This window comes from Lupinus angustifolius, chromosome LG08 (assembly GCF_001865875.1).
Source record: "Lupinus angustifolius cultivar Tanjil chromosome LG08, LupAngTanjil_v1.0, whole genome shotgun sequence".
NCBI classification, from domain to species: domain Eukaryota; kingdom Viridiplantae; phylum Streptophyta; class Magnoliopsida; order Fabales; family Fabaceae; genus Lupinus; species Lupinus angustifolius.
Genome location: NC_032016.1, coordinates 1,870,574 through 1,931,728, shown reverse-complemented (window position 1 = coordinate 1,931,728; position 61,155 = coordinate 1,870,574). Strand labels below are relative to the sequence as shown.

The window sequence follows — 61,155 nt, the reverse complement described above, 5'->3', positions numbered from 1 at the left end:
AAGTGTTGTTTACATTACATAGGGTAATTAGATAATTGTTTATGAGAACAATTGATGAGTTTGGTTATATTACTCATGTAAATTGGATAATTGTTGACGAGAACAACTGATGAGTTATAATGTAATATGTTATATATATATGAACTGTTTTTCATATCTGAGTGTAATATTCTGAGTAAGTCCACGCCGTCAATGAATTTATGTTCATTAGATGTCTTACTCCCTCTATTTCTCTTCTTTTCTATTGTTTGCTTTTCGGACGTGTGCTCGTCAGATAAGACAGCGTTGCTCGGATTTGGAGCTACTTGTCCATGATGTTCCAGGAGGGAGCATGAGGAATTGAGGAGAGGCAGTACCCTAGCCTTGGAGCGAGCCACTAGGAGTTGCTCATTATTTGTGACTTTTGAAACAAGGACGACTTCAGCTTATTCATGTCTTTGTTTAGTGTCTTTTGGCGATGATTAATATTTCCGCCCTTTCTTTTTGGATTTTGTATATGTTAGTGGTGATGTAGTTTCCGCCTTTGTTGACTTAGTTTGTATGCATTGTGTTATTCAGGAAATTGTGAATCAGTTAAGTTATCATTCGATAACGATAAGTTGATTTCCTGCATTTGAGTTACTTAAAGTGATATCCCGAAAAAAGAAGATTGTAAAAGGAAACAATTTTATATCATCAATTCAAAAAAGAAATTTACCCATTTTTCCGCAATGTTTTTTAGAAGTATTTTTCGAGGCGTTACAAGTCACCCACAAAACTATTAATCTGTTTTAAAACGAGCAAATAATTAAATTTCGTTAGTGTTTAACCCATTTTATCATCTCTAGAAATTATAGACTTTTAGTCAAAGAACCATTCCCTACAATGTCACTATAAGAATCGCTTGTGACATTGGAATAATGAACCACATAGTATTCTTATGATGGGTCAAGTCAATACATCATTACTCCTAATATATATCTAAGTGTAGATTTGATACCTTTTTCCATTATTGGTGAATTGCAATCACCTATTTAACACGAATTAATTTTAGTGCATTATACTTTTGGTCATTCACTATAATACGCAACTCTGTATGTTAAAGGATAGTGTTCTAACATTACTTAATAGTATCTCACCATCAAGTCATTTCACTTGATATATTACATGGTATTGAACCAACTAATCTAAGAACTTTATTTTAATCTTGATTTAGTTTAACCATTTAAACAGTTAAATAGTCTGATCAGATCGAGTGATTTCATATATATAATTACTAATTTTTATCTATAAATATATAATTATATATAAATGCAAAATTTTATATAATTATATTGAAGTAACATTTCTCAACTTTTTTGGACAGGAATAACATAAAACATTAGAAAAATGTTCCATTTTTTTAATTTTAAGTTGACCGTCTGGTTCACTTCTCGAGCTATTCCGATTTTACTAGGTTTAACATGGTTGGAATGAAATTTCTTCGATTCAAAACGGTTCAACCCCTCATTCGATTAAGACTACAAATTAGAGTCATTTTCAAGTCCAGTTCGATCAGTAGTCGAACCACCCGGTCTAATTCGGTTATCACAATACTGCCATGAACCCAATCAAGAATGTCTTACCTGATTATTGATTAATAATAATATAGCTTTAAAGGGTGTGTGTGAGCTTGCTTATAGGGAACATACCAAAATTAAAAAAATTAATTTCTTTTACCAAAATAATTTGATTTCACTATGTAAAGATATTGTGCCTAAAAATTGAGTACAAGTCTGTTGATCAGTAATAAAGAACGTTTTTTAAGGAATGTGTTGGGTTCAAATATAATTCATTAAAAGTCAATAAAATTTATGGTGTATCATCTATTATTTATTTGAATTATTTCTTTCTGAAAAGTCAATGATGATTAAAATTAAATAATATATGATACAATAACAGTGCAAAAAACTTATACCATGTATATATTTTTTCTCTAAAATTTAACCTTATTCCATAAGTATCTTGACTCATGTTAACCAAGATCGAAAGCTACCTTTAATAACTTGAAAAGGCATAAATATTTAGCATTGAGGTGAATATATAGAAAACTTGTTACATCTTTTAATATAAAATTTTAAAAAGAATTTTACCAATATCAAATAAAGTATTAATGAAAAAATAAATTGGTAAATGTATAAAAACATTTAAAACTTCTTTCATATAATAAGTAGGAAAATCCATCTAACAATGGAACAGAAAATTCAGAATATTTAGAGAAAAAAATTATTTTTTGGCCCCTGAAATAAACTCATTTTAGATTTATTATTATAGTTATTTTTTGAGTTTAATATCTATACACTACCAACTACTCATGTAAGGATCAACTGGCGTATTCAAATGGTACATGGTTGTCCCCTTGAGTAAGAACTCGATTCGAGTCTTCTGGATAGAAAAATGACCGATGCAAGAGTTAACTGTTCCCGGCTTGGACAATATTGTCTACCGTACGACATATGTAGAAACCAAAAAAAAGATTTGAAGAGTTATCATTTCACATTCTTATACAACAAACAAACTATGATTCATGTTGTGACTGAACACTTTGTAGAACACAACACAAGACAATGATCCAACTACAAAGAGCAATGATTCTTAGTAAAAGAAGAAGAACAATCTCAATTACACTCTTCTATCTTCTTCTTCTCTTTCTCATTTTCATGATTTCTACTGTTTCCGCAACCCATGTTGTCTTCAATGTTAAATACAAATACGCCGGTCAGGACCCTTCTCTCTCCGCCCTTAAAGCTCATGACTTCCGCCGCCACTCCTCCCTCATCACCGGCGTCGACATCCCTTTGGGTGGCACCGGCCGCCCTGACTCCGTCTGGTATTTCTTTATTACTTTCGTTTCTTATTTTAATAACGATCATTTAGTGGGGTGTGGGGAGGGTAGTTTTATATTCGTAAGCGAGTAGACTGTTTCCGGTATATGAAATTAAGATATCAGGTCACAAGGAAAACAACCTTATATTTGCGCCGAGAGACTTTTTTGGTGATGGGTTTTGATTTTTATAAATAGTCAGTTTTTATTTTAAAAAAATGATCATCTAGTGGGGTATGTGGAAGGTAGCTTTATCTTCGTAAGCAAAGTGACTGGTTCCGGGATTAGAACTTAAAGGTATCCGTGTCAAAAGGAAAACAACCTTACATTTGCGCCGAGGGCTGAGGGGCTCTTGGTAATGGGTTTTAATTTTAAAAAAAAAATCAGTTTTTATTTTAAAAAATGATGGCAGGCAGCTTTATCTTTGCAAGAGATTATTTCCGGGATTTGAAAATACGATATTCGGGTCACAAGGAAAACAACCTTACGTCTGTGCTGAGGACTGAGGGGCCTTGATGATGGGTTTTGATTTTTATAAATACTGAATTTTTTTGAATGGTTTGAATAATTGTAGGCTTTACTATGCTAAGATTGGGATTGGAACACCAGCAAAGGATTATTATTTACAAGTTGATACTGGGAGTGATATCATGTGGGTTAATTGCATCCACTGCAAAGAATGCCCTACTACAACTGGCCTTGGTGTATGTCCCCCCTCCCTCTTTTTTTCTTATTTACTTATATGCCGACGTTTTAATTAGCTCTCGCTGTTTCGGGAACTCCCAAAACGTTGATTTTTCGGACAATTGTTGCCATGTCAATTGCGGTCCACGGTTGCAATACGGACGGTTTTAAATTTGGGTCCATGACTAGTCCAAATACTGACATGTTAAAGTTTTGGGAGTCATCAAAACCATATCGCAATCGTAATTGTGGCCACACTGGCTGCATATGCCATAATTGTCTGAAACGTCAAGGTTTTAAAAGTTTCTGAAACCATGACAACAACCGCTATTTAAGACCTCGGTGATACCGATGTGGCAGTCGCGGACCCAAATTTAAAAACATTGTGTGTTGTTGCTCGATTAAGTGCTTATTCAGTCTAGTGATTGATTAATGTTTTATAATTTGAATTTATTTGTTTTTTTTTGGGGTATTAAAGATAGACCTCAAACTCTATAACATAAAGGAATCCTCCTCTGGTAAATTTGTTACCTGTGATCAACCATTTTGCAAAGAGATAAAAGGAGGTCTTCTATCTCGATGCACCGGCAATAGTACGTGTCCATATCTGGAGATATATGGTGATGGCAGCTCCACTGCAGGTTACTTTGTAAAGGATATTGTACTATATGATCAAGTTTCCGGGGACCTTCAAACTGCTTTGGCTAATGGAAGTATTATATTTGGGTGAGTTTTCTTATGAAAGTAATGTGTGTTTTACGGATTCGTGGATCTCTATTACTGTTAGTGGATGTTAATTTCACATCAACATAGAAACATTTACTCACATGATTCTTCACATGTATGTTTATTTATATTAGTGTATTTCGTTGCTTTAGTTGCAATAACATGATTTCTCTTACCTGGTTATTGACTTAAAATGAAACTGGTAGTACAACTATTGTTGATGATGAGTATATGTATAGGTGTATTAGCTTTTCAAAATTGTTAAGTGGGCTTTTTGTTTCACGAAAAAGATAGAAAATCGGTCTAAGTTCTCACTAAAATCAATATCGGGGCGTATGAAAAGACATAGCTTCAATTAGAGGTATCAGTCTAAGTTAAAATTACCGAATGATTCACCACACGGGCAGTCACTCAATGTATCAACAAAAACTACTTCTTTATTTACATCATTAAACGACAGCAGTTTCCTTTGTTTTAGCCTTATTAGATATATCGTAATGCTTAAGAATAATGGTTTGGTTGTAAAACGAAAACATGTAACACCTTTAACTATGGCATGCTCCAAGAAATACCGTTCCTAATCCTTGAACACCGAGATTTGACTCTGGAGGTACATTTTTGTATGGTTTCCTGGTGATTCTTCTTGAGTATGATAATTCAATTTTGTTTGGTGCAATATATTCTTTAGTTCGAATTTGTCCTCTTTTATATATAGAATGAGGCTTTTGTTTTTTGCAGGTGTGGTGCTAGACAATCTGGAGATCTAAGTTCTTCAAACAAAGAAGCACTTGACGGAATACTTGGATTTGGAAAAGCTAATTCTTCAATGATTTCTCAACTTGCTTCTTCCGGCCAAGTTAAAAAGATGTTTGCTCATTGCTTAAATGGAGGAAATGGAGGTGGTATTTTTGCTATTGGGCATGTTGTGCAACCTAAAGTTAACGTGACTCCATTGTTACCAGACCAGTATGCCACTTTTTCTGTAGACTTTTCGATGAAATTAGTTATTCATTATTTTTTCAAGGATATGTTCTTTTTAGTTTCTTATCACGCTTTGCTTTACAAAGATCCATATTTTGATATATGACATTTAAATATGTGTTTTAGGCCACATTACAGTGTCAATATGACCGCGGTTCAAGTTGGACATACGTTTCTTAGTCTACCAACCGATGCATCTGAGCAAGGGGACGTAAAAGGGACAATAATTGACAGCGGTACAACCTTGGCCTATCTTCCTGAAGGGATTTACGATCCTCTAGTATATAAGGTATATAAGAGTCTGTTTTTTTTTCTTCAAAATTTACATTATGATTGAATGTACAATTGTTTGAATAAATTTCTTTTGGTAGATTATTAACCAGCAACCCGATCTAAAAGTTCAGACTCTGCATGATGAGTATACATGTTTTCAGTATAGTGGAAGGTACGACAAATAATATGCATTGACTGTTCTTAGTACTGTATTGGAATATTCGTTTTGATACTATTGCTGGGTTTTTTTCACAATCTTCTCTTTGTTAAAAACACATCTAAAATAAATATGTATGCAAACGCATATTGTACGTATTTAGTGTATCACTGTTTTCTCATAGGTGGTTCGGTAGTTAACTGGCACATAGCCTTCTCGTAGAATTGTTTGGTGTATGGTTAGGCTTTGAGTGAAGGATTTAGAGAGTGTGGTTTTGATGGTGGTCATTATTGTTGTTAGTAGTACACTATGCCATGGTGTTTTTATAGGTCACTTCCGTAAAACCCTCTTTGGCATGGTTTCACTGCCATATCTGTGGTATCGATGGTGTGTGGCATGTGCCGCTTTGAAAATGGAATGAGGCGAGAATTTGTCTTCGCTGTTCTAGGTAAAACAATCCTTCAGCAATGTGTGGTAAAATAAACAAAAAAAACTTGTAGAAAACACATCAGAATTGGGAAACTGTGTTCTTGTACCGAGCCTGTGTTAGAGTTTTGTCAGGCTCGAAACCTTCTCAGACTAGGCTGAAATCACCATTAGGTTTATCTGACCAGCTCCGTGAGTATCAACTTTAGACTTCCTTCATTCTTTCTTTTTCTATCTGTGACTCACTCATAACTATGTTTATATCACTTTTTCATCTGTTCTTCCCTGTTTCTGTACTCACTTCTTTGATTGTTTTATTTTATTTAAGGGCCTGTTTGGTGGTCATGATAGGATAAGGATGGATAGGATAAGATATCATTGTAAGAGTAGATATGAGCCTGAGTGCCTGATAGCTCTTATCCTATCAGGCGTTTGGTGCGCACCAAATAACCCATTAGATATGACGAAATAACCAAATAACCCATTGGACCCGTTACAAGGCAAACAACCTTACCACTGCGTCGGGGTCACCCTCTTAATGATGCAATATTGTATAAATTAAATTACGTGCAAGTGACAAAATTAACCAAATGACTGCCATCATTTGATCATGTTGCCGTCGGCTACCACAGACCACTGGGAACTCTAGTGGTTGGTGTTTGTGGTTATATTTATGATCTTCATGTAAATATTTTCATGGCATAGCAAGTTTTCTAGGATTGAACTGTTCACTTGGTTTCCCTTTGTAGTTCCACATTGCAAAATCCCAGGGCCATATAAACCCTATAATGAAATCCCAGACTTCGATGTCGGACTCAAGTTCCATACCATGCAATTGGATCCTAACATCTAGTTTTTTGAACTTTCTTTCATTACAAATTCTTGAGAGTGTTTCAGTTACTGGTTTGCTTCCCTTAACATATTGAATATTCGAATGTCTTTATTTCATTATAAGCTCCGTCCGAGTGTGTAATGCCTATTTGATTTGATGTTGCAGCGTCGATGATGGGTTTCCAGTTGTCACCTTTTATTTTCAAAATGGACTCTCCTTGAAGGCTTATCCACATGATTATTTATTCCCCTCTGTAAGTGTATTAGTAGTATTATATTGTTGCTGTTATGGTTATCGGGGACTTACAGGGTGCTTGTGGGGGCCTGTTGTCATTCTTTCAGCTATATTGCTCGTGCCTCATGTTTGTTGTCCCTTTACATGTGTTATGAAAAGGGCACCTTAGCGCTATAAAGTTCTAGTTTTATGCGGGGTTTCGGGAAGTTGACACACTATGTGGGTCTATTGTAGGTGACCTGATTCCATGACTTGAACTTGTGACTTTCGGGTCAAATGGTGATAACTCTAACCATAGTGCCAAGGATCCCCTTTTGGTATGTTGTATCTTTGAAGAATTATTTTTGGAAGTGTTAGTTTCGGAGGAATGAGTTTTGCCATAGAGATTGGTCGCCTAAAATTAATTTTTATAAGAATATGTCGATTGGATAATGTATTACAATGAACAACAAAACTTTCTCCTACTAGGTCAGATTGGCTAAATAGATTAAATGATGTCATCTTGTTTGTCAAAAACCAAGCCACGGTGGATAGCGGTGCAGATGGTCGTAGTACCTGTAGCAGTTAAAATAGCGTCGGGGTTGCAGATCATATAGCGAGTCACAACCCGCTATGTGTTTTGTTGCAAGTGGAACCCTAATTTTAAAGGGAAAAGTCTTTTCTGCCCCTGTTTTTTTAACAAGTGGCAGATTTCCCCCCTAGGGTTTTAGGTAATTTAACATTGATTTTCCTAGGCCATTCGATTTTTACTCAGTTCTATCTTTCTTCTTCCTAATTCCAGTATACATGTTCGGTTGTTTACATGTTCTTCATCTGTGTAGAACAAAATTGCAAGGTTTACTAATTCACGAACACACCCCGTCTCTTATGGCCTCCAACTTCGATCACCTCTAAAAAATGCAATACTTTTATCTTGATTATTAATTCAGACTTTGTCTTTAATATGATTTATTTTCATATTCTTGTGTATTTATGCGTGTAGTGTATACCCATATCCACTTCATGCGGACAGTTTATGATTAATAATCAATACTTTTCTAAATGCCGACAATTTTAATGTTCATAATCCTTATGTACCATACATAAATAAAATTACTACTTTGAATTCTGCAGGAAGATTTCTGGTGTATTGGTTGGCAAAACAGTGGGACACAATCCAAGGATAGTAAGAATATGACCTTATTGGGAGGTACTGTCTTCAAATATGTCTGCTCCAATATTAGTATTTACGACTAAGATGCTGGGTAGTGTTTCCGATTTTTACGATCTAGTGTGTCCATTTAACCTTTTGAGAACATCTATTATCCTTAGATGGAATTATGCAAGGGTAGATTGCATGATGTTAATACATATAAATGTATTATTTTCTTGAGGGTTCAAAAGATCAAATGACATATTCAAGCTTAGTAAATAAAACATGTTCGAAATACGTATTTTCAAACAAATAGAACAATATATCTAAGAATCTGAAATCTTTACCTTTTTTATAGTATCTCTATTACCTGTAAACCTGTTATTTTAGATCAAAGTTTAGGAGGGCAGCCACCACATCTCACTTTTGAGTGGCCGACTTAAAGTCAATGAATTTCTTTATATATGGAAAAAAATATCCGACTTTGTACTATATCTTGGAACCTCGAGCGATAATTAAAGTTTATAATCCTGTTGTTTCACGAGGAGGGCTGTGAAAGTTTGTGCTAAAATTATTAGTCATCGGATTTTCTAGCTCATGTATGATTGGAAAATCAGTATGTCTAAGAGTTGGTTAGCTGGTTGCAATTTAAATGACCAGTTTCTCAACTTCTTTTGTAACTTTAGCCGGATTTCAAGTTCTTAAGTGGCCTGTTTTTGGACTTCATGATTAAGATATTAAATTTTTAGATCTCTTGAAATTACTCTGTAGCTTCACTTATATTTGCTGTTGTTGTTGTTGTTGTTGCTGCTGCAGATTTAGTGCTTTCGAACAAACTCGTCTTTTACGACCTTGAAAATCAGGTTATTGGATGGACTGACTACAACTGTGAGTATCATTTCTTAGCTTACTATTTTTAATCTTTGCACAAACTTTATTGACGATGCAATAATGTCGTGCCATCGAGAAATTCTTTTGTGCTTTCTTCGGTCTATTGCTTTTCTCAGTGCCCTAATGGAGTCTTGGCTTTGAATTGTGAACAATACACTGACCCATTTACCTTGTGCCGAAATATAACTTTATATTCGAATGGCAAGGATCAAACTTCAGTCCCATATGATACCGTGTCATGAACCAACTTTTAGTTTTTAGGTTGATTTTGGAATCGAGCTCAGATGGTTATTACTACGGTTCGAGATTTCTATCAAATCCTTAGGAGTTGTGACACTGCAGCGAAGAATGAATTTTGGCTTAACTTCCTTATCTTCGGTTCACGAATATTTGCAAAATTAAACTTAGCTTGTTTACATTTCCTTCAGTTTTAGGTATCGAATTCTTGACTTGAACCATAAATCTCCGAAAGTTGGTTAATTCAATTCACATAATCTGTTTGGTCATTCTGAAGTGTAACCACTAAGAACTCCTTTAATCTCAGATTGCTTACTATTGCAAGAAAATAATAACTAATCCAATCTGATAAAGGCTATTCATTTAATAATCTCTACTGTGTCGGATAAAGGCTTGGTTGTTGTTGTATCACAGGTTCTTCGAGCATTACGGTTCGGGACGAGAAGACAGGAACAGTTCATTTAGTTGGTGCTCATCATATTTCTTCTGCTATCACTTTAAACACCAAGATGATGTTGTTAACCATGTTTCCAATTGCACTACTTCACAAGTTGATTTATTGAAGTGAAAGCAACTAATAATGTACATAAATCAAAGTCAAAATTATGGTTATAGGAACCTAAAATAGGAAGAAAAAAAATAGAAAATTGTCATGGAAGAAATTGACACCTCTGGAAACTTCCCCACATTTGTAAATGTGATTTTAAGCAAAGGCTTGGAACTAGTGAGGCTAATCCCTTTCGGGGTTCGTGGCTGCCCATCTCAACAAGTGTCGCTCCCAAAAATCAAACCCTCAGCCTTGGGGATTCAGTTGAACTTTGCTGTGGGTAAAAAAATTTCTTCCATGGTGGATTTGTAAATCATAAAAGCTTAGCACCAAATGTAGATGTTATTGGTTTGGATCCTTATTTCAAATGTATAACCTACAAGCCATGCACCTAGTTCTTTAAGTATTTTTCTGACCATTCATAGTTTATGACACATGGAAATAAGACATTTGATCTACTTTCCTTACTGAGACTACTACCAATCTTCTCCACATATATGCAAACACCCAAAGCACAATTCTACGATATATTCTATAATAGTAGCTACTCCAACTTCTCTCTAACGCATTCATCTTTAATCCTATCTTGTGTAATATGTTCACTCATATAACACAACATTTTCATCTTTGTTACAATAATATATTCTATTGTTGAAATTTCATCACTAAAGAATGTAAATTACATTAAGCAGAAGTAAGATTTCAAATCTTACATTTTCTCCAAAAAAAAAAAATTATTCATTCCACCCTTTTCAAAGAGGATCAGTAAAGGGGTGCACATTTTCTATTCCACAATGAGTGTCACTTCATGTACAATGACCTTGTGGTTAGTTGAAAAAACCCCTTTTAATTTAAATATATTTTTTCACTATTATTTGATAATTTATAATCTAAATTTAAGAAACATTATGGTCACAAAAGTACGTAAGTAAACAATAAAAAATATAAAGTTTAAAATTTAATTAAAAAAACTAAAGTTTTGTTATAATATAATGATAAACAAAACTCTAATAAAGACAACCATAACGATAAATAATTTGAATGAAGATGATTCTTTTTCCTCCCAAGATAATTTGTTTTGATGTTTTTTAAATAAATTTATTGTTTCGGCGGCCAACCGAACAACCAATTTTATAGATAAAATAGTTAAGTCAAATCAATTCATATTAGTTCTGGTTCATGGTCAATCAAATTGATTAAGTATTTATTTTAGGCCAGACCCATTAATTCGAGTAGAATTCTATGTATGGCAAGAGGAACAATGAATAATGATATGATTCTGAAAATGAAGTTTAAGTTTAATTTAAATCTAAATTCACTTTATGAATATATGGAAATCCAGAGTTGGAAGAGAAAAACCCTTTGAGATTTGAGAATATGATAAATGGGAAATAATTTTAAATTGCATGAAGGATTTTCCAAGGAAAGCACATCATTTTAACACCTCATGTGTAGACTTTGACTAATTTCTAGAGCATTACTATTTTTTTTTAATATTAACTAGCTAATAAATACAAATTTTTATTAATCAATAAATAGTAGCATGTTTATATAGCCATAATCAATTAAAATTTGACCGTAATTAAAAAAAGAAACAAAATCTTAAATTTTGATTACTTGTGTTTATGTAGAAAGAAAATACTCTATACTTGTTATTATGTTATCAATAGCAAACAAACACCTTGTTAAAAAATAAATTAATTTCTATTAAACAAAATTAAGTTATTAGAATGTTTTAATAATGTGATTGTTAACAATAAGTATAATATATTTTCATTCTTTAGGCATGCATGTGCTTATACAATTTTATTCAGTATTCAACAGAATAATAAATTAGTGTTTTTAAAAAAATAGAAATCACGAAGGTTACATTAATCTAGTGGTATAAAGTCAAACTAGATCTTCAATTAAATTCAAAATGTCGAATGTTTGATTTATATTAGCAACGTTTATTGAGAGCGATAACCATACACATACCAAAGTGAATTAAGGATTAGTTCTTTACCCATAATAGTAAGATCGTAATGAGATATCATTAATTATACCAAAAAAATTAGAAATGGAATATATTTATACTTTCACAACAAAAATGACATGTTATAAGGTACAGCTTAAAAATATTATTAGTCACAGGTGTCCCTTTCTGATATTTATGGTGAGATAGAATCAACACAAAAAAAAAATCTTCAATTAATTTGATGTATTATATGATTTGATATTCGGCAAATCAATTTTGGAATCGATCAACAAATTTGTTTATTATAAACTCGTGTTAGACATCCATTATTTTAAATATAATTTCTTATTTTGATTTAAAAACAATCTGAAAATTTTATAATTTTGAATTAGAATTAATTTACTAGTAAATCAAATTGAATAAATAGTCATAATAGCATAACCACTACATATGCATATTCCTATGACTCAAGAATTCTCAAGAGACCTCTCTTTTGAAGTTCTTGTTGTCTCATTATCTATGAATAACGATTTATCTCATTCAATCATTAAACTTATGATATGTCATATTTAATTATTTTTTATAAAAATATTTCTCAAAACTAAAAAAATGTTTTATATATCATAATTTTACTGACAATAGAAGATAACTAATTTCCTAATATGAGAAGATATATATTTTATTCTCATATAAATATTAAGCTATTAGTTATGTATATCGGATAAATTATTGAATATTTTTTTTGTAAAATTTAATAATTAACGTTATAAAATTCATTAACTTCAATCACTAATTTTACAATTAATACAATTATCCTTAATGGGGAGGCTTGCAAAATGATGTTAGGTCTATCAAAATCTAATTTAGGCTTGGGCTTAAACACCAAATGCATAATTAAAAAAATTGTGTATGTCAAAAAGTTATTAGGAGAGGTTTCTTACTTTGATGCTTGATTGAGATTAATTTTTCCCTGATAGTGTAAAATATTAAAAAATTAAAGGATAATGCAATCCGATTTATGCATCCTTATAAATTAGAGGGATTAGAGCACAAAACTAATATATTGGTAATTCATATTTTTCTTTAGAATAAGAGCTAAAATACATTTGAGATAATTTTTTGTAAAAAAATTAATACTCAAAACTCTCGGATTGAAAAAAGTCCATCTTAAGATTTTGTATAGATAACTTTTTACATAATCAATACATTATATTATTCATATGTATATTATTTTTATTCAAGAGTTAATGATGATTAATCTATGAATAATTAATGATATAATGATAATGTAAAAACTGAGAATTGATATTAAAGATATATGTATTATACTAAGAAGAGTTGATTTAGTGGTATAAGGCTATATTGGATTTCAATAAGATTAAAATGTCAATGATTTAATTCTTATAAGCGATAATTATGGAAATAGATAATCATACATTCCAAAAAGATTAATTATTTACTCAAAAAAATATTTTTGATAGTACTAAAATATGATTTGTGTATTATGTATTAGGAGATTTTCATTTCATGGAATCATACTACTGTTTGACTATTTGTATTTAATTTCTTATAAAAGACTAATCCGGGGTCTTTAATAATTTCATTGATGACATCCGAGCTAAAGTTTCATAAAGGAGTTTGTTTGGTTAGAGCATCTATAATAGAGAACAATATTTTCATTCTTATTTGGGTCATACATATTATTTTATAATTTATTATAACTCCCTATAAAATTTAAGAATAATATGTACTTTTTTTCTTACAATGACAAACATTATTCTTGTTCTGATTTGGGTCCCAGAACCTATCCTAAACTTTTATATTTTACGATAAATATAGCAAAATTTTAAGAATAATTATTTATTTATTAATAAATTAAAATTGTTATAATTTATTAGAAATTAATTATAAATAAAAAAAATATATAATTTTGTTGTTGACGTACATGAAATCGGTGAAATTTTCGTTTAAGGAAGACAAATTGGGGTTCTTCGATTTTTTTAAGTTTTCATTTCTGCAAAATTTAATTTTCTATAATGATTCTAGATGTTTTGATATTTTTAGATATGTTTGTGCTTGTATTTATTCCTAGATTATGTATTTTCATTGCCCTTCTCTCCTAACAATGAGTGTTTTTATTTAATCACTTTTGTTCTTATTTAAGAATAAAACACAAGGAATAAGAACAGCACAGTAAAAAATATAATAAGAATGTTCTTATTCTATTAAAAATAGCCTTAAGAACAACCACTGTAGATGCTCTTATGATATTTTGTAGAACTTGTTGAGGACAAACAAGTAGTTGATTTGTTCCTGTCGGTTGCCATAATTTATATTATTCTTTTTTAACCTTGTCTTTGTTTTGTTAAGAACTGATGTTTTTTATTGAAAAAAGAAAAGCAAAGAACTAGTGTTTTTGTTTAATTAGTTAATATTGACAATTACTAACATATACCTTTTCTTTTTTATCTTTTCTACATACTAAATTTATTTTATTACCTAATCTTTATTATCTTTTACAAGAGATAAAACCAATTATAATTTGAGAAAAAATATATGTAATAACAGTGTAAGAGTTTTATACACTATTAGAGTATTAGTCTATCATTTACCATTTTTAATCGTCATTAATCTTTCAAAAAATTAATACAAATAAATAATAGATAATATATTGATTATATATAAATTTTTACATTAATAATATATACATATTACACTCTCAAGATTTATACCTATGCATATATACAAAGTTTACACTAGTTAAGTTTTGAGTTAATGACTGTTAATAAATTATTATAGTTGACACATTGACAATAAAATTCCAATTTGCATCCATGAAATGCAACTTCATATTTAAAAATCTTGCAAAGCAAAGTTTGTTAAAGGTGTCATATTTATAATACATCCCAAAATTCAATATTTTGACAAAGTCTAAAATTTATATTAATGTAAAAAAATTTAGTTAATCAATTATTTGTATTAATTTGTTTGAGTAAATAATAATTAATGAATGAAGTAAAGACAAATAAAAATAAAGAAAAAAAGATCATTTACGATTCATATTTTTTAATAGCATCACAAATATTTATAATGTCACTAAACATTTACGATTCATATTTTCTAACCATCGACTATTAAATAAAAGATCTATATACTGACTCAGTATAGTTTTATATATTATTATTGCATCATCTACCTTTTATATATAATCATCATTAATTCTTTCAATGAGTAATTCACATGAATGTAAATGACTGTATATAATTTTACACTGACATTACATATATATTACTTTTTATTATTAATTCTTTTTTATATAACCAACAAGACAAGTCTTGTAATATAAGACAAGCTAAGTTAGGAGAACACTTCTTATAACAACACATCTAAAAAAATTATTTACATATATAAGGTGAGGAAATAGTATCATATTTTCTACATGGTTATTATATTCTTGCGCGTCCAATTTTATTCTCAAAGACTAATGAAGTCACATTAAAATAGACCCACTAACCGAACATTACTTACAATAAAAAATGATATATATACAATATTATAGTTTTTATATGGTTGTTGTATTATCCATCATTTATTTTTAATCATTGTTGATTTAAATAAAAATAATACAAATAAATGGTAAATAATATATTAAGTGACTATAAATCTTTACACCAACAAAACATTAAAGGACAAAATTGCCATTTCACACTTCCCGTCGATGGAGTATCATTCTCCGTCAGGAGCATATCTGCTGTCCCACAGTTTGTGACATTCCATGTGTCATGCGTTGTGATTAATCACAAAAATACTTAATAATTAACTTTTGACTTAAATATATTTTTTGTGACCAATCACACAGTGCCACAAACCGTGGAACAGCAGATGTGTATCCCTCTAACCCAGTCTGTTCTCACTTAACCCCCTAACACATCCTCACCGTCCATCTCACTCAAACACGTTCAACACTTAAACACAACAACAACAACAACAAAAATCATCTCCTTCACACTTTTATACACTCTTTCTCTCTAACCCAGATCACACAAAAACCATGGAGATAACGAAAACCGTTACCATTACCGTTATAACAATCCTTCTTCTATGTATAATTCCCATTAACGGTGACGATTCAAGTACAAAGACGTTAGTGAAATACACAAGGAGTGGAAAGAAACTATGTGATAAAGGTTGGGAATGTAAAGGGTATTCAATATATTGTTGTAATTTGACAATAAGTGATTATTTCCAAGTGTATCAATTTGAGAATCTGTTTTCAAAGAGGAACACACCAATTGCACATGCTGTTGGGTTTTGGGATTATCATTCTTTTATAACTGCTGCTGCTATTTATCAGCCGTTGGGGTTTGGGACTAGTGGGAATAAGACGGTACAGATGATGGAGGTTGCTGCTTTTCTTGGTCATGTTGGTGCTAAGACATCTTGTGAGTACTTTTTTTTATCGGCTAATGTTAGTATGTTAGTGACACAATAATACTCATTTACTCAATTGCTTAGACTTATCGGCTTAATTATCTTAACTATCAGACTACCTTACGACTGCATTCATCTTGTGAGTACTATTGTGTCTTTTTTATTTTTTAACTTACTAATTGTGTTGGTTTGCGAGTTGAATTCTGAAGGGACAGGAAGAGAAAGAAAAACTTCGGGAGTTATAAAATATAGTTGTGAGATGACTGTGAAGCTTTGATAGTTATCAAGTCTTCATTTCCCAATTATTTTATTCCAAAATTCAAATTACAAACATGTCTATTTGCATCTAAGTAGTGTATTTCATGTCTCTCAAGCTTTTCTTTTCGCCTCTAAAGTTCAACCTGCAAACATGGTCTATTTGCGAGTTGTTTTTGGAGGGATATGAAGCGAAAAAGAAATGGAAGACTTGAATAATCTGGAAAATGTATTTCATGGCTTAGAAATGTTAATTCTTTTCCTTTTTTTCTCTCAAACCTACTTGGTAGGCAGTGATTTGCAGCCACAATATTGCGGTTGCATTGCCTGCAGCAGGACTGCAACCGCACCGTGCCGGAACCGAACTGCATCAGACCGTATTGAATTCAAATATATATTTTTAATCATAAAATAATTCACAATGCAATGACCGTAATCCGCATTGCAATGACCGCAATCACATTAACCACAATGTTACCACAATTGCGATTGCAACAGCAATTTAGAACTGCTGGTAGGTGAACTATAAGATGTTGGAAGAAATTATATACTCAAAGAACAAAATTGTATCTGATAATAATTCCTCGCTGGGTTCAACTTTTTATTTTTACTATTTTTTTGTGAGATCTAGAGTACATTGAAATTTTGTTCATGGTCTCTCTATTATTTATAGGACTTACAAGTTTGTTAAATAATAATAGCACAGTATCAAAATTATAATAATGCATGTTCTTGATAAGATTGACATGTTGATCATCAACTAAGATAATTAGATTATATATATACATACAACTTAGAAGTAGTTGTTAATCTAATATTTTACTAATGGATGAAGATGGAATGGTTTCTAGATGTTTTCTTCCATTTTCTAGGTTTAAAATATAGCAATTTCAATTATGTCGTTTTTCTGAAATCCGCGTTTGTGGTGATGTGATTTATGCTCAGGTGTTCATTAGAATGGCCTTTGGTTGTGTAGTTGTCATTTGTCATGTTTCGATTTGCCTAATCTTTGCGCTTTGTTGAAACTGTTATGCAAAAAATTGGGATATCTAACGTTCGAGGTTTTGAATAAAAAACGGTGACCCTGTTTACGAGGTTGTTTCCAAGATTCGAACCCATGTTTGGGGCTTTGAATGAATCATATTATTGTAACAGTTGATTTAGTTGCATAAATTCAAAGAAATTATCGGTTAATGCTTGATTGTTATAATGCTGATTTCAGGTGGTTATGGAGTTGCTACTGGAGGACCTTTGGCCTGGGGTCTTTGTTACAACCATGAAATGAGTCCTAGTCAGAATTACTGTGATGACTATTACAAGCTCACGTACCCTTGTTCTCCCGGTGCTGATTACTATGGACGCGGTGCTATACCTATTTACTGGTATGTATTTGTTTTAGCTGCACTTATAATAGAAGTGTATTCTCCTTGTTCTGAAAATGTCCAGTATATATTTCACTAATTGTCTAAGTTGGTTGATTTTATATGGAGATGCCGTAAGGTAGTTCGTCACGAAAGTTTCTATCTTGTTCCTGAACTGGTATGATTGTCCGTCCCTTATTCATCGAAAAATCCATTTAACATTTCCACAAATCCTTGAACATTTGACAGAAGTAATTACTAGAGGGTGAAACCATCCAAAATATAATTGAGCACTGCAAAGTTTTAAAGGGTGAATGTAAAACTAGTTTTACAAGTTTTAAATAGGAATTTGGTGTTAATTGAGCATTTCAAAGTTTTACAAGTTTCTGTATGGTATGTGATGCATTTGCTATTTGATCCGCACTCTAACAGATTAAGTAGCACATCAAAGGTGTTTTGTTATCAAAGTTTGCTTTGAAGATTTAAATTACTGGATACATCTTTATTTATCGGATACCGATGGTAGTGTGACTTTGATTCAAGTAGAACTTCGTAAACCATGAATCCAGTTTCCTGGTAAACTAGTATTGCATGCACTTTTTTATGAAAATAAGTTTCATATTTTTGAAAATCTATTTTGCTGGAGCAAATTTTACTTGAAATAAAGAATTGAAAATAAGAAAAATTTGTATTGGGTTTTATAGATGCCTTGAAAGGATAGCATGGTTTGTGATTATACATGTGTGTGAGTGTGTATAGTTGTATACTACGACAATAAAAACCAAGCCTTTATCCCACTAGGTGGGGTCAGCTACATGGATTGAACGATATCATAATACTCTATCATAAATCATATCCACTGACAAAATATTGAGCTCTAAGTCTTTCGTGTGTGAGTGTGTATCGCAGTATATATTTAAACTCGTGTACATCATTGTGCTTGTCGAATTTCGAGTCTCTACTCATTGATATTGTCAATATAGGAACTACAACTATGGTGCTGTTGGAGAATCATTGAAGATAGATCTACTCAGCCATCCAGAATACATTGAACAGAATGCAACCCTCGCCTTCGAGGCTGCAATTTGGAGATGGATGACACCGATCAAAAAGTCACAACCTTCCGCCCATGACGCCTTCGTCGGGAACTGGAAGCCAAGCAAGAACGACACTCTGGAAAAGCGGGTTCCCGGCTTTGGCATTACAATGAACATTCTCTATGGAGATGGTGTTTGTGGACAAGGTGATGTTGATCAAATGAACACCATTATTTCTCATTATCAGTATTATCTTGATCTTCTTGGTGTTGGTCGTGAAAGAGCTGGGCCCCATGAAACTCTTTCATGTGCTGAGCAGAAATCTTTCAACCCAATTACTAAAACTGCATCATCTTAATGTTAGATTAAATATTTATTAGCATATGATATTGTTGTCCCAAAACCCTTCAATAATTGCAAGTTAATAAGGGTTGTTGAAGTGATTGGTATGCAATATTTTTTAAATGTGTGGCAGTGTGTGGATTCTTATAGCTTTCACTTCCTTGTTATGTATAAGTAAAATCATTTGTTACATGAATATAATATCCTAGTGTAGAAATTTATATACATTTATTATATTATCCACTATTTATTTGTATTATCTTTCTTTGAAGAGTCAATGATGATCAAAGAATGGTGAATGGTGTAATAACGGTGTATAAAATTTATATATTCTTATTCTATACATTTTTTACTCTTGTAACAATCTTGGATAATCTTAATGTGGTATATATGTACTTTAAGCACGATTTTGTTAAATTAAAGCTATCTATCATAACAAATGAAAGCTAACACCATTGTTAAATTAAAGCTGACACCATTGTTAAAAAGCAACTATCATAACAAATGAAAGCTATCTTTTTGCAACGAAAAGAAGCAACTTAATAGGGAGAAACAATAGAAGATTTACACAATCAAGTTCAATAAGCTGAAATGTTTTTAAATGATCAATTTAACTTAAGAATGGTATTATTGTAAATTAAGTTTAATATCTATATATTGTATGCATAAATTTTACATGATTAATTAATCATCATAGTTCATGCGTTCTTATAATCCCCAGGCTTTTGATATTGTTGGGGTTATTGATTAGAGTTGTTTAAAATAAGATATTGATGATGTTTTACTGTTGGGGTTATTGGTTAAGTCGGATGATTTGTATCAACATGTATTTTTGTATATTCTCCTGCTAAATTTTTCTACAAATCTTCATATTCATAAGAAAGTGACATATATCATTTCTTAATTTTTGGAGGCCAGGACATTGTAAAAAATACATCTTTGCTTAGAAAAAATGATTTTTTTTATTTTCACTTTTTTTGCACATGTATGTAAACTCTAGATACATCTTTATCAATAATCATTTCTATTCTTGATTAATTTACAATTAGAAGAAAAGAAGACATGGAATAACAGCATTAAAACAAGTGATTTAACCATATTTTGAGGAAGAATCATTCAAGAGAGATTGCTTGAATGAAATTGGAGATAAATGAGGTGCTTTAAGATTGTCCCAACAACCTTTGATATTGTTTGTGGTAGTTGATCCATCAAGTCCAATATGTGTAACATGTTTTACATCTGTTGGGTACCCAATTTCCATCTCAATATCCTCTTTCTCAACTGAATTGAAGACAAAATATACGCATCATTACAATCATATATATATATATATATATGCAATAAAGTGAGTAAAGGAGTTATATTAATCTTAACACTAGTTGAGAGGAAGTGTGTAAATTATCCTAGTCAAGTATATTGATAATTTTACTATTTCCCTTCGTAATATTGTGATTATCTTTTCAATAAGTAAAAATCCTTAAGAAGTTTTAATATTTGGCCTTAAATGATATTTGAGGGATAATTTCCCAAACAACCATATCATCTCCCTCTTGGTGGTGCACTTCCTTTCAATGGATCACAAAAAGAAAATCCATCTGAAAAATATAAACTAATTTCACCCAATTAGAATGATACAAGACCAAACCAGTAGAACAAGTGATGTAAACCAAGGGGGGCAACCTATGATTTTTAGAGGCCATGTTCTTACAAAGAATTTATAGCATAGTTTGGTTTATTTTATTTGCATTGATTCAAATAAATGAGATTGCATTCTCATGTAGTTTTAGGTTTATTTTCCTTCAAGTATTTTTAGTATTTAATTCATGTAATATGGGTTGGGATTTATTTGTAACATGGTCCATATTTCGTGACCAAGTAGTTCACTTAGGTTCAAGGGTAAGCTTGTCACGTGGCTAAGGCAATGAAATTAAAGCATGGTCATTTTCTTACATGGAAGAGGACGTGAGGAACTCTATCTCTAAGGAAACAAGGAGATAAGGCATGGAGAAAACAAATTATTTGAAGATAATTATAAAGATTATATCTTTCAAATCTGATCCAATTTAATGCTACAAACAAGGAATCAAGTGAAGATATGATTATGTTGTGGGAGGCTACAATCAAGGAAGTGAAGATAAGATTTGTTTATACCAACAACATATCTTATAAACAAATCAGTCACAACAAACAAATCTATTCATTATCTTTTCAAATCTCCACATAATTTCGGCCAAATTCAAATGCAAGGAACCAAGCCAACAACACCAACACCAAATTCAAATCAAGCTTCCTCAAATCAAGGAAATCATCTCATCTCAATCTTCCTCCAAATCGAGAAGACTATTCAACCCAAATCACATTATTTAAAGATCTTATCTACTTGATTTAATTAGGAATTACATTATTATTTCATATCTTTTTTAGCCTAAGTTTTAATTAGGATTTCAATCATTCAAGTTTATTAGGATTTAGTCTATTTTCTATTTCAGCCAAGGCAACTTTGCCTATTTATGCATTCAGATTGGATTAATAAAGGTTAAGTTGAATTTTGAGTAAATTTGAATTGTTTTAGTTGAGAGCACTTCTCCTAAAAACCTTAGGTTGGCAGTGGCCACCATTGTTGTTCTTATCAAGCATCCTTGCTTGTGGCGAACTCCATAGCTTATCAAGCTTCCATGCTTGTGGCGCTTTCCCCCTCCAAATCTTTTCCATTTCCCTCACCAAAACAACCCCAAATACCCACAATTCACCAAAAACGAATTACAGTTTAAAAAGCTCAAGACTTCAAGCTAAAACGATCCTAATTCTAAGGTAGCCCCCTAGAGGTTGTCATCAACAAGAATATATTATTTTTTGTACTATCAATGATATTCTTTCACCTTTCTGGGTAAAGAATTAATCCATTTTGGGATTCATAGTTGCCTACCCAACAAGTGTCGCTCTCAAGAATTGAATCATCGACCTTGGGAATCATCAATTCATTCATACCAAAATAAATTAAAAATAAGAAAACGGTGCATGAGAGTGATTCAATGACATGTTTTTCTTCTATACTTCTTGACAAAAAACTAGAACAAAAAATGTTTGAAATGCTAAGAAAAAGTGACAATGATCTAAAAATAATAGTTTAGAAGTGTGTAAGTTTAATTTGGTTAATAGATAACTAGAACTACCAATAAAGATTATATATTATAAAAAGATAGGCTAAGATTCTCTTTCCTAGAATAATGGGAGGGGCAACCACAATATATAATGTTACATAATATTATCAAATAAAAATCTCATATAATATTTTTAAAATTATACATAATTAACATTTAAGTAAAATTAGAAAGAAATTTTGGAAAATTTAAAATCTAAGTTTTCTTTTGAGAAAATATAGATGTAAGATTTAAACATACCTAATGAGAGGTCTATCTTGCTCGTAAGAGAAAAGTCCATTGTGATTGTAGGAGAATAATGATTCTAATAATTTCATACTAGATAGTTAGATCCCTAAAAACAATATTAAATTATAAATAAAATAAGGGCATTCTAGTAAATGTATATATTATGAATTCACATACTAATGCCATATGGATCATAAAGAGAAGGGCCAGAAGACTGAGTTTATCAGAAACAAAAACACTTTGAAAGATATTCATGCTCTTTCAAAGTATACCTTATCCTTACTTTAAGGGTAACTTGCACTTTAAACTGCATTAATTCCTATTAAATTTTAATGACTGAATGTATTTTAATTTAGATTGAATTACACTAATATCTCCTGAGTTTTAGTGAAATTACACAAACCATTCAGATCTTTTTAAAACCCACGTAAACTTCCCCTAATTATACATACATATACATTACACTAAATATCCCTATAAGAAAGATAAATGTAATTTCTTAAACAAAAATGTGACAAATGTAATTAAGTCAAATAAAATATGGTATAGTGTTGAGATAAGTCCAAATAGTATAAAACTTGATGTATATTTATTATGTTTATTTTGTTACAAACTGCATCAATAAGTCTAAGAAGTTGTTTAAATTACTCTTATACTATATTGTAACTGACCAAAATAATGATTAGACATCGACTATTATACTATTTGGATTTGTTTTCACAATATATTATATTTTGTTTGACTTAATTACACTTATATATATATTATAGGGGTAGTCAGTGTAATGTATATTTATAATTAGGGGTGATTTATGTAGGTTTTAAAAAGATCTGAGTGGTAGTATAATTTCGCTAAAACTCAGAGATGTAAGTGTAATTTACTCTTTAATTTATAATACAAGTGTAGAGGAGCCACAATTTCTTATACCCAAATTTTGTAAGATATTTTAAAGTAAATTACACTAACATCCTTTAATATTTACTGAAAATACACAAATTATTTCTCATTTTTTTATTCTTATACAAAGCATCACCCTTGTTTTATATATATAAATACTTTATATTGAATACCATGCGGTGGAGATAAGTGTATATGTAATTAAATTGACCTCCCCATAAGAGTAATTACGTTAAACTTCAATATAAATTACTCATAATTTTAAATAAAATGATCGAAGTGGAACAACACAATCCAGTACTGGAGAGGATCCTAACCCGCCACGGTCCACGAATATTTAGCATTTTCAATTAAAAAATGGAAAATAATCATATTACATAGGAGCAAAAATGCACTTACCATTGTTAATATAAATAAATAAAAAGTGCACCTACAGTAAACTATATACATATAATAACATATGCATTGAAACTCATTTTTATATGTCACTTAATTATTTCTCTGTCGTGTATAGGAGGACATCGAAATTCCATGTACTAAATAATGAACATAAATTTATAATCCATAAAATAAAATAAAATAAAATAAAAGCATTATGTAGAGATAAATCAACTCACAAAATAATTGAGATAAACTCTTGATTCCTATGATTAATCTCTGTATGCCAGCAGCTACATTAGCCTTTGCTAGAACAAGATTCCCATGATTAATCACTTGAACAACTTAATCAGTATTTTAAATCGCATTTCACAATCATAATTATGGTCATAATATTGTGATTTTTGGAGTCTCCATAACAATATCGCAACCACAATTATGTCTGTATTCCTTACAACGGTAGTAAATATAGATGTAATCGCAACTGCTACCGTAATTTAAAACACTGAACATAATATCAGAGCAAAATATGAATAGATAGAAATGAGAGAGGGAGAAACTACTTGGTACAATAGGAGCTTTTGACTCTTCTTGTGTTCTTTTGGATGCACCTAATTCAACACTTGAATGGGAAGCACAACCGAGAAAGAATGGAAGAACTAAAAATCTTTTCATGTGGTTTCTCATTTCTTCTAAAACCCTAAGTTAAGATGTATTAACTTGTAATATTTGAGAGCATTGAGTACATAGTTATGAATAGAGAACCTAGATAGGTTTTATATTGAGGTGGTTGTTGGTTTTATTTTTTGTGTTATGAATGAGATCAGCTGTTCTATTTTCTATGTCTCATTGTGACCCGAACCAATTGAAAGTTAACACATACTTAAAAAGAAAAATAAAAAAATATAAAGTAACATTTTTATACTATTTGATAGGATATGATTGGTTTGGGACATGAAGAAGAAATTTTTTGGGACATAAGATCCTGGTTCATGTTATCAATGGTATTCTCACTCTATGTATAAGAAACTAATATCTTTCGGGTGTGTGATTGTCTCTCCTAACAAATGTCGCTTATAAAAATCGAATATTTGACTTTTTAATCTTTTTGAGGATCTAGCATAGCTTTATATTCCTATATAAAGTTGGTTCGATTTATGAGCAAGCAAGAATAATAAAGTGAGGAAAGAAATTATTTTCAATCTAAGTTTGGTATGTGGCAGAAGGATTATAAATAAATATAAATGATGATAATGAAGTGAGAATTATAAAGTGGTTGGTGGGTTGGTTGAACTATGCAACTCAATGCAACCTGTTTGATAGATTAATTGTATAATTTGCTTTTTTTATTTATTTTAAAAATTCATTATTAGCTTAACATTTTTTTTGCAATATTAATGAATCATGCAGAATTTTATGTTTGACTTTTAAATTAATTATTTATTACGTTAATGATACATTTTGATGATATTACAACTAATTTGATAGATATGTACTAACAATATATTTTTTTTTATTATGACTTATTATTGATATTAATTTTATTTAATAATAAAAAATGGCTTTTCTTAATTAAAATATATGAATGGTTTTTATTTTTATACTAACAATATATGAATAATGAACATAAACAATATATGAATGATTGCTAATGTAGGGTACCATTATTGGGCAAATATTACAATTTAATTTATATAAAGAAAATATCATTTTTTGAGATTTCTAGACCAATAAGTAGGATTCTTATGCAATTGTGGAAATTGTTTTCCCCTCTACAAGCTCCTAAATAATAATCACAATATTCTAAAGTGGGATCCTCCTAACTTGATCACTTGTGTACTAATTAAGGCATTCTTTTTGAATATTTTTCACATCTTTATCTCCTAAAGTTTATGTTTTCCCCATAAAATATCATCTTTTTAAGTGGAGAGTTTGATTCTTGGGAGCGATACTTGTTAGAAGGGGTAGTCACGAACCATGACAGAGATTAGTTTCTTACCCAAAAAGGTGAAGGATACCCTTAATAGTATCAAAAAAAATCCATAAGTTATGTATGGTTGAAGCCAATGACGGTTGCACACCCTGAATTTTTTTTAAAAATGTGTATACTGCCAACAACTTTACAAGTCTAAAATATATTTTTTTTGTAAACAAGACATGTTCCATGGAGTTATGCTAAATAATTTATACTAGTGTGAATATGTAACTTAAAGAATCTCATGATCGCTTCTCCAAAACGAATACTCAATTGCTTATTTGTATATATTGCTTGAGTCTAACCAACTTGTTCTCTAATTTTGATATGACAAAACTGATTGAATTTGCAAAGTTTTATCTATGTGCTTTTTGTTTAATTAATTTGGCGATGCTAGATAATCAACCTCAGATTTACATCATTGAAATATGTATTAATATTGAGTTTGCTTCTTTAAAATGAATCAATAATTTTTTAGACAAGTTGTTTGAAAGTGAAAGATACATTGTATACTCATTAACTTATTGTGTTAAGTTAAAAATAATTTTAGTTGTTGTCACAACAACAATAGAAAGAGTCATTTAAACTATGAAAGTTATAAAAAATAGGTTGCATAATCGAATGAGAAATGCATAGATGAAAGACTGTCTAGTCACTTATATTGAGTGAGAAGTGTTCAATAACATTGACAACAAGTTGATAATTTAATGATTCAAAATATAAGTCACATATAGATCAATTATGAAATACATAACTTATTTGATTGATATATTTAAATTTTGTGATATTTATATTAATGTTTTCACCATTTTATATATAATGATATTTATTATTTTAATTTTTAATCTATGTCACACACGCTGTCTTTGGGTCCTCGATACGTCACTGGTTGAAGCTATTTCCATTGAACCTTTCATCATTCATTATAAATCCAGTAAACCATACCACCACAAGCCAAAACATAACCAAAAATTTTGTTCTCCTTCTATCACTACCAAATGTCATATGATTGTTGAAATGATGAAGACACTTGCTTGGAACATTCTCTTCATGATTTGAGAACATAAAGTAAGAAGTTTCACCCTCATCCACCAACAAATCACACTCATTAGTGCAACAATAGTGGGTATTCTATATTTAAGAAGTTTCTAAGCAAAAAAACTTACTTAAAAAGTATCATACTCACACCAAATGTGATGAAGAAGCACATCCAATTTTGATTTCTGAATATTTTATAATTGATCTTTGTTGTAAATTTTGGATGAAAAGTGCTAACGTGACTAAGGATCATACTCATATGTATTGTTACATCATACATATTTTAATTTTAGTCTCTTAAATTAAATGCTTTTGATTTTTTCCTATAGATTAATTTTGTTCAATGCAACATAGACAACTTCTCATAACCACATAGCATCATGCATAAAAGAAGGTAAATAAATACCTTGATTTTAATCTCGGAAAGGTTAATATATTCTTGATGCAAATCAATGAAAGCATTTTGTAACTCATCATATGAAAAATATAATTTGGTTTAGAGTTATTAACCTCATAATCATCATTTGAATTGTGTGAAGTCATCAGAAATATGTGTTTGCTCCTTAATTCTGAGTTCTGCATTTGAACCATCATCTTTATCTTTTGATATAGCATTTGTTCTTCTACGCTTCTTGTCCTTCTTTCTTTTGAAAGTATGATGCTTTTGTAGGGCTGGACAAGCACATTCAAGATGATCTGGTTTTCTGCATATAGAGCATGTAGATTTTTACTTTGATGTTGATGCTTCACTATTCGTTGTAGACTTTTGTACTTCTTTGGCTCCATGTATCCTTTCTAAAGTGTCCCAAATTTCTTTCGATGTTTTACAACTTGACACTCTAAGGATTTCTTTTTCTTCTAGAGCTGACACGAGAATGTTTTTGGCTTTAAGATCATATTGCACTTTCTTTTTATCTTCATCATTCCATGAAGATTTAGGCTTTACTTCCCTTACGCTGTTAACTACGGTGAATGGTTCATATGGTCCTTCTTCAATTGCATTCCATATGTCCAAGTCTTGAGACTCTATGAAGATACTCATTCTGATTTTCCAAAAGTCATAGCACTCTCCAACAAAGCTTGGAGGGCGGTTGATGTTGGAACCTTCTCCTAGGAATGATCTTGAGGCCATCTTTGATATAGGATCAGATTTGAGAATATCTTACTCAAAAATAGCTTTGGTACTATTTGTAAGACTGAGATTGCAACTAAGTGGTGGGGGGGGGGGTGAATTAGTTGACTTAAAATTATGGCCACTTTTTCTGCGGAAATAATTTGTAGAAAATAACAAGTAAATAATTGAAGAGATAAAGGGAGAAGAGAGTACACCAGAATTTTATATTGGTTCATCTTCTTGTCCACCGAAGGTTACGTCTAGTACTCTTGTAGCACACAATATTTACAATGAATGAAGAATTACAATAGTGGCTTGGATTGTCTTTACAAGTATGAAATGTAATATCATTTGCAATCCAATAACTCTCTTGTATACTAAGTAATATTGCTCAATAGGTTTGTAAAACTTTGAAACAATTACTGAGTGCAAAAGTGCAGAAAAATAGTGAGAGAATTTTTCAGAATTGTGTTAGAAAGTTTGTGTGAGAGTTGTATGAAAGTTGTGTGTGTCGATTATGAGTTTTAATGCCTTTATATAGGCTTTCCAACCAGCCAAAAAGCCTCTTTGAAAGAGTAGGAATTGATTGGATTGAAACTATGTCTTTTGGGTTGAAACTCATTCACTTTGAATTTGAAAATCTGGTGCAATAACTCTCAGTAACCGGTTACAACATTGAGTAATCAGTTACCAAATATTCTGTCCAACAGTGAATTTAAAATTCATTTAGAGTAACCGGTTACTCATATTAGAGTAATTGGTTACTAAAGAACATTGAAACTTGAGTAATCTATTACCCAAAGTTCAGTAATCGATTACTCAGTTCAGTTTTTGTTGGATAACTGATTTCTCACTCATGTAACCTATTACTCAGATTTCAATAACTTGTTACACAATATTTTGAAATTTGTTTTATTTAAACGGGAAGTGTTTCAATTTTATTTTTAAAATATTTTGAGCAATAATACTATTATATATTCAATAGTACATGATAGAAGTACATATTTAGACTTAGACTAAAAGTCTTGAATATATTGAAGCTTGAATCTTCATTGTCTTCATAAGTATTCTTCATTTTCTTCTTTTTGGTGATGTTGGTGTTTTCATCAAAATCATGCCAAGGTCGGTAACAGATATCTTCTTCAAAAATGATCACCGGAAAACCTCTATATGTTGTTCTTGCACGGAGAAAAGAAGAGAGAAGAGCAAGGTTACAGGCACATCATTTTTCCCAAATGAGGCTTGTTGCAATTACTCCTTCTGTTGCACCCAAGAGAGAATAGCCAGTGCCAAATGATCATGCAGTAGAGGACGCATCTACTTCTAAAAAATTGAAGAAGAAAAATAAATTAAAAGTGAAGTAAAAGAGCACAAATAGAATTCATTTCCCTAAGTTTACTGAGCTCAATTCCATGGTTGGGAAATGACCGTTTTAGCATTAGAGAATTTTAAAAATATATATTTTATAGAATAGAAATGTTCGAAAGACAACAATATTCAATTTTAAAAAAAGACAAAACAATGCACGAGTCTCTCATTCATATGTTTTTAGCTTTTAAAACAATCTAATGTGTTACCAATCTCAAAAGCATAATCACCTGATGGATACTAATGTCATAGAGAGATATATGAGCATAAGCTTTATCTTTAGCCAATGTAGTAATATCACTAAAGAAAATGACAAGCACATATCATATATATATATATATATATATGCTAGAGTGATTGAAGAGTGAAGCTTCGTAGGAACTAGTTGGTTGAAGCTGGACTTGAATTGTTGATTGTAGGAACTGATGAATGTAGGAATTATTGATCGTAGAACAAAGAAGGATTATTATATTGTTGAAGAACAAAGAATGATTATTATATTGATCAAGGTTAAGAAAGAGAGAATTTGGACAGAGAAAGATGAAAGAGGATGGAGTGTTTTAGGGTAATAATGGGAAAAAGGAGAGGAAGAAGAAAGATGAACGAGTTTAATGAGAAAAAAGAATGTGTCAGACCAAGAAGAAGTGAGAGAGAAAATAAAAGGAAGGGAGTGAGCCGATTCTTTGGGATTTTTTTTTGTAATGAATATTCACAAGGTGAAAATAAATATCATAATATTCGTTTCACAAAGTACTCACATATCCATATTTTTTTTAATAAATGTTTTATATTATTATAATGTTTTTATTACTTTGATATTGTGTATAATTAATATATTATATCATTATTTAATAATAAAGTTTATGTTGGAATTGATAAATTTACATGTTATTATTCATGTAATAATTATTTATATATTAATCATAACAAATTATTTAAATCTATAATTAACACCTTATATGCCAATACTAATACACCTTTCTTAGAAATCAACACCTTATACATGTAGCCAAGAAGTGAAATAGGCCAATACTCTCCATATGTTATTAGGTTAATATTTGTAGACCTAAAAAACTAATAAAGGAATTTAAAGTTATACCCATCTCCTAAGGGCTCTTATTATCATTATTCTCATAATCACCTAGCTCCTCCATATATAATAGAAAAGCAACACAATATTAGCATGTTAGAAATCACACATATAATGTTTAAAGGGTTAGAATCGTTATTTTAATTAGTTAAATTAAAATGATATAATTACAAATAAGAAAAGTACATAATATTACTCTTCATGAAAGAATATGAATTCAATAGAGATTATATTCTTCATGAATTAAGATACACTTCTTATTATAAATAAGAGTTATTGTCCCTACATATAAGCATCCATCAATCAATTTATTTCCTATTCTAACATTCCATCATTAGAAATGAGAACTTTGTAGTCATTAGGATGTTTATACAAACAAATTTACTCTGTTAGTATAGTTTGACTTTAAAATTATTGTAGTAGTGTAAATTTATTTTTATTTACCAAAGTAGTATACTTTTGTTGAAATCGCCTCCCCATTGCCGATTTATATTTTTTTCCTCCTACTCCCACCAAAATCGGCACTGGAAGTGAGGTTTATTTATTTTATTCAAGTCCTATGGAATAGTGGAGTTTTCCACTTTTATTTATATTTTATTTTACATTGACAAAATCGACATCCACAAAGGAGTTTTCAGTTTGTTTAATTTTTTTTTGCCAAAGAACTCGGCAATGATATTAATAATATTGTAGAACATTCATCCAACATGGTAACTCATTGTATGATCATACAATATTGCTAATATTCTACAATGAGTTATCACGTTGGATGAATGTACTACAATATTATTAATATCATTGCCGAGTTCTTTGGCAGAAAAAAAATGAAACAAACTGAAAATTCCATTGTGGATGCCGATTTTGTCAATGTAAAATAAAATATAAATAAAAGTGGAAAACTCCACTATCACTATCGATTTCCATAGGACTTGAATAAAATAAATAAACTCCACTTCCAGTGCCGATTTTGTTGGGAGCAGGAGAAAAAAAATACAAATCGACAATTGGGTAGGCCATTTCAATAAAAGTATACTACTTTAGTAAATAAAGTTACACTACTACAGTAATTTTAAAGTCAAACTATACTATCAGAGTAAATTTGCCGTTTATACATAATAACTTGGAAGAATAAAAAATATACATATTTGATCGTGGACTTTGAGTTGGACAAAAGACAAAAAAAAACACCTAAGTACCCATTCTTTATAATCTTCTCAATGGAAAATGATATGCCACAATCTTGAGCTTTCATTCTCTTGTCTGATAATAAAATGACATATTATTTTATTACATTTTACAAGAAAATGATATATGTATGTTTTTTTGCTAATATTTATGACTAAATTTTAATTAAAATTAAACTTTTAATATGTTGTTACTATTTTATTTGTTGTCTTTATATAGATTTATTTCCACATAAAGTATTTTATATTTATCAATGATTAGTTTATAAGGCAAATGTTATTTTCTCATAGGTAAGAAGATTTGTATGATGATTTAGGATGTATCAATACTCTTCTCGGATAGATATGTCACTTTCTCATAGGTAATAAGATTTGTATGATGATTTAATATGAAAGTGTATCATTACTCTTCCCAGATAGATACTAGTATGTCACTTTCTGATAGATAAAAAAATTTGTATGATAATTTAATATTAATATGTATACAATGAAGAGCTCTGCAATTATAGACATAATTGGAGTTGCTAAATTTTGAAAGTAATAAGGAATTAGACAACACTACCACCAAGGCATGGTGTAATAAGGTTTTGTTGGATTTTCATATATATCAAAATGTTAATGTTTGATTTTTGACAACGATACTTGTTTTGGGAGTAGTAGTCATACATTCCAAAAAATTAGTTTCTTACCTATAGGATGATAGATACTCTTAGTCACATGTAAAAAATTAAACAACACTTATGATAATTAATTAATTATCTTCTATATACTCATTATTTTATATTCTAATAAACAGTTAACTTATTAAAAAAGTTAATTATCATTTAGTTATTAGTGACAAAGATAATAATATAAAATAATATGAATAATATGTATATAATATTTTTGTTAGCACATCCCAATATCTAAACGCATATGCTGTCTAGAGCGACCTGAAATTATTTAGATCTCAATTTGGCAATATATGGGAAATAAAAAATAATCAATTCATATTACCAGGTTACTTAAAAATAGATAAAACATGTTTATTTAAAAAAGTAACATAATTAAATATTAATACTTTGTCCATTCCTATGGTAAAGACTAGTATATATATTCCATCTACATGTGAACAATTAATATACTTCTTCTTCCTACTTCCTATGAATATTTGTGTTAAGATTATGGGTCGGTGGAGGTAATAATCATTTTTAAATCACCGAACTCCACGTGAACAATTTTAATATGCATTGATCTTATATATAACAAAATACGAGTAATAAACAAATTGTTTTACATTAACCAAGTAAGTGCACGATGTTTGTTTTCGTACTAAATTTTTTTGTTGAATATTTAATTTAAAATTTCAGATCGATTATAATATTTGTTAAAGCACAAATAATTCTGGTATTATTTGAAAAGTTGTTCAGTTTTGATGTGTATAATATTTTTTATTCGGGTGGCAATTGATGCAAAATGTTTATCCACACTCCTTACCTATTAATAATATTTATATTTTTGATGTTATGAAATCATAATCTGAATAGAGAGATTTATGATTATCCACTACCTCAGCAAATTAATTTATTTGTTGTGTAGTAACCAGTGCAATTCTTATTTGTTATGGTGGAGAAATTATTTTTTGGTACATTAGTGGAGAAATTATAATAATAAGGGAAAGGTGAAGTTGTTGGTAGAAATGGCAATGTGACAAATCATGGTTGAGTTTGTGCTTACCTAATCCCGAACTCGAAATCTAAAATTTGAGTTAAATAGAGTTAAAAACAATGTTGTTATTATCGAACACATCAGGTTTTGAGTAACCCGAACTCAACAGAACCCGCCTAAAATATGCATTTATATATATGTTCAAAATATATATATATATATATATATATATATATATATATATGTCAAATTGTATATATATATCAATCGCTTTCGAGAGAGATTTAGGGTAGAGTACCACTTGTACTAACCCAAACTTGAAATTTTAAGTCAGATAAAACTCGAACCAAACTCATTGGATTTTCCCTGTTAAATTTGGGTTGAATTTGAATGGATACTCACAAATTCGGTTTTTATCGTCATCCCTAATCGTAGGTAACATATATTTTATATATATGTTTAGACTCACTCCTACATTGATAAATCTTTTTATACTATATATCACCAATTTAATCTATATTAAAAATTAAGTTAAGAAAGTCCACTCCTAGCTTCCAACGTTAATAAGAAATAATATAATAATAAAGTATTAAAGTTAAGGTTGGTTGTTGGTACCACACTTGTTAGTCAATCGTTTTATATTGTACAAAATTATGATTATGATTGCTAAAATGTAAGAGTCTCAATATCTCCATCTTAAACTTAATTACAATAAAAATATAAGAGCAAAAGTGATAGAGTAATAATGCATATATATGCTCTGTGTATAATATATATGTACTATTGTTGGTGTAAAGATTTATATACGTTGGTTAATTGAACATGTTTTAGCCGATTCATTTAAAGTCTTACTAAGTTTGAGGCTCATTTAATGATTTTTTTGTATTATCAAAGGTATTCTTTCATCTTTTTAAGGACTAATCCCATTCAGAGTTCATGGATGTCCTCCCAACAAATATCACTACCGAAAATCAAATTCTTGACATTGAATATCCAGTGGGACCTTATATTAATAGACCAACGTTTTGTTGGTAGACTCGTGTAATGGTTCTATTATATATTCTTATACAAAACTAAGTAGATAAAGACCTCCATCTTTAACGTGAAGTAATGCCCCATTTAACAATAATTAATAGGAATCTTACTAATAAAAGAAAACCAATGAGCTGTTCCTTTATATATAATTTATAATTTTATAAAATAAAAAGACTTGAACGTTAATTGGAATCTTATAACATTGATAGAAGGAAAGCACGTTGCTAATTCTTTATCTTCATAAATAATAAATAATAATAAACTTGTCATTCACTAAAATATTCCAACCTATTATATGTACCAAATATGATAACCTTTTGGGTACTCTCACATTTTTCCATACTAACCAATTAACTATGCTTTTCTTCTACTTCCTTTTGTTTCTTTTATCTTTTGTGATCATGAGAAAATGCAAGAAATTTCACAACATCATCATAGATCAAAGTCCTAAGAAAGAGATTTTAAGTAATGAGTTTTTGCCTAGAGAATTAGTATCCAACATCCTCTCAAGGTTGCAAGCAAAAGATTTGATGAAATGCAAACATGTTTGTAAGTCCTGGTACAAACTCATAACTCATCCTCATTTTATCAATAATTATCATATTTTCTACAATAAACTTATGCATCGTCAAAGTCGAGAACAACAATTCTTGATTATTCGTAGACCGTTTTTTTCTAGCCTTAAAACTTTCATTTCTTTGCTTTCTTGTGATTTTAGTGAACCCAATAATGGGTATGTTTCTTCTCATCTTTTAAACCCTTCAAATGAGTTCCATTCTGACCATAAATATTGGACTCAAATTATGGGTCCTTGTAATGGCATTTATTTCCTAGAGGGAAACCCTTATGTTATGATGAACCCTTCAATCAATCAATTCAAGGTTTTGCCTCAATCTCATTTAACTAGATCTGAAGGGACTTATTCTTTGACCGATCATGTTGGATTTGGATTTGATTCCAAAATCAATGACTATAAAGTTGTTGTGATCAAGGATATTTGGTTAAAGGAAACCGACGAACGAAAACTTATGCATTGGACTGTAGAGTTATTCAGCCTTAAGTCGAATTCATGGAGAGAGTTTGATGATGCCGATCTTCCTCCTTCAATTGAAATTTGGGAATCTTCTAAAGTTCACACGTTTGTGAATAATTGTTGTCATTGGTTGGGCTTTGTTGACGAGTTTGATATAAAGGAAGATGTTGTCATATCATTTGACATGGTGAAAGAAGTCTTTAGAAAAATCGATGTGCCAAGAATACGCGAATCTTCAAAAGAAACTTCTGCAACCGTCGTACCCTTTAACGAATCGACTAGCATTGGTGTTATTGTTTACCCTAAAAGAGGAATAGAGAAAAAGTTTGATGTGTGGGTATTAAGAGATTATTGGGATGAAGGAACTTGGATTAAGCAATACTCTATTGAACCCATAGAAGTTATGTACAAGCTTGTGGGATTTCATGGGATTAATCAATTTTTTTGGATAAACAAAGATGAAGAGTTAGTATTATATGATGGGGATTCACAACAAATAAAGCATCTTCAAGTTAAAGGAAAGAATAATTCATTAAGAGTTGTTGTATACATGGAAAGCCTTGTTTCACTTAGAACTAGAAATGATTCAATTTACCAATTTGTTTCATGTAGTTTTGTTAATGATAATTTACTCAACACAAGGGAATGAGCAAATTAAATTTCCCCATTTATAAGAAATAATGAGACACTCTCCAATGGTTACACATGAAAGATGTCATTTTGTAATTGGATGATGAATTCCATAAATGTTTGGTAGTTATTTTTGTTTATATATTTTGTGATCCAATTTCCAAAATCTACTACCTATATATGAATTAAAGGGGTTGTGGTTATTACCAAAATAGATATCTTTTTGCTGACTTACACATGGATTTAATATGAGCAAATTTGTTATTACATTTTTTTGTTAAAGAAAATGAATCAATCAAAAATTGTGTATTAGATATTACTGAAAATGATATAACACTTTAGTATGTCATTAGTTGTGTTTGAGAGAATTTAGTCATTGCATTTAAATAAAATAAAATAAAATAAAATAATTGTACTGAGAATGTAATGGTACAAATTTGCTTAAACTAAGTTCTCAACCATTTTTTCTCCACCTGAATATATTTTTTGAAATATCTCACACACTATTTCTCCTAATACTCTTCTTATTCAATCTAAGTGATTTTTCATAAACATCATATTCACTCTCAAACTTGAAAAATGGTAAGAGGTGAACAAATAAATTTTTAATAAGATTTCAAAAAGATTCGGTTTTTATCTTTGGTTTCATATGTGAGCTCTATTTTTCCCTAATTCTATTTCTTCAATGTCCTTCCTCACGAAATCGCATATGGTATTATGAACTCTATCTGAAATGCAAGAAATGATAAACACTAAGCAAATAATCACTTTTCTGAATTTTGGTGTCTAACATTTAATAGATATTTCTAAAAATTTCGATTTTTATATATGTGATTTCTTATATTGCAATTTTTTAAGTATTATTATTTCCCCTAATTCTATTCTATTTTATTTCTGAAGTGTTCTTCCTTATAAAGTCATATGTGGTATTGCAAACGTTATCTGAAACGGGAAAAATAGTAAGTAGTGAGCAAATAATCAATTTTTTCTGTTTTTTTAGAGTATAATTTTTAATAGGATTTTAAAAAGTTTCGATTTTTATCTTTGATTTCTTATATTGCAATTTTTTAAGCTTTATTATTTTGGGTGGATATCTTCTGTCCCAAAAAATTTATCACTTCATGTATCATTATTTGTGATTGGTCAGAAAATACTTAATTATTAAATTTTTAACTTAAATATAATTTTTCAATCAATCACAAGCGGTGACATATGGAGTGAAACATATTGTGGGACAATATGCTCCCATTATTTCCTCTAATTCTATTTCATTTATTGTTTCTTCAGTGTTTTTCCTCACAAATCAACATATGATATTGTAAACTATCTGAAACGGAAAAAATGATAAGCAGTAAGCAAATAATCACTTCTTATACTTTTTGGTGTCTAATTCTTAATAGGATTCCAAAAAAATTGATTTTTATCTTTGACTTCTTATACTACAATTTTTTAAGCTCTATTATTTTTCCTAATTCTATTTCATTCTATTTCTTCAGTATCCTTGTCCACAAAACCACCACTAGTATTATAAACTCTCTTAAACTAGAAAATTGTAATTAAACACTTAGCAAGTTCTTGTGTCATTTATCAAAGGATTACAAAATTGGTAGCATTCTTTCTATTAATAACCCTTGAAATTAAGATTACAATATCCAAATCATCCCTTGAAAACTTTGCTAAAGAATGTGAAAAATAATCCAAGCATAGTGACATGAATTATAATCCAAGAACACTACTCCAAAGTATTTGAAGCAAGACATTTGCAGTCGTCCCTTTTAAGAAAGTATTTCCATGAAGGGTACATATCTATTGTCCTACGGTTTGAGTCATCTCATGTGTTATGGACTTGTAATTGGTAAGAAAAATATATTTAAGTTACAATTTAATTATTAAGTAATTTTTTGACCAATCACAAATTTATGACACATGAAGTGACACAAACTGTAGGACATCAAATGTACTCCCCTCCATGAATAACCAAAATTGTAAACATATACAATATTTTTTATACCTCACCACCTATTAACGTGTCCACTAGGGATGACAATAAAAACCGAATCCGTGGGTACCCGCCCGAACCGAACCCGAATTTAACGGGGAAAACCCGATGTGATTGGGTTCGGATTTTAACCGGGTTTAAATTTCGGGTTCGGGTTTGGTATAGTAAAGACCCTAACCCGCCCCGAAGTAAGGTAATTCAATTTAAAATTGAAATTTCTATCATTTGCCATTTGTTTTTAATCTCTAATGTTACTTTATATACCATTGGATCTTCAAACATAATAGAAATGAAATAATACAAGAGAAAATAGAAATGTTAGAGTAAAATTACACGAAAATAATATCATATTTTCCTTAACATTTTATCATTTTTGGGTTTTTTTTCGGGTTCGGGTTACCCGAAATCCGACGAGTTCGGGGATGGTATTTTTATTTTCAACCCCGTTGAGTTTGGGTTCGGGTTCGGGTTCGGGTTTTGTATTTCGGGTTTGGGTATATGCAAACCCGACCCCGACCCGCCCCGTTGCCATTCCTAGTGTCCACATTTGCTGTCCAATAAAAGTATGCTACTTCTTCTAATTGACTGAAGAAAATATATTTAAATTAAAAATTTAATGATATTTTCTGACCAATAAAAGAAATGACACATGAAATGATACACTTTTTGAGACATAAGATGTATTCCCTTATTATTAATATATGTATATTAGCTTTATTAGACGTGGAAATCTAGCTATTTAAAGATTTTATTTAAAGATTCACTTTGGATTGCACCATTGGACTATTGAAAAACACCAAAAAATATGTAGAGCATAAGTTAAGGTTGAAGCACATGCATAGATGATTTATGTAGTTAAAATATATTGGTGGTATTAAGCACCCATCTACATGTAAAAAAATATCCATACCTTATTTATTATTTTATTTTTGGATCTAGATTCATGCTGATACATGTTGAGCCTGGTACCCATGGGTTTTTGGGTACTCAACGGATCTGCAGATACCCATAAAATAAAAAACAATAATAATAATTGCGAGTATTTATCTAATTTATTTAATTATGTGTTTGTTTCTTACAATCTTATACGTTATTTAGGTAATCAACAGTAGAAAAAAGAATTATAGTCATATTTCAACTATTTTCAAGTTTTAAACACATTTTAAATTAATTATTTTAACATTATAATAATTGATTTAGTAAAAATTGTTCAATCAACAAAATATTAAATTATACATATCAATTAAGAACATAACATCATATCATTACTTAACAAAATAATATCATCGTTTAACAACATTATAATCACATTTATGAATTAACAATATAAAATTATGGATTAAAAATATATATATTTAGGAAGGAATAGCGTGTCCACGTATCCGTGGGTCTGTGTATCTCATTATCCAGACCCATCCAACAGCGGGTTTTAAAATCTTGGGTCTGAATTACTCGTGGGTCCAAAATACATACCCAAACCTAACCCGTTGCGGATATTTTTTATGGATAGTCAGAGGTCCAAATACCAATTGTCATCTACCTTGTGTTAATAATCATATTAATATTAGAACGATGCATATGTAGAAAAATATAAGCATATGCCATACACTATGAATCAAGTCATCACTTATTGTTTGACTAAAGCATGAAGCATCGTTCTTATTTATAGAGTATGTATGACACGTTCTCCATCTGTTTAAGTTTATAATCACAATTTAACAAATCATTGATGTTAAAATTTAATATAATTTGACTAAGATTCATCTTTTAAATTATGGAAAATTGTAGGAAAATATATGGAATACACTACAATTGTAATTGTGATGTTGTTATGGAGATTTTCAAAACCGCAATCATACAATCATAATTAGGATTGAATTATTAAAATGAGACAAAAAGTTGAAAACAAACATTCTCCATAAATAAGTTAGAGATACTAATTGGAGTGTCTATCCAAAAGTAGAACCATTCCCATTTAGCAAACTTGCAAGTTACAAAAATATGATATATGGATTCAATATGTTGTGAACATAATACACATTTCACATCCTCTTCCATTTGAAATAGATTCATCTTGTGAAATTCAATTTTAGTTGCAACTTTCCTATAAGAATTTTTCACACAAAGCAACAAACCTTAGTTGGAGCACACTTTAACCACACATTTTTAAACAATGAGCATGCTACTCTACATTCAATTGAAACAAATATACTATTTTGACTTCATAATCTCCAAGCAATATTAAATTCTCCGACAGTTACTTGAATCCATACTTAAAAGAGTATGACAAGAATAGGTCCCAATCAAATCCTAGAAAGGAGTTCACCTATCCTAAATCATTGGATCGACCAGAATCAAAGTTTGAGCTTGCTATAGTCAATTTAGTATGGCTTTTTGTTGCCGTTATTTTATTAGTCAGATAGTTTTTTAAAGAGTGCCAAAATAATATTTTTGTTTTAAGTATAAGAATTATCTAAATCTATTCTAGTTTTAGAGGTTTAAGCATACTTCGACTTATTTGCATTAAAAAATTTAGAAGCATAAAATCATATCTAGTGGATTTTCAGCATCAAAATTTATACTTTCTCTTATTACAAGAATGATTTGTCTCACTTATCATTCTGTATTTCTCTTTACACCACTTTTCTTCTGTATTTATATCCCTATTTTGGTGTTTTTAGTATATTTTTATGATGTATTTCTAGTATTCTTTTGTCATATACTCAAGCCTCTATTATAAGAGAGTTGTGACGCACATTAAAAATAAAAGGAATTTTTCTTATTAATGTTTTCAATCAATTAATTTTTTTATTTTTTATTTAAAATCAAATATGTAATAGATTTATTTTATTTAAATTTTGAATAATCACCGTGAGATTGCTTTCACAATAACCAAAAATATATCTTAATAGTTTATAAAGAGTAGAATATTATTAGGATATTCAACTTGGTTCGAATATAAAATGAAAAATATTTAGAATGTTCTTTTGTTTGGTAGAAATTTCATAGAGACTTTATAAAAATCGCAAAAATTATTGCATTACTTATATGTAAGTAAAAAATAATTATTTGATTGTTATAAAGTTACAAGACTAGAATAGTTTTTTATTTAATTAAAAAACAAAAAAACAAAGGGGAATCTGATGTATTTTTACATAAAAATGAAATTCTCCATTATTAAACTAATAAGTGTTATTAAGTCACTTAAAATCCTTTTTATTTTTATTTTAAAAATAAAACAAAAGTTGGTAGGGGAAATTATTATCTCATCATGAGTCAATTAAGTAATCTCTATATACCTTTTTATTTTTATTTATAAAGGAAATAAAAAATTGTGAGAGAAATTGACTTTGAGGTTATATATGGCCAATAAATATTTATTAAGTTAGTTAAACCACCATTTTTTATGAGTGAAAAATATGAAATTATCTTTTTCCTCAAATTATTTTTTTCAAAATAAAATCTTTCATTTACTATTATTATTTTTTGTAATCAAATCTAATTAAAATCTTTCATCACATTGATTTCTTATATAATATATTTTTCGTTTTTTACCACATTATTAAAAATATTTTTTTGTTGGAATTTTTTTTTTACTTTTTGAGCCATACAAAATTGGATGTTCACAACTTAATAATTTAGATATATGGAATATAACCATAAATCAAAGTTCATCTTCTCTCTAGATTTTATGGGTCAAAAAATTCCTTTTGTTATAGGTCAAATATAATTCTTCACATGGTCCAAAGGCTTCTATAGAGGAGATATGTAAAGAAAGTAAATCTCACATCGTTTACTTTCATGTTTCAGTAATAATTTAAATACTTATTGTAGTATTATTCTTATTCCAATTAGTTTTGAACAATGTTGTTGGTTTCGAACAAAGTAATTATGTAGTTGGATCTTGGATCAGAAACGTGAAGCATAATAGAAAAGGTGATCAAGTTACGGTTTAGCATTTTGTCTTCAAACTATTTTGAACATTTCTTTAAGCAAAGACTCTCAATGATAAGTGCAAATAATGTGTTAATCCAACGTGACCTAAAGCTAAAGTTCACAAAATTAAGTACAAAACCCTCAAAGCTTACTTGCACTTCACGAACATATAACATTACCTTATATTAAAATAATATTGAAACCCACCACTTTTACATCACCAAACCTAACTTACATTTCTCAATTCACTTCAACAAACATCATGAAATCTATCCATGTTTCTCATGAAACTAATCAAACACAAACTCCCACTAGTTCTTATTCCATACAAATCTTAAATTCATCTATCCAAAGTCTAATAAAATCATTGCATAGAAGGAAAAAATGGATGCTTCTTTTCACCAAATCCACCCAACAAGATCTTCTAAATAGAGCACCATGGCATACCCATTTGGCCAATTTCCTAGAATCAACATGGGTTCACATATTTTCAATCACATTGCTCATTATGGACCTCATCATCACAATTCTTGAGCTATCTTCATCTCTAGTTTCATGTAAGCAAAACATGAACGAAGTAGAAGAACTTAGTTTGCATTGGATTGGAATTTGTATCCTTACCCTTCTTTCAACAAAGACAATGGCTTTGTTAGTAGGGTTAGGCTCTTTATTCTTTAAGCATATAGGTTATGTTATTGATGGAGTTGTGGTCATTGGGGCACTTTTTTTGGAAGCTTTTATGGAGAGTAAAGGAAGTGGTTTATTGATTGTAGTGAGTTTATGGAGGGTGATTAGAGTGGTGGAGAGTGTCTTTGAGTTAAGTGATGAGGCTATTGAGGCTCAAATTGAAGGGATAGTTTACCAATTTGAAGCACTCAAAGAAGAAAATATGAGGCTCTTAGAAAAGTTGCATGAAAATGACAAGATAATTGAAGAGCTCAAGGAAGATTTGGATCAATATAGGCATGGAATCATTTCTTAAATTAAAGAAAGTTTTGATAATCATATTGGGGACTTGTATTTTATTAAATTTAGTAAATTAATTACTTGCATCAAGTAACTTTACATAGCCTTTTATATTGTCAATTAGAGGAGAAATATTAGAACGAACCTTGAGTATAATAAGTACTTAATACAAATGCATCATGAATGATGTGCTTTGTATAACTCTTTAAAATAACAATACATTTATCAATGATTATCATACCAATTAGAGTACTAATATAATGTTATGATAGTTTAATAAGTGGTTCACTAATTAAGCTATATATTATAATAAATACAATAAACTTATAAATATTATTATTTGTAAAATTTAACTCAATTAGTGAAATAGTTATTATATTACAAATAACTATTAAATTTAAGGTTTGAATCCTTAATATGCCATTTTAAAAATGTGATCTTTTTTCATGAGCAAATCAGTTTGATTAACACGAGATGATACTATTTGACCGTTGTTATAATGATACCTAAATCTTCAATTTTCTGATTCAATCATTCGATACAATACAATATTTATAATCATTACCATGAGATAAATTATTTTATTCAGTCACTAAAATCATGATACGTATACTATTTTTTTTAATTTTAGAAATATTTTTGTTAAAAATAATTAAATAAAACACATATCATAATTTTAATGACTAAATAATATAACTTATATCAACGAACGTTAATTCAAGTGATACATGTTTGATTCCCCTTAAGCAAGGTCTCGAGTTCCAATCTTATAGATGGAAAAAATATATGCTGGTAGATTTAGCCACACGTATCTATGGATGTTTTCGACTCGGACATGAGTGCCGCAGTATAAGAATACTCATGAGAAACAAAAAAAAATATAACTTAGTACGAAGATATTTTTTTTTTTTCCTAAAACAATAATACTACATAGAGTTGATTAGTGGTTCAAGATATGGATCCAGTTTAAATTCACTTTTATTTTTCTAACTAAAGCCCGTTTCACTTAACCCACTAATAACCAAATAAGAAAAAAACCATCGCAGTTTTTCAAATTTCTCACAATCCCTAACTTCGTATAACTTCTGCAATCTCACGGCGGCGTCAGCGGCGGCACATTCATCGGATTCCTCCGTCTCTCCAACCATAATCTCCTTTCACTTCAACTTCAAAACATGGCCACTCGTACGTTTTCTTTTCACATCAATCAATCTCTATTTTTTTTTTCCTTTCTTAATTTCTTTACATTATTAACAATTAACAATAACAACATTCGTTAATTATGATTAGTAATGTTGTTGTTATTATTTTCAGCTTCTATTCCTAGGTCATTCCTTCAAGTCGCTGCTACTGATGAAGTTGCACCTCCTCTTAGAGTTGTCCAGATTGAGGGACTGGTAAAACATTTTATTTTATTTGCGGTTAATTGTTGTTACAATGTGGTTTCGGCGATTCCGAAAACCTTAGTGTCGCGGTGTCTGTAGTGGTAGCAACTAAATTTTTTAATAACTTTAGAATAGGCATTTGAGGTAGACATTGTATTCTATGATTAACAGATGAGGAGAAAAGACCGAAAAGTAGAACGTTAACAAAACAAATAGCCACATGTTCTGTTCCATCTGGTTGTTAGCAGTCCAGTGTGCATTAACTGGTTCTATGTGATTCGTCAGTTTGTACATTATTATTAGAAACCTTCTTTTATAAGGAATCCGGTACCGGGTATGTTGAATCTGGTAAGTGGTAGTGTGGTACGTAGGATAAATGAGGCAACCATGTAATTGTGGTTTTATCCATGAATCAAAATTTACCTTGGAGTTTCATTGCTTATGTGATGCATTACCCATTTTAGTTTCTTTGTCCACATGCTTGGGAATGATCAATTACCTTTATATGAACTTTTGAATGGGTCCCATTATTTGTAATTTGGGTATCTATTTTTTTTTGCTTTCGGTTATCTTAAATATGTTGCATTGTAACTTCATGTATTTATAAGATTTTGGAAATTGCAATTGCAACATTTAATCATGTAATATTTAGCATAATAGTCTATGCTGGTGGGCTCTAGTCATATGTATGATGTTTTTTGTGTATGTGTATATTTCTTCCTGTTAAATATTGGACCATATAAGTTTATAATGTTTTTAAGGCGGGTTCTCAATTTGGAAGGAAATTCTCGATTAACATTTTGCTTAGCGAAATTACTTATTCTGTTCTGGTGCTTTTTGTCTTTCGACTGAAGTGGTTGTATGAATTTCTGTTGCACAGGTTATCTTGAAGATTATTAAGCATTGTAAGGACCACTCACCTTCTTTAGTCACTGGGCAACTTCTTGGGCTGGATGTTGGCAGTGTTCTCGAAGTTACTAACTGCTTCCCCTTTCCAGTATGATATCACTTTTTCTTCGTTCTCTCCCTTTTCAAATTTTCCAACGTTGTCCTATTGGAGTTGTCATTGTTGTTTCTATTACTAAATATTGCAGATGAGGGAGGAGGATGAAGAAATTGAAGCTGATGGAGCTAATTACCAGCTCGAAATGATGAGATGCTTGAGGGAGGTTAACGTTGACAATAATACTGTCGGATGGTATGTATGATCAGAATACCCATTTACATGATGAAAATACCTCCTCTTAGCCTCTTAGGAGGATTTTATGGACAAAGTTCATAAATATTGATATGTTTCTAATTGCTAATATATAATGCAGTATTCATCTCTGTTTTCCTTAGATTGTGTGACGTTTTCACTTGTAACTTATTTTTGGTCATTCACATCTATGGCATTATGAAACTTATGTTTATCTAAAGAATGAAATGTATGAAAACCAAAGCATAAATTCCTTAGGCATTTGGTGGAACCTTTCCCACCAAAATTATCTATATCATAATCTACTCATATTCATTATTTATATGTCATAATATGTAAATGATTACTATTAGAACATGTACATGCATTTGGTTAGTATGTGTAGTGTATATACATATTTATGGGGCATAAGATGCCTGCACAAGTGTTTAAGTAGTTCTGATAAATTTGATGGTCTTTTTGATCGATCTATGTTCTCTAATCATTTCTCTAACGATGGGATAACGCCCTGAACTAGGTACCAATCTACATTGCTTGGATCCTTTCAGACTGTGGAACTGATTGAAACCTTCATGAATTATCAGGTACTGCCTCACAATTTATTTGTTTTTTTCACAAGTTCATTTAACGGTGAGCTTCAACGCAAATGTAAGGTTATTGATCTGTGACTTTGAGGCCATGAAACAGTCCATATTGGTGGTAAAGCAGTGTATGTATACCCTCCCTCCCCCACCAGGTGGGAAGCCTCCTTTGCTAGGCTGCATTTTTGTTGTTGCATAAGTTATCTTAAACTTTGGTTTCTTGGGCTAACCTAATATAGTTATGTTATTGTGGAACCCAATGTTCTCACAGACATAGTTTGCTATTTAATGTAAATGTTGTGAACTTTCTTTTATGCCCCTCCAAAATATTTACACAGTAACCTGCACCACTATAAATTTGGAATGGCCAATAGGCGAGCACATGATTGTTTGCACACCATTGATTACAACATGATTATGGAGATGTTTCACGATACTGAGCCAGTGTGTCATTCTTGATCAAGTGTCAGATATTGACATGGTTTGCTGGATGAAAGGTTGCCTAGTACAGCTGACTTAGAATTGTATATTTGCTAAAATTATAATTGAGAGTGGTCTTACTATATCCTAAGTTAAAAGACTTCTGAAGTTTTTTCATGTTCTAAACTTAAAAGTTAGCATATTGAATGCAGTCATTCATGGCAATTCTGCTGAAGAAATTTTTTTGAACAGTCTCTTATCAGGTAAATAAATGAATGTCTCAATGTTTTTCAGGAGAATATTAGACGTTGTGTTTGCATAATATATGATCCATCAAGGTCTGATCAAGGTGTCCTGGCTCTGAAGGCCTTGAAACTTTCTGACTCGTTCATGGAACTCTACCGCAGCAATAACTTTACTGGAGAGAAGTATGAATTTTCTTCTAGTGGTCATGCTCTCTTTAAGTTTAACTTGAGCCATTTGATTTCTTATTTTCTATTTCTTCTGATGGAATAGATTAAGGGAGAAGAACTTATCATGGGTGGATATCTTTGAGGAAATACCTGTAAGCTTTACTGAACTTTTGCTAATTGCTTTAACCTTTTTGGTATTTGACCAAATAGTCTTTAATGGCCATTTGGATGAATAATTATTTTGTATATTGTAAAAATGTTTCTACCAAATTATAGTGGATTCTCCTCTGCTTTTTCACATTCTCATTACACTTCATCATAGTTGTTAATGCAACAGATAAGGATTAACTAGTCATGTGATTGGCATTAAAATAAATTATATTTGGTACATACTTTATGGTATGCAAGTATACTAGTTGGCTTTGGATTAATTTTCATGCTGATCTGTATATTTATATATCAGATCAAAGTTTCAAATTCTGCTCTTATCAGTGCCTTCATGACAGAGCTGGAACCTGATACTCCAGTTGCCCAGGTGAACAACGATCTTCTGAAGAGATTCTTTTTGTTATTTCAAATTTAGTTTATGTTGTTATATGCTATTCTACTCTGCCATTTCAGTGTGATTATGATCGACTGCAATTATCTACCAGTTCATTAATGGAGAGGAATATGGAATTCTTGATTGAATGCATGGATGACTTGTCGGTTGAACAACAAAAGGTTATTTTAGGTTCTTATTAGTGGTTGGTTCTTTGTTTTTAGTTTTAAATTTATTTGACCGAAGTTTCTTTTGTTTTAGTTCCAATTCTACTATAGAAGCTTGTCCCGTCAGCAGGCTCAGCAGCAAGCATGGCTTCAGAAGAGAAGGTATGATATAATTTGCGTTTGAATCTACACTTCTTCTAACTCATGTATGCTTTCTTTTTTCAGTTTTTTAATGATTCCATAGATTGGCAGTTTACCACCTGTTTGTGATTCTTTTTTGGTATAACCAAGAGTGTTCATCACTCTATGGATAAAGAATTAACCACTTTCGGAGTGCATGATTGCCCTTCCAAACAAGTGTCGCTCCCAGGAATTTAGCAACTATGCCCGTCTGTGATTTGAAAATATGATTTAGCATATTTGAGTTGCTACTTTTGACGGTTGCGATAGTTAGGCATACATTGGTTCCATATATCCATTTATGTTGTTTTCTGTAACAATAGGTCGGAGAATCTGGCACGTAAAGCCGCTGGAGAGGAACCTTTGCCTGAGGAAGATCCTTCAAACCCCATTTTCAAGCCACTTCCCGAGCCATCACGGTTGGAGAGCTTCCTCATAACAAACCAAATTTCAACCTACTGCAACCAAATCAATGGGTATGTGACTAGGTTTTGGTGGTGGCCGCCGTTACCAGTTTCTTTTTTTTTCTCCATCCAACACTCAAGAACACAGTATTGCTGATTCGAAGTTTTCGATGTTTCTTTACAATGGAGTTTTAATTAATCATAGTATTTTGGGTTGGAATGTTTTGCAGGGTGTCAGGGCAGAGTTTTAACAAACTCTATTTGATGAAGGCTTTGCATGAGGAGGATTGAAAGGAAAATTTTGCTACTCTTTTCTAATTCATGCTTTCATCCAATTTCTTTTCATTATCATGCTTTTACATTGATGTAATTTTTTATTACTATTATTATATTTAGGTTCTTTACTAGAGATACATGTGGTGATAATATGAGGTTTGATAATTATTTTTTTTGGATTATTTGGGTTTCATTACGAAATGCAGCCTCAACTTATTTAAATTCTCTCTCGAAATATTCATACTTATTCTTATGCATTAGTGAAATTATACAAACCAGTATCCTTTTCTATATCTACATAAACCTCTTAATTTTTTATATTTTCATTACATTGAGCATTCATGCATAAGAAAAGTTGAATAAAACATGGTATATTGTGGAGATAAGTCCAAATGATATACAAATTAATGTATTTCTATTATTTTTTGTTACAAAATGCATTAATTTAAATAATATTGTTTAAATCGCTCTTATACTATATTGTAACAAACTAAAAATAATAATGAGATATTGACTTATATATTATTTGGACTTGTCATCATAATATATCAAATTTTGTTTAATTAAAGTGTATTTATTATGTTTTTTATTTAAAAGATTAACCTTATTTTTTCGTGCAGAGGTAATTAATGTAATGAAAATATAAAAATTATGGGTTTGCGTAGATATAAGAAAATGAGAGATGATTTATGTAATTTCGTTAAAACTTTGGGGTGTCAATATAATTTACTCTAATTGATATTATGTAGAGTTATATAATAATGTTGTAGCTTCTGTTATAATAAAACAATTATGTTAATATAGGTCCAACAATCTCATTTTTTATATTTGAATCTCATTTAAGATTTATAATAATGAAATTTAAAAAAATTATTTTTTTAACATAATTTAAAAGATTAGTTCTAGATTTGAATTGTAACACTCAATTTTCAAACCAAAAGCCAATATGATATTTATCAAATTGAATAAGGCTACTATTTTTGTTCATGTAGCTATAGTTTGTAACTTGATTAATACACACCAAATACTATTACTAAATTGATATTAATAAAAGAGAAAATCAGAGATAAGAATTACAAACTTATATAACAGTCATTAAACCTGCTTATACTTTACTGAACAATCCACACAAACCAAATCATGAAGGAAAGTTAAAAACCATACACAAAATGAAAGTAAAAAAATTCAGAAAAGAGTGTAATATGTATGAACTCGATGTAAAGATTTATACGCATTCAATACATCATTTACCATTCATTTGCATTATTATTTTTTTGAAAAATCGACAATGAATAAATATGAACAGTGCATGATGCAGTGACAACGTATAAAACTTTTACGCCGACAGTGCATACATTTTTATCTCGTATGTATTTAGAACACTTCCATTCTATGAGGAACAGGAGTTTTAATGAGTTGAAGTATTTGCACAACTTCTGTCATAGAAGGTCTACTTGAAGGTATTTGAGAAGTGCATACCATTGCAAGTTTCAGAATTGGAAGTACTTCATCATCTGGATACTCATTCATTGTTGGATCCACACATTCCAACACATTACCTTGTTCAAGTAGCACCCTCACATGATCATTCAGTATCAACACATTATCTTCTCCGTACTCGACCGGCCTCCTTCCGGTCACTAATTCGAGGATCATTACTCCGAAACCATACACGTCGCATTTCTCATTGACCCTTAGGCTCTGGCATGCTAACTCTGGTGCAACATAGCCTAGTGCACTTTGAAACCTATTGCTCATCACATGTTTGTCGAGCTTTGTTAGAAGCCGGGACAACCCGAAATCTGATATCTTTGGGTTGTGGTTTTCGTCGAGTAAAATGTTGGTTGGCTTTATGTTGTAGTGGATGATCGGTGGACGGTACGAGTGATGCAAATGAGCAAGTCCCTTTGCTGTTCCGAACAAAATCTTGAATCTGTTAGGCCATGAAAGGGGTGGAGTTGAAGGAAGCCTTTCATGTAGCTTGGATTGCAAGCTACCATTTGGTGCATATTCTGTTACTAAAATCTGTAGATGAGGAGTCCAGTAGTATCCTTTCAGTTCTATTAGATTCGGGTGCCGTGCTTTTCCTAGGATTCGAACTTCCCTGTCAAAGTCTTCGGGATATTGGATTATGTTCGAGGTTATAAGCTTCTTCATTGCTAACGTTCTGCAATGTGATCCCTGTGGAATCTTGTAAACTGTTCCAAATACCCCTTCTCCAATCTCAGATGCCTTGTTGAGCAAGGATTCTGGATTGCTGATCCCGTCAGTCGAGGAATGCGAATCGAACATAATAAGTTTTCCCGAGGGTGGACATCCTGATCTAGAAGAACTCGAGCACATGCTTTCCAAAGCGCTATCCACAAACGATAGCCGTTTCCTCACAGAAACATTAACTAGACAAATAGCAACCACCCCTAACATGATAACAAATGATGCCGAAATTGCGACAATGGCAGAAACACTAAGGAACCTGTGGTGATGAATTGTGTTAGGCATAGATGATTCACTTCTATCCCTATTAGGACCTATTTGGTTGTTATGTGCATTCGGATCAAGAACTAGTGGCTTTGGCACATTCATCTTACATGGACCCTTAAGTAGAGGCGAGCATAGACCGAGGTTTCCTTCCAATGAAGTCTTGTCCAAGTTCCGAAATACGGTACTTGTTGGAAGCCTACCTGTGAGCCTGTTATATGATATATTCACAGCAAGAAGATTTTCAAGCATTCCAAGATCCATTGGTATCTCTCCACTTAGTTCATTGAATTCTAGTTTAAGGATTTTGAGCTTGTTTAGCTTTGACATTGACCTTGGGATTGAACCTGTCAAATTATTGTGTGACAAACTCCTGCATAAAAAAATCGGTCGAACTCGGAATTAGTATCTTTAAAAGAGGGAAAGAAACATGTATACTAAATTATACTACTAGAGTTTGAGAAATAGGAGGCATACAATAAGTAAAGAGATGAACAATTCCCAATCGCTTCTGGAATAGACCCTTTCAATGAATTTCCGTCAAGTTCGAGAATGGCCAAATTGCCTGAATCGCATATATCCGCTGGAATAGGACCATACGCGGCAATGTTATGAAGATCTAAAACTGTTAGATTCTGAAGGAGACCAAATTCTGGAGGTATCTGTGAATGAAGATCATTCCAAGACAAATTCAAGTATTGAAGTTTTGAAAGAAGACCAATTTCTGCAGGGATTATTCCCTCGAGGTGGTTCTTCGAAAGATCCAAATTGGTTAGAGTTTCCAATAGCCTGCTTGAGCCTGCTGGAATTGAACCTATCAGATCGTTGTCCGAAAAGTCGATTTCCTCCAATCCTAAACCAAACAAACCTTCCGGTATGCTGCCATTGAAACCATTGCCTCCGAGCCTGATCACTGATAACTTCGTGCATGAAACCAATGACTGTGGTAACCTTCCAGTGAATTGATTGTTCGAAAGCTCAAGATATTCCAGACTGGTCATGTTACCGATCCACTGCCGCAATTCACCGGTTAAAAGATTATCCGATGCCTTGAAATAGCTCAAAGAATTAAGCCTCCCAAGTGATTCTGGTAACTCACCACTGAATTGATTATCACTAAAATCCAATCTATTCAGATGCAGGCATAGTCCAATATCACTAGGTAATGAACCCGAAAACTTGTTACCATGTAACAAAATCTCTTTCAAGTTATGTATGGCTGAAATTCCATTAGGTAAGTACCCATTCAAAGCATTGTTGGACAGATCCAAATTCCTAAGCCTCTTTAATGACCAAATCCCATCGAAATCGACATAACCCGCGAACCGATTATTCGAAAGATTAAGACTATTCAATGATAAACATCTAGAAATTGTGCTAGGAATTGACCCTTCAAACATATTACCACCTAAAGAAAGGTAATGAAGGGAACTACACCTATCAAAAAAATTCTCAGGGATTGTTCCTGATAATGAATTTTCTGATAGATCAAGAAACCTTATTGAACTCATATTCACAAAAGTAGTAGTTATAAAACCAAACAACCCATTATGACTAAGATTCAACCTTTGAATAGTACTAGGAAGAGTAAGTGTAGGACTAAAACTTCCACTAAAGTTGTTATGAGAAAGGGACAATACCTTAAGATGCTGCAACTTTTCAAGGCCTATTCCTATCTTACCAGATAAACCTAATCCATCTAATGAAACCTCAGAAACTCTTCCACTTTGAGGATTGCATTGTATGAACTTCCATGAACATGGATTCACATCATCTTCATTCCATGATGTAAGATATGAAAAAGGGTCATTAAGGTCTGATTTGAACACAATTAAGCCAAGAACATCATCATTCAACTGAACTTGCATGTCATTGTTTCCTAAGCAATAGAAAACTGAAATCAACAAAATCAACACTTTCCAATGAAACTTAAAACTATACATTCTTCTTCTTCTTCTTCTTCTTCCTCAAATTCTTGCTATATTTTGTAGTTAGTTACCTATGATTATAGCTTTGTTTTTCAAGGATAACATAGTGTGTGAAAAATGTAATGAATGGTAGATGTTACACTAGTAGCATATAGAAAATGATACTACATGTGTGTTCACGAGAAGAAATAAGGGTGGCAGAAGAGTAATTTACCAAAATGGGGTTTTAGATAGACAAATGGAACATTTGACATTTACCAACAATGCATTTTTTAAGTATATTATAAAGTAAGAAATTAATCTCTTTCGGAGCATGTGGCTCTTCTTAATAATTATCGCTCTCACGAATCGAATATTTAACAGTTTAAGTTTATCTATCGATCCAGTTGAACCTTACACTACTAGACAAATGCATTGTTGGTAGTTATCGATGAATATGGTAATAAAGTTAAGTAGAGTCCGTGACCAAACATTTTTGGTCCTAGAAACATGGTTGAGCTTAGTGACAAAATTGCCACCCCATCACAACTTTCAAGGCTTTTGTCCAAACACAAAAATGTTCTGTCGTGTTCTTCAACATCTTGCTCCACGTGCCTTCGCTTTCTCTCTTTTCAAATGATAAGTTTGTGTGAGTGAGTGAACTTATATGCTGTTTTTTTTCTGAGAGTTGGGTTATTTCTACTACAATTATTCTTGGTAACAAGTTTAATATCTTTTATTTAAGAGTTAATAATTACGTGTGTTCTATTTGAATGTTAGGACCGGTTATCATTGGCCGGTCACTAGGAATCATGCCTATACAATTGGGCAAACAAGATCTAATCTAGGTGATGATTGTTGATCATGTTTGGAAAGTTGACGTAGCTAGGATAAATGACAATTACGACAAGATATGACTGAGTTAGTACTGATGAGAAATTCAATATAATAACAATGTAAACTCTACCAGAGTATATGTAGCGGATAATAATTTTTCCCAACTTGCTAGAATGTATGAGGAGCAATATCAAATAATACAGTAACACATAAGGGACACCGGGATTTTAACGTGGAAAACCTTCCCAAAGTGAGAAATAAAATTCACGGGCATAAGCCAGTCAATCAAGCTCTATTATAATCAAAAATAGGAATACAAGAATGTCTCCAAAATACAGCACAAAACGTGTTCAACAATAAGGCATACAACAGAGCAACCAAGCTAGAAAATGAGAACAAGAAAAACCAGAAAAAACCAGTAACACAGCTGCTGTAACAGCTCGATTTCTACCATCTCGGACATTGTCTCACCGATCCAACCGTTCAGAATGAAGTACTATAAGTTGTGAACCTTCAGTCCAAATTTCAACCCGATCCAATGGAGAACAAAGACGCAGTCGCAAATTTCCCACGGCTGTTCGGAGTTCCTGCGGTTGAGTTTTCTTATCTTCCTCTCACACTGGTCAATTGTCTCTTTTTGCATAAATTACCTTGACTCCCTTGCCCCATCTTACCCCTATCTATTAGATTAAATGGGACAAGTGAGTTTTGCCCAACTAGGTCTTCCTCCATATAGAAAGGAAGCCCAAACGAGAGCTAGTCCAAATCTATAACATTGTCGGTCTAAGAAAGGACAAAGTCATGTCGTCCATAATTGGAGTGTATACCACTCTTTGTCAATACATCACCTGTAAGGAAGATATATTCACTTCTACTCTATTTTCTCTCTCTGAAAGTATACACTTATAATGACTTAGCATCAAAATCCTCATACACATCCAAGACGGTCCAAGATCGGCTTTAGCCCAAATTAAATTCAATAGGGTGATTCGGTATCACTAAAGAACAATATGGATGGAAACATTAATAATTCAAAAGTTTGGGTGAATTTATTATTCTTCACTTTACCATGATATTTGTTGGGTTATTCTCGTTAATTAACATATATCTTGTAAATGTAATCTTGTTAAACCAAAATTTATATTTTTGTAATGTAATAACTTTCTACATGTTATTAAAACATCAACATTTGTTTCATTTCTTTCTTAATAATGTTAAGATAAATGATAAAATAAATAAATGAATACTATTCTAATTACAAAATTAAAAGTGACTTTTGAATCACATAATCCCAATATTATTATACTGAAATCACTTTTAGTCATTACATGTCCAGACATAATTTATTTCATCAATGTTTATTTTTATTAAACACATCCTTAGCTTTGATTTCTCACCTTTATTAATGCTATGTTGTTTTTTTTTAAAATAGGTGTTTAAATTTCCCGCCATATTTCACTTGTGTCAATATGGGTTTTTGTTCTTTTACAATCATCCAAATAGGAAAGAGTATTTTATTCTCGACATAATTATTTTTGAATGATATGATGCATTGATTTTGATGCTAACATTATGCTAGCAAGATGATTTTTTAATTGAAATTGCATATAATAAGAGTGGATAAATGTCATGTGGTTTATTTTCATTTAAAGGTTTAAAATTGAGAAAAATGAGGAGTGTAATATTTATATATTGTTAATGTAAATATTTATTATCGTCAATACATCATTTATTTGTGTTAGTTCTTTTCTTCAAGGGTCAATATTAAATATGAATAAATGGTAAATAATATAAATGACAGTATATAAAACTCATACATTATTAGTGTATACATTTTTTTTTCAAAAAATTATTGTCCTTCTGTCAAGAAAAAAAAGAATCTTTGAATCAATCAATTTTGTATCTCATTTATTAGAGAGTGAAAAAATGACGGTGTTTCGGTTCATAAACAAATCTTATTTTCTATTTATCCAAATACTTACTACAAGACTTCATAACATACATGAAATAGACAAATGGTTAAAATGTAAATATTAGAATTTGAATTTGGTCGTTATATTTATACATGGTATGCTTGCTAATCCTGAAATTTACATTAATCTTTCATAAGGTTTTAAGCAATTACACTCACCACTTTATACCTATAACATTAACTTTGAACATTATTTTTAGATTATGGTTGTGACCAGGTTGCATTTAAGAACAATTGTGGTGTCATTCTCGAGACACCAAAATCACAAAATTGTGGTTGCCAAATGTAATTTAAACAAAGTTAGAAAGAAGAAAAATGTTTATTCGAATAACTCTTGTAAAACCCAGTTCTGACATACGATCCCCGAGCACATGTATATATTGAGTGTGTCACCGATAGTACTCTAATCTTGACATGCGACATCCTTTGCTCATGGTATACTGAGCGTGTCACCCACCAGCTTAAATACCCCTACAATATTTTATTCCTCTCCAGAAATGACAGCCTCCCGCGAATTGCGTGTAAGCTCAGAGACAAATAGTCACTTTACAAATGACTTGTTATCATTAAGCTATGACGACTCATTTGTAAAGTGATTATTTGTTCATGAAGTCACGGGTTCGAGTCGCGGGAGGCTCCCCTTTGTGAGGAATAAAATACTGGAAGGGTAGTAAGCTTATGGGTGACACGCTCAATATATTTATGGATCAAGGAGGTCACATGTCAAGATTGGGATATATATATGGGTTTGATGGGTCACATGTTAAAACTCAAATGTTACACCCTAATATTTTCAAACCCAGTATTCTCCTGCGAAAATTGTCCCACACATAGGAGAGTAATACATATTTTCAGCGTAATACATATTTTTAGTTTACTGGTGTGAAAATTGAAATGGCCCAATCACATAGGAGAGTAATACATATTTTCAGCGTTTCCATAGTAAAAGTGTATATCTCAACGGTGGAATGACAATGTAGAATGATGTTTAATGTAAAGATATCATGAGTACATATTTATTGTCCCACAGTTTGTGTCACTTCATGTATTATGAATTTGTGATTGGTCAAAAAAAACATATTTAAGTTAATTAAATTAAATATTTTTCTGTCAAATCACAAACTTATAACAGATAGAATGACACAAACTATGGGACAATAAATATGCTCTCAGATATCATAACCCAGTTCTATGGGACTATCAAATTCTTAGTATGTTTTGTGGTAGTAGAATTGTATAATGTAAACATCAAAAGAAGAAAATTTGAATTATCCTTTTGAAGGTAAAAAAATGTAAAGTTTCTTAACAGTAATAAATTTGACATGGAATAATCATTTTTGGCTTGTGATGAATATTGTAGTGCACATTTAAATAGCAACATAGGAGAGTTGTGAATTAGGTTTGTAACAATATTGTTATTTTTAAATGATAATTCAGAACTTTCAACAAAAGTCAAAACTTCTACAACAATAGTTCCATAAATTTAAAAGAGATAAAGATAAAGAGGTTCACATCAAAATGTATATTGGTTCACATCAAAATGTATATTGGTTCACATTTTTTAATTAAAAGCTATACAATTAAATCTTTTTTTCTAATTCACGAGATTTTTATTTTTTATTATGTAATTGAGTTTCTTTACAACTCTCACATTAAAATTCTCTTATAAAACATTCAATTTACCCAAGAAAGCACATAACCATCTTTGTGTGCAACCACTCACCAAAATATATGGTAATTCTTTGATTTGATATAATATTATAAGACTTTTCTGAGAGACTAATGATTGCTCCAACCAATCTAATGATATTAAAATCCTTTTCAAAAACACTTTAAAGTTAATATCACATTTAGTTCTTGTTTATCAGAATATGTGAAAATACAGAATTTTACTTAAGCTTTTTTTTCTTCTAAAAAACTTATGATAGATTTGCAAGTGAAATTGTTACAAAAGTGTTATGAATATAATGTATTGTTTTCAGAAACTTAGGATAGTATGTAAGAGTTTAGAGAGGTTCCAAAATTTATTCCAAGAGGTATAAAATGCTTAGAAACATATTGAATATGAGGAGACAAGTGAAAAGAGTTTATAAGTGGAAAAGACTCATGAAACTAATATTTTAATGTTTTGGTTCAAGACGTGGTATCTCACTTGTGGCCTTCTACTCTTCCCATATCCCGGTAACAATGGAACTCCTCAATGATTGGAGGCTCCCTTGTAGCACTGGTCCAACGAGTGGTGTTAGAGCTGATGGTTCGGCTGAGACATGATAGATTTAAGGTGGAGCATACCAGAAAGTGTGTGGTACCCACACTCAAGGGGAGTTCATTGGATTTATTCAAGTGTGAAGTCTCACATTAGACATGAGGAAAAAGTTTATAAGTGGAAAAGACTCATTGAAATAACGCTTTCAGATTTTGGTTCATGACATGGTGTACATGTCTTACTTGTGGCTTTTCACTTTTTCCAAACTCGTTAACAATGAAACTCTATAGTGGTTAAAGGCTCCCTGATAGCAATATGGTCCAACAATGTTGATGTCTCCATCAAAATCTAATTACTACAAAAGAGATGCTCTTCTTAACATCTTTGAAAAATAAGCTATTAGAATCAAGATTAAGATTAACCATGAATATTAAGGGTAAGGCTCATCTATGATCATAAACTATATTATTTCTAATTAAAATTAATTTTTTTTCAAAAGAAAAAGACATTACATTATATAATACTTAAAACTTAAAATAAGTATCTATAATATTATTTTAATAATAGAGTATTAGTCACTTTCCTAGGTTTATCGTCATTATTATTTATTATATACATCTAAATCTTAGTGTGGCCCAAGACAACATGACTTGTACATGATGGAAAGTGGTCACAAGAACCAAATTTGGTTCACGAGATTCTTTTGGGCCACTACTCCACTAACTACTTCACCCACATTCTTTTTTGTTTTCTCTTTTGTCTCATTTTAGTATGAGAATAATGTATCTCCTCATATAAGAAGATAACTTATTCCTCTAGCCAGTAAAAATGTGACATGTGTACTGTTTTGTTTATTTTTAAAAATATTTTTATAGAAAATGATGAAACATGACACATGTCATGATTTCACTAGCAGGAGGAGATAACTTATCTCCTTATACCAGGAGATACTTCATTCCCTTTTAGTATACACTTCATCCCACAACATTATATAGCAATTTGCCACCATATTATGTAACTTGGCTACTTGTCTTCTTTAGACAAATTTACAATTCAAGAAACCATAGTTTTAATGATATGATGCATTGATTTTGATCATAACATTATGCTAGGAAGATGCTTTTTTAAAGAAAAAAATAAAATTGCACATAATAAGAATGGATACTTCCGAATCGTGTCTATATAGAATGTCATGTGGTTCATTTTCTTTTCGAGGTTTAAAATTGAGAAAAAATTAGTTGTCATTCTATCAAGAGAAAAAAAAATCTTTGAATTAATCAATTTTATATCTCATTTATTAGGGAGTGAAAAATAATAGAATTTAATTAAAAAACAATCTTATTTTCTATTTATCCAAATACTTAGTAGAGGACTTTGCAACATAAATGGTTGAAATGTAAATATTAGAATTTGAATTGGGTAGTTTTTTTTATATATATGGCATGGTTGTTAATTGGGAGAATTACATTCATTTTCAATAAGGTTTTAAGCAATTACACAACAACTTGAAAACCTTTGGATGTGTCTGCTACCCTTGTTGCAAGCCTTACAATCAACACAAGTTGCAGTTCCACACAACTAGATTTGTGTTCTTGGGCTACACCAACTCTCACAAAGGCTACAAGTGTGTCAATTCTCAGGGAAGAATCTTCATATCAAGACATGTAGTCTTCAATGAAGATCACTTCCCATTCTATGATGACTTTCTTAAGACAAAAGTCCCTCTAAAAACAAACTAAGAGTTCATCTATCCTTTTTCCATTGCATGTTACAAGTACACCATTTAGAGAAGATATTGTTCCAACTAACAACAACTCAAATATTGAACAAGAACCAATTGAGAACTCACAAGCTTCCAATGAATACGTTCAAGATAATGCTACTAGACCTATTGGACCTGCTGAACTAGATACAATCACAGGCCTTACCGAACAAGTTCAGGATAATAATATTGAACCTGCTAAACTAGACACAATTACAGGCCCTACTGAGGTAAGCACAAGCAAAAACACTCACAAGATGCATACCAGGTGCAAAGATGGAATCCACAAGCCAAATCTACCATATATTGGATTAGCTAAAGATTGTATAAAAGAAAAGGAACCAAAAAATACATAAGAAACTCTCATAAGACCACAATGGAAAGAAGTCACGCACAAGGAAACTCAGGCACTAAAGATCAATCAGACTTGAACACTAGTACCATATCAAGACCAAGAAATCATCATTGACTCTAAGTGGGTTTTCAAAACCAAATACAAAGCAAATGATACAATTGAAAGGAGAAAAGCTAGATTAGTTGCAAAAGGATTTCAACAAACATATGGATTAGACTATAAAGAAACCTTCAGTCATGTTATTAAGGCCATCACAATCAGAATTATCCTTGCAATTGTAGTTCACCTCAATTGGGAAGTAAAGCAGCTTGACATAAATAATGTTTTTCTCAATGAATATATAAAGGAAATTGTATATATGAATCAACCATAAGTTTTTGTAGATCCAGCCAAAACCAATCACGTCTGCAAATTGTCTAAAGCACTCTATGGACTTAAATAGGCACCTACAGCCTAGTTTGACAAACTCAAAAATGCCTTGTTGAGCTGGGGTTTTCAGAACACCAAAACTTATACCTCACTCTTCACCCTAAGAGGTACAAATCATATCAGTTTTCTTCTAATATATATTGATGATATAATAGTAACATGGAACAACACCAGATTCTTGGAAGTTTTTGTCAAACAACTCAACATTGTGTTCTCCCTAAAGATCTTGGTCACTTACATTATTTCTTGGGCATAGAGGTTCACAGAGATGCAAGTGGTATGTACTTAAAGCAGTCAAAATACATATAGGATTTTCTAAGAAAATTCAAGATGGAAAGTGCATCATCATCTTCAACTCCCATGGTTACTGGCAAGCAGTTTGCAGTTGAAGGGGGGAACTAAAAAACCCAACTGTATTCAGACAAGCCATAGGGGCATTGTAGTATTTGACAAACACAAGACCTGACATTGCTTTTTCTGTCAACAAGCTTAGTAATTCATGAGCTCTCCAACTTTAGATCATTGGTAGGGCATAAAGAGTATTTTAAGGTATCTCTAAGGCACCATTCACTACTGCCTAGACATTAAATGCTCAACTGATCTAGACATAACAGGATTTT

At 31.0% G+C, this 61,155-nt stretch overlaps 7 protein-coding genes across 8 annotated transcripts; 5 read left to right on the top strand and 2 right to left on the bottom strand.

The window, feature by feature from the left end:
• On the top strand, window positions 2,517-10,049 carry LOC109354261 (aspartic proteinase-like protein 2). Of its 2 annotated transcripts, none has more exons than XM_019596627.1 (10): window positions 2,517-2,848; window positions 3,417-3,546; window positions 4,005-4,252; window positions 4,991-5,218; window positions 5,360-5,522; window positions 5,605-5,678; window positions 7,087-7,174; window positions 8,269-8,344; window positions 9,104-9,175; window positions 9,830-10,049. In XM_019596627.1, exons 1-10 carry the CDS (start codon window positions 2,586-2,588, stop codon window positions 9,976-9,978), a joined length of 1,491 nt encoding a protein of 496 aa, XP_019452172.1. In that variant the 5' UTR covers window positions 2,517-2,585; the 3' UTR covers window positions 9,979-10,049. The 2 variants fall into 2 exon arrangements, with proteins under 2 accessions (XP_019452172.1, XP_019452173.1); XM_019596628.1 differs by having other exon boundaries at window positions 2,518-2,848; window positions 7,087-7,178; window positions 8,273-8,344.
• Window positions 15,919-19,532, top strand: LOC109354262 (chitinase-like protein 1). The gene is made up of 3 exons (XM_019596629.1): window positions 15,919-16,361; window positions 17,828-17,987; window positions 18,950-19,532. The coding sequence occupies exons 1-3, from the start codon at window positions 15,971-15,973 to the stop codon at window positions 19,359-19,361; spliced, it is 963 nt and encodes a 320-aa protein (XP_019452174.1). The 5' UTR covers window positions 15,919-15,970; the 3' UTR covers window positions 19,362-19,532.
• Window positions 20,316-24,805, bottom strand: LOC109354263 (CRIB domain-containing protein RIC4-like). Its single transcript, XM_019596630.1, has 3 exons — window positions 24,573-24,805; window positions 24,249-24,317; window positions 20,316-20,626 (listed from the first exon to the last, which is right to left on the bottom strand). The coding sequence occupies exons 1-3, from the start codon at window positions 24,694-24,696 to the stop codon at window positions 20,436-20,438; spliced, it is 384 nt and encodes a 127-aa protein (XP_019452175.1). The 5' UTR covers window positions 24,697-24,805; the 3' UTR covers window positions 20,316-20,435.
• Window positions 34,815-36,187, top strand: LOC109354231 (F-box protein CPR30-like). Its single transcript, XM_019596584.1, has one exon. The coding sequence runs from the start codon at window positions 34,817-34,819 to the stop codon at window positions 36,140-36,142; it is 1,326 nt and encodes a 441-aa protein (XP_019452129.1). The 5' UTR covers window positions 34,815-34,816; the 3' UTR covers window positions 36,143-36,187.
• On the bottom strand, window positions 35,985-53,193 carry LOC109354230 (probably inactive leucine-rich repeat receptor-like protein kinase At3g28040). Its single transcript, XM_019596583.1, has 3 exons — window positions 51,545-53,193; window positions 49,945-51,440; window positions 35,985-35,998 (listed from the first exon to the last, which is right to left on the bottom strand). The coding sequence occupies exons 1-2, from the start codon at window positions 53,008-53,010 to the stop codon at window positions 49,964-49,966; spliced, it is 2,943 nt and encodes a 980-aa protein (XP_019452128.1). The 5' UTR covers window positions 53,011-53,193; the 3' UTR covers window positions 35,985-35,998; window positions 49,945-49,963.
• Window positions 42,567-43,040, top strand: LOC109353805. Its single transcript, XM_019596167.1, has one exon. It carries the CDS (start codon window positions 42,567-42,569, stop codon window positions 43,038-43,040), a length of 474 nt encoding a protein of 157 aa, XP_019451712.1.
• Window positions 44,057-48,785, top strand: LOC109354232 (eukaryotic translation initiation factor 3 subunit H-like). The gene is made up of 12 exons (XM_019596585.1): window positions 44,057-44,209; window positions 44,339-44,421; window positions 45,290-45,406; window positions 45,504-45,607; window positions 46,125-46,191; window positions 46,903-47,036; window positions 47,125-47,173; window positions 47,485-47,556; window positions 47,643-47,744; window positions 47,824-47,891; window positions 48,233-48,385; window positions 48,544-48,785. Exons 1-12 carry the CDS (start codon window positions 44,200-44,202, stop codon window positions 48,602-48,604), a joined length of 1,020 nt encoding a protein of 339 aa, XP_019452130.1. The 5' UTR covers window positions 44,057-44,199; the 3' UTR covers window positions 48,605-48,785.

Coding starts and splice junctions, on each gene's coding strand:
- LOC109354261 (XM_019596627.1), top strand. CDS start 2,586: ATGATCCAACTACAAAGAGCAATGATTCTTAGTAAAAGAAGAAGAACA. Junction 4,253..4,990: donor AATGGAAGTATTATATTTGG/GTGAGTTTTCTT, acceptor TGTTTTTTGCAG/GTGTGGTGCTAGACAATCTG. Junction 5,679..7,086: donor TGTTTTCAGTATAGTGGAAG/GTACGACAAATA, acceptor TTGATGTTGCAG/CGTCGATGATGGGTTTCCAG.
- LOC109354262 (XM_019596629.1), top strand. CDS start 15,971: ATGGAGATAACGAAAACCGTTACCATTACCGTTATAACAATCCTTCTT. Junction 16,362..17,827: donor TGTTGGTGCTAAGACATCTT/GTGAGTACTTTT, acceptor TGCTGATTTCAG/GTGGTTATGGAGTTGCTACT. Junction 17,988..18,949: donor GGTGCTATACCTATTTACTG/GTATGTATTTGT, acceptor TTGTCAATATAG/GAACTACAACTATGGTGCTG.
- LOC109354263 (XM_019596630.1), bottom strand. CDS start 24,696: ATGAGAAACCACATGAAAAGATTTTTAGTTCTTCCATTCTTTCTCGGT. Junction 24,318..24,572: donor AAAAGCTCCTATTGTACCAA/GTAGTTTCTCCC, acceptor ATCTTGTTCTAG/CAAAGGCTAATGTAGCTGCT. Junction 20,627..24,248: donor GAGTTTATCTCAATTATTTT/GTGAGTTGATTT, acceptor TCTTCAATTCAG/TTGAGAAAGAGGATATTGAG.
- LOC109354231 (XM_019596584.1), top strand. CDS start 34,817: ATGCTTTTCTTCTACTTCCTTTTGTTTCTTTTATCTTTTGTGATCATG.
- LOC109353805 (XM_019596167.1), top strand. CDS start 42,567: ATGGACCTCATCATCACAATTCTTGAGCTATCTTCATCTCTAGTTTCA.
- LOC109354232 (XM_019596585.1), top strand. Junction 45,608..46,124: donor GACAATAATACTGTCGGATG/GTATGTATGATC, acceptor GCCCTGAACTAG/GTACCAATCTACATTGCTTG. Junction 47,037..47,124: donor AATAACTTTACTGGAGAGAA/GTATGAATTTTC, acceptor CTGATGGAATAG/ATTAAGGGAGAAGAACTTAT.
- LOC109354230 (XM_019596583.1), bottom strand. CDS start 53,010: ATGTATAGTTTTAAGTTTCATTGGAAAGTGTTGATTTTGTTGATTTCA. Junction 51,441..51,544: donor TGTTCATCTCTTTACTTATT/GTATGCCTCCTA, acceptor TTTTTTATGCAG/GAGTTTGTCACACAATAATT.